The following is a 60,948-nucleotide window of genomic DNA, read 5'->3' as shown; positions in this document are numbered from 1 at the left end:
AGGTCTTCTTCGTTCAACTTTGGTAATTCACAAGTGTCTAGGAATCTGTCCATTTCTTCTGTGTTTTCCATCTTATTGGCGTAGAGGTTCTTGAAGTAGGTATTGATGATCCTCTGGATTTCTGTCAGGTCTTTTGTAATTTCATCCTTTTCATTCCTAATTGTATGGATTTGGGCTGTTTCTTTCCTTTTTCTGATAAGGTTGGCTAAGGGTTTGTCAATTTTGTTTATTCTTTTGAAGAACCAACTCTTGGCTTCATTGATTTTTTATATTGTTTCTTAGTCTACATTGCATTGATTTCTGTGCTGATCCTCATAATTTCCTCCCTTGTATGATCTTTGGCTTTGTCCTGCTCTTCTTTTTCTAGAAGCTAGAGGTTCAGCATCAGGTTGTTTAATTGGGCTTACTGTGTTTTCCTAGTACGTGCATTCACTGCTATGAATTTCCCTCATAAGACTGCTTTCTTTGTGTCCCATAGATTCTGATATGTTATATTGTCATTGTCATTTAATTGAAGAAACTGTCTGATTTCTTCTTTAATTTCCTCTGTGACCCATTGGTTATTCAGAAGTGAGTTGTTCAATTTCCATGTGTTTATGAAATTTTTGCAGTTTCTTTTGCTATTGATCTTCAATTTCTTCACAATATGGTCTGATAATATTCAGGGGATAAGTTCAATTCCTTTGCACTTACTTAAATATGTTCTATGAGTGAGCATGTGGTCTACTTTGGAGAACATCCCATGTGCAGCTGAAAAGAATGTGTATTCTGATTTTGTGGGTTGGAACACTCTGTGAACATCTGTTAAGTCCATTTGTTCAAGAGTTTGATTGAGTTCTAGTATTTTGTTGCTTGTGTTTTGTCTAGTTGAACAATCAATTTGTGACAGTGGGGTATTGAGGTCCCCCACTATTATTTTATTAGTGCTTATATGATTTTTCATGTCTGTTAGTATTTGTTTTATATAGTTGGGTGCACTAGTGTTTCGTGCATAGATATTTATGATTGTCATCTCTTCCTCTTGGATTCTTCCCTTTACAAGGATGTAGTGTCCTTCTTTTTCTCTCTTAATCAGTGTTGGTTTGAAATCTGCTTGATCTGCAAGGAGCATAGCTATTCCTGGTTTTGTTCAGGTTCCTTTCGCATGGAGTATTGTTTTCCACCCTTTAATTCAGTCTATGAGTTTGTTTTTGAATTAAGTGTGTTTTTTGTATGCAGCATAGTGTTGGATCTTGCTTCTTGACTCATTCTTCCAGTCTATTTCTTTGTATTGGTGAGTTGAGACCATTAACATTGATGGTTATAACTGATACATATTGACTTATCATTGTCATGACTTTTTCTTTTTGTTGGATTCTCCCCCTTTGCTTTTACTTTCTTGTCATTCCTGTTGAATTCATTCTGGTGGGCTTTCTGGGGTTGTGATCCTCATTGTCTTTTCTTAGGATTTTGTCTAAAATTTTTTGGAGTACTTGTTTGGTATTCGTGTAGTTCCTAAGGTGCTCTTCATCATGAAAGTATCTTATTTCTTCATCAATTTTGAAAGATGGTTTTGCAGGCTCCATCAATCTGGGTTGGAGTATGTTTTCCTTTAGGGCTTGAAATACTTCCCTCCAAGCTCTTCTTGCTTTGAGGGTTTGCATTGAGTAGTCCACTGTGATTCTGATGGGCTTTCCTTTAAATGTGATTTGTTTCTTTTCTCTAACTGCTTGTAGAACTTTGTTCTTCTGTTGGTTTTCTGGAATCTTAACAATTATATGCCAATGTGTACATTTTTTTTGATCAAGATTGCTTGGAATCCTATATGCCTCACTTATCTGTATGTGAAGTTCTTTTCCCCTGCTTGGAAAGTTTGCTTCCATTACTTCTGTGATTAGTTTTTTTTTTTTTTTTTGGTACCGGGGATCAAACTCGGGTCCTTGCGCTTGTGCAGCAGTGGGCCAAACCACTGAGCTAAATACCTGGCCCCTGTGATCAGTTTTTTTTATGTCATCTGCACTCTCTCCTCTTTCTTCATTGAATCCAATCAGTGTTATTCTTCTTTGCATCGTCTGGCAGCTGCAGGATTGATTTCTCATGGACCCTTACAATTTTGAAGCAATTTTTCTTTACCTGGTCACTAATTGCAATCTTATCTTCTATACTGAAATTCTGCCCTCACATTGACTCATTCTGCTGTGTAGACTTTCAATTGAGTTTTCAATCTCCTCGAAATCTGTTTGCACCTGTTTTATGGATTCGATTTGTTTCCTATGTTGGGATTCCTTCATGTTCCTCAGCTCCTCTATTTTTTTTTATCTGTTTCCTCTCTAGATTTATTAATCATGACTTGCACTATGGGCACAATCTGTGCTGTTATCTGAGAAATTAGTTCTGATTTCATTTTTTCCAGATCCTCTTTTGTTTCTAGTTCAGGTAGTCCTGGTTGTTGAGTATCAGAGTGTTCTATTTTGTTTCCTTTTGGCTTTGCTGTAGGTGATCTTTAAAGTCTGGTTCTGAGGCTTCTTTGTGTGTCTGCTCATTTGGACGGGGGGGGGGATGGGGGGGTTGGTGGGGGCGTGCCAGGTCCAAGTGGCTCATCTCCTCTGTGCTGGGAGCAGTGGTAGGTTGGCCCGGAAATCTACTACTCTGCACTGTGAGCTGAGGTACATTGACCCGGAAGCCTCTTCTGCACTGGGAGCTGTAGCACGTTGACTTGGAAGCCTCCTGTGTTCTGGGAGTGGTGGTAGGTTGGCCTGGAACCCTCCTACTCTGCACTGGGAGCTGCAGCACATTGACCCAGAAGTCTCCTCTGCACTCTGGTTGATTTCTTTCTTTCTTTTTTTAAAATTAAATTCTTTTATTGGTACATTGTAGGTACGCAACCCAATTACATTTCTCATTGGGAATTGCACCTTTCCATAATACATCTTGGTTCTTATTTTTTCCCCATTCCTAGTCCTTGCTTCACCCCGTCCATCCTTCCCTATTTACAAAGACTTTATTTCCATTTTTTCCATTTCTCAGCATTTTTCCATTCCCTTCTTTCCTTTCCCCTGCCCTTCCCACTACCCCTACCCCTTTGGACCTTTTCTTCCTATTTTGCATTATCGATTATTCATTCTAAACATTGGTACATTTTAGGTATACAAAAGAATGACGTTCATCATTGGAAATTTGCACCTTTACATAGTCTCTCTTGGTTCTGATTTTTCACCATTGCCCAGCCCTCCCTTCAACCCCTCCATTCCTCCCTGTTTACAAAGACTTTGTTCCTATTTTTCCATTTTCTCATATTAATCCCATTCCCTTCTATCCTTTCCTCTAGCCCTCCCACTTCCTTCTCCTTTGCCCCTTTTCTTCCTATTTCACATTACCTAGTATACATTTTACTCTTTATTTACACTTTCAGTTTCTCACACCAGAGAAACTATTTGGTATTTATACATGTGTGTCCTATTTATTTCACTTAAGAGTACCGCCTCAATGTGCATCCACTTAGCTATAAATGTCTCTAATTTCTCATTTTTTATGACTGAGTAGTACTCCATTTTATAAAAAAAACACGTTTTCTTTATCCAGTCTCCAGTTGATGGGCATTTGGGCTATTTCCAAGTTTTAGCTATCACAAACTGTGCTGCTATGAATATGGGTGCACATATATCACTGTGGTATGATTCTTTTAATTCTTTGGGGAAGATACCCAGCAGGAGAATAGCAGGGTCAAATGGGACTTCCAGTCCTAGTTCTTTGAGGTATCTCCATACTGATTTCCACAGTGGTTGCACCAGTCTACACTCCCACCAGCAGTGGAGCAGGGTTCCTCTTTCCCCACAGCCCTGCCAGCATTTGTTATTGGTTGATTTCATGATAGCAGCCATTCTTTCTGGAGTGAAGTGGAATCTCAGTATTGTTTTCATTTGCATCTCTCGAATGACCAGTGATGTTGAACATTTTTTCATGTATTTATTTGCTATTTCTACTTCTTTGCTTGAGAAGTGTCTGTTCATTTCAGATGCCCATTTTCAGATTGGGTCTTTAAATTTGGGAGGTCTGATCTTTTTAAGTTCTTTATTAGATATGAGATAGTAGATCTTTGTCTGAGGAAGAGCAGATGAAGATTTTTTCCCACATTGTGGGTTGTCTCTTCACACTGCTGGTGGTTTCTCTTGCTGTGCAGAAGCCTTTTAGCAAGAAGAGATGCCACTTGTTGATTGTTTGGGCTAGTTCATGGGCAACTGAGGTTTTGTTCATAAAATCTTTTCCTACACCAATGTCTTCAAGGGTTTTACCTAACCTGTGTTCCAACTGGATCAGAGTTTCTATTTTAATATTTAGATCTTTAATCCATTTTGATTTTAGTTTAGTGCATGGTGAGAGATACAGGTCTAGTTTGAATCTTTGGCAAGTTGAAGCCCAATTTTTCCAGCACCATTTGTTAAAGAGGCTATCTTTCCTCCAGTGAGGATGTTTGGTTCCTTTATCGAAGATGAGATGGCTGAGTGTGTCTGGCATTGTTTCTGCATCTTCTAATCTGTTCCACTGGTCCTCAAGCCTGTTTCTTTGCCAGTACCATGCTGTTTTTATCACAGTAGCTTTGTAGTAGAGTTGCAGGTTGGGGATTGTGATACCCCCTTCCATGTCTCTGTTACCTAGAATTGCTTTTGCTATTCTGGGTCTCTTCTTCCAAATGAACTTTTGGATTGTTTTCTTGAGGTCTATGAAGTATGCTGCTGGGATCTCAATTGGAATTGCATTGAATCTATATAGTAGTTTTGGAAGTATGGCCATTTTCACTATATTAATCCTTCCTACCCAGGAGCAGGGGATGTCTGTCCATTTTCTGATATCATCTTCAATCTCTCTTTTCAGAGTGCCATAGTTTTCAGAGAAGAGGTCTTTGATTTCTTTCATTAGGTTGATTCCTAGGTATTTCAGTTTTTTGGATGCTATTGTGAAAGGAATTATTTGCCCTACTTCTCTCTCAGTGAGTCTTTTGTTCATGTAGAGGAAAGCTATTGATTTTTGTGTGTTGACCTTGCAACCAGCTATTTGACCGAATTTGGTTATTAAGTATAGAAGACTTTTGGGGGGGTTTTTGGGGTCTTCTATATACAGTATCATGTCATCTGCAAATAATGACAATTTGACTTTTTCATTTCCTATCTTTATTCCTTTTCTTTCTTTCTCTTGTCTAATTGCCATGGCTAATGTTTCCAGAACTTTATTGAACAAGAGTGGTGATAGTGGACATCCTTGTCTTGTTCCTGATTTTAGTGTGAAGGATTTCAGTTTTTGACCATTTAGTATAATATTGGCTGTTGGTTTTTCATAGATGGCTTCTATCAGTTTTGAGGTAGAGACAATATATTCCATTTTTTTCTAGGGTTTTTATCATAAATGCATGTTGGATTTTGTCAAATGCGTTTTCTGTATCTATGGAGATAATCATATGGTTTTTTTCCTTGGCTCTATTGATATAGTGTATTACATTGATTGATTTGCGTATATTGAACCATCCCTGCATCCCTGGGATGAATCCCACTTGATCAGGGTGTATGATCTTCTTGATGATCTTCTGCATTCTGTTTGCCATTATCTTATTAAGGATTTTTGCATCTATGTTCATTAGTGAGATTGGCCTATAGTTTTCTTTTTCAGTTGGGTCTTAGTCTACTTTGGGGATCAAGGTGATGCTTGGTTCCAGGAATGAATTTGGGAGTATTGCTTCCCTTTCAATTTAATTGAAGAGTTTCAACAGTAGTGGCAGTAGTTCCTCTCTAAATGTCTTGTAGAATTCAGCAGTGAAGTTACCAGGGCCTGGGCTTTTCTTAGTTGATAAGTTTTTAATTACATTTTTAATTTCATTGGTTGATATTGGGTTGTTCAGAATTTTTAGGTCTTCTTCGCTCAACTTTGGTATTTCATATGTATCTAGGAATCTGTCCATTTCTTCTGTGTTGTCCATCTTATTGGCGTATAGGTTCTGGAAGTAGGTATTGATGATCTTCTGGATTTCTGCTGGGTCTGTTGTAATTTCACCATTTTCATTCCTAATTGCATGGATTTGGGCCTTTTCTTTTCTCTTTCTGACAAGGTTGGCTAAGGGTTTGTCAATTTTGTTGATTCTTTCAATGAACCAACTCTTGGCTTCATTGATTTTTTTTGTATCATTCTCTTAGTCTCCATTGCATTGATTTCTCCTCTGATCTTTATAATTTCCTCCCTTGTATGAGCTCTGGGATTGTTCTGTTCTTCTTTTTCTAGAAGCTTGAGGTTCAGCATCAGGTTGTTTAATTGGGCTCGTTCTGCTTTCCTAATATGCGTATTCACTGCTATGAATTTCCCTTGTAAGACTGATTTCATTGTGTCCCATAGATTCCGATATGTTGTATTGTCATTGTCGTTTAATTGAAGGAACTGTCTGATTTTTTTCTTTAATTTCCTCTATGATCCATTGGTTATTCAGAAGTGTGTTGTTCAATTTCCACGTGCTTATGAATTTTTTTGAGTTTCTTGTGCTATGGATCTCCAATTTCATTGCACTATGGTCTGATCATATAAAGGGGATAATTTCAATTCCTTTGCCCTTAGTTAAACATGTTCTATGTGTGAGTATGTGGTCTATTTTTGAGAATGACCCATGTGTAGCTGAGAAGAATGTGTATTCTGATTTTGTGGGGTGGAATACTCTGTAAACATCTGTTAAGTTCATTTGTTCAAGAGTTCAATTGAGTTCTACTATTTCATTACTTATTTTTAGTCTAGTTGATCTATCTATTTGTGAAAGTGGGGTTTTGAGGTCCCCCACTACAATTGTCTTAGTGCATATATGACTTTTCATGTCCATTAGTATTTGTTTTATATAGTTGGGTGCACTAGTGTTTGGTGCATAGATATTTATGACTGTCATCTCTTCCTCTTGGATTGTTCCCTTTACAAGGATGTAGTGTCCTTCTTCGTCTGTCTTAATCAGTGTTGGCTTGAAATCTACTTGATCTGCAAAGAGGATAGCTACTCCTGCTTTTTTTTGGGTTCCTTTCACATGGATTATTGTTTTCCACCCTTTAACTTTCAGTCTATGAGTTTCCTTTTGAATGAAGTGTGTTTCTTGTATGCAGCATATTGTTGGATTTTGCTTCTTGACCCATTCTGCCAGTCTATTTCTTTTGATTGTTGAATTGAGACCACTAATGTTGATGGTTATTACTGAAACGTATTGACTTATCATTGCCATGACTTTTTCTTTTTGTTGGGTTCTCCCTCTTTCCATTTAATTTCTTGTCATGCCAGATGGGTTCATTCTACTTTGCTTCCTGGGGTTGTGATCCTCAATGTCTGTTCCTAGGATATTATGTAAAATTCTTTGGAGTGCCGGTTTGGTATTCATGAAGTTCCTAAGGTGCTCTTTGTCATAAAAGTATCTTATTTCTCCATCCATTTTGAAAGAAAAATTTGCAGGGTACTTCAATCTGGGTTGGAGGCTGTTTTCTTTTAGGGCTTGGAATATGTCACTCCAAGCTCTTCTTGCCTTGATGGTTTGTGTTGAGAAGTCTGCTGTGATTCTGATGGGCTTTCCTTTGTATGGGATTTGTTTCTTTTCTCTAACTGTTTGTAGAACTTTATTCTTCTGTTGTGTTTCTGGAATCTTAACAATTATATGCCTATGTGTAGATTTTTTGATCATGGCTATTTGGAGTCCTATATGCCTCACTTATCTGTATGTCAAGCTCTTTTCCCATGCTTGGGAAGTTTTCTGCCTTTATCTCTGTGAAGAGTTTTTTGATGTCACATGGACTCTCTCCTGGTTCTTTATTGCACCCAATCAGTCTTATGCTATTCTTCTTTGCATCATGTAGCAGCTGATGGATTGATTTCTCATGTTCCCTTATAATTTTGAAGCAATTTTTCTTTTCCTGGTCACTAATTGCAATCTTATCTTTTATATCTGAAATTCTGTCCTCACATTGGCTCATTCTGCTATGGAGACTTTCAGTTGAGTTTTTCATGTCCTGGAAATCTATTTGCATCTGTTTTATGGATCCATTTGTTTCCTATGTTGGGATTCCATCATGTTCCTGAGCTCCTCTCTAGATTTATTAATCATGTCTTGCACTAGGGGCACAATTTCTCCTGTTATCTGAGAAATTATTTTTGATTTCATTTTTTTCAGTTCTCCTTTTGTTGCCAGTTCAGTGAGTCCCGGTGGTTGAGTATCAGAGTGTTCCATCTCATTTCTCTTTGCAGTTGCTGTAGGTGATCTGGAATTCTGGTTTTGAGACTTGATTACGTGTTTTCTCATTTCAACTCGGGATGGGGGGCAGGGGCATGCTGTTGGCTCCCATGAGGATCACCTCCTCTGAGCTGGGAGAGGTGGGACAGGGGCCGGGAACAGAGGTATGGATGGTGGCCCAAAAGCCCTTTCCTGTGGGCTGGGAGCAGTGGGAGGGTTGGTGGCCAGGAAGCCCCTTCCTCTGGACCAGGAACAGTGGGATGGCGGCTCAGAAGACCCTACCTCTGGGCCGGGAGCAGTGGGACTCAGTACTTGGTCTGTTCATCCTGTGTCCTCTGCATCTTTGTACTGTGGAACCAGGTGGTTGTACAGAGGAGTGGCGGGGGGGTCCAGTGGATTGTTTCTGGGACACGGGCTGATTCGGCATGTTCCGCTTGACTGGGGACCTCGGTAGGGCGTGCACAGACCTGCCTGTCTGCAGTGGGGAGATACGGCGTCTTCTGCGCAACTTCTGGTTAATTTCTTTATAGCAGCCATTCTTTCTGGAGTGAGGTGGAATCTTAGTTTTGTTTTCATCTGCATCTCTCAAATGATCAGTGATGTTGAACATTTTTTCTTATGTTTATTTGCTGCTTTTACTTCTTTGTCTTAGAAATGTCTGTTCATTTCGGATGCCCATTTTTGAATTTGGTCTTTATATTTGGGGAGTTTGAGTTTTTTGAGTTCTTTATACATTCTAGATAGTAGGCCTTTTTCTGAGGAACAGATGATAAAAATTTTTCCCACATTGTAGGTTGTCTTTTAGCCCTGTTGGTGGTTTCTCTTGCAGTGCAGATGCTTTTTAAAAAGATGAGATCCCAGTTGTTGATTCTTTGTTCTAGTTCTCTTGCTACTGAAGATTTTTCCATAAAGTCTTTTCCTATGCCAGTGTCTTCAAGAGTTCTACCTTACCTATCTTCCAGCAAGTTTAGTGTTTCTGTCTTAATAGTTAGATCTCTAATCCACTTGGATTTTAGTTTAGTGCATGGTGAAAGATAGGGATCTAGTTTTAATCTTTGGCAAGTTGAAATCCAGTTTTTCAACACTGTTTATTAAAAAGGCTATCTTTCCAGTGAGGATGGTTAGCTCCTTTGTCAAAAATGAGGTAGCTGAGTATGTCTGGAATTGCTTCTGCATCTTCTAATCTATTCCACTGATCCTTGTGTCTGTTTCTTTGCCAATACCATGCTGTTTATAATCACAGTGGCTTTGTAGTATATTTTTGAGTTGGGGATTGTGATACCCCCAGCCATGTCTCTCTGTTGCCTAGAATTGCTTTTGCTATTCTAGGTCTCTTCTGGTTCTGAATGAATTTTTGGATTGTTTTCTCTAGTTCTGTGAAATATTCTGTTGGGATTTCAATAGGAATTGCATTGAATTTGTATAGCAGTTATGGAAATAAGGCCATTTTCACTATATTGGTTCTTCCTGCCCGGGAATAGGGGATGTCTTTCCACATTCTCATATCCTCTTTGATTTCTTTTTTCAGAGTGTTTTAGTACTCTGTGTAGAGGTTTTTTTGCTTTCTTCATTAGATTGATTCCTAGATATTTTATTTTTTGAGATGCTATTGTGCAAGGGATTGTTTCTCTACTTTCCCTCTTAGTGAAAGACTAAGATCTTGAACACATGGCCAAACCAAAATACTGGAAAATGTGGGATTTAAGTTAGGAAACTATGACTAAAGTTAAAATTTTGTTGTCTGAGAGGAAAGTAGAAATATTGATTTTTGTTTTATGCATATTATAGGAAGGAAGATAACTAAAGGAATAAATATTGAGAATACAACTTAGAAATTCGCAGAGGAAATCATGAATGAGAAAAATAATTTTAAAAAGGTAAGAGATGAGAGGAAAATGGAATAAAAAATGTTAAGATAAATAGAAACTAGTAATATATCTCAAAATTAATAACACAACATCTGAGAGAAACTAAAGAAAAAAGAAATCCATAATTATAAAAGGAAATTTTAATATACTTTTCAGAAACTGAGTGATGGAGCAGAAAGAAGGAAAATGAGGATTTACAAATTATGTTCTAATCTGTAACAGTATGCTCCCACAGTGCAGAATCTGTGTTCTATATAAGGATGAAGAGTCATTTCAAAGTCCCTATCTTTCTTTGAACACAGTGGTGTTAAGTTGGAAATCAATAACCAAATGATATACAATAAAATTCCACATATCAAGAAATTATGAAATAAATTTCTTAGTAAATCTTGTGTGAAATAAAATATTTGTAGTGAAATTGGAACATTATTTGGAGTAGTTTAGCAGTGAAAATACCAAGTCCTACAAGAAGCAGATGAAGTATCAGTTAGAAAGTCTGTATTTTAATTATTGTATAAAACAAAACAAAGATTGAAACTTAATGAGCAATAAATCCATCTTAAGTAGATTGTAAAAGGAGAGTGAAGTAAAATAAAAAAATTATAGAAAGGAAATAAAGAAGATATGGGCAGAAATTAGTTGATTAGGAAGTGAGCATAGAATACAAAGAATAAACATAAAATTCAGTCATTTGGAAAGACTAATAAGCTGATAAACCAATAAAGAAAATAAAGAGCCACCCCAAAAGGCAATATGAGAAACATAAAAAGGGATACAATTGCCAGTACTAAGGAAATAACAAAAATAAAATAAAATAAATAATTTCATAAAAAGTAGTTTGAAACTTTTTATGAAATGGAGAAATTGCTAGAAAAATGTAACTTACTAAAACTGATTCGAAAAGAAATAGAACACACTAAAAGTCATGATCATTAACAAATTGAACAGGTAGTTGCAGATGTTCCCATAGATAAAACTTCATGCTGCTGTTGTTACCACAGAGTTTGAGCAAACATTCAAAGAACAAAAAATTGTAAATTAATGTATTCAGAAACAGTAAAAGAAGGAAAATTTCTTAACTCATAAGATTAGTGTAATCTTGTGGATACAACATGAAAGGGAAATTACTGATGAATGCTGTTCAGGAACATAGATATGATAATTTTGAACAAAATATGAGTAAAAACAACCCAGCAATGTATAAAAAGAATAATACAACCCATGTCAATTGTGTTTATCCTAAGAGGGCAAAATTTTAGTGAAACATTTAAAAGTAACAACAGTATTCTCCACATAAGCAGATCAAAATAATATTCTCTTGTTGATGTTGAAAATTCTTTCAGAAAACTCAATATCTAACAAAAATACTATTTTTACAAGTATAAGAAATATAAACTATAACAAACAAGGAATAAATCTAATAAAATATGTGAAAAACCTTTTTGGAGGAAATCAAGTGGTCGAAAAAGTTTGGAAACCACTGAACTAGGCAGTAGCTACTTAGAATGATGGATTCATGTTATAACTGTGACTAATGGATGTATAATCATTTCCTCTCCATAGAAACTTTCAGTGGCCTAAATCCTTTCTCTAGACAGCATTAAAATATTAGAAAAGCCCTCATGTGGTTTTCCTATAGGAGCAGTTTACACTTGTTGAGGTATCATGTTAAAAGAAGAGTCTTGAAGCATTACTTATTTCCCTGGAAGCCAGATGGCATACTTTATTTTGAAAAATAAAAGGGATTATCTAGTGACCAAGGTTTTATTTAGTCATGTATAAATATACTTATTTACTGCAGTCCTTAAAAGACTATGATTGTATAGGCAGATTTTTTTTTTGGTTGTTTTATTAGTTTGTTTTGTGTTTTGGAGACAGGGTCTCCTATGTGGTGCAGGCTGGCCTTGAACTCACTGTGTACCATAGGCCTGCCTTTACCTTGTGGTTAGCTTCCTTAGGAAGATCTGTTTTTGTCATAATTTATGTCATTGATAATCTAGGCAACAATGTAATATGAATCTTACTTTTCCTTAATGATATGTGTAATTTGAAAAATATGTCCACTTTTCCAAGAAGAAAGACTCATTTGATTTTCTTGAAACATCCTGGTTTGGAGAATGTTGAAGAACATGTGACACAAGTCTCAAAGCTGTGCATATATTGCTAACTTTAAGAAGAAGCATCCAGAGAAGGTTTTCATATGCAGTGTGTGCACTGATTCAATCTGAAGATGTTAACTAGGAACAGCTGCTGAGTTTTACTTAGTTAAATATTCTGAGATAAAATACACCAGCAAAACATTTGAAAGAGAAAATGAGAAGTAGTAATAGCTAAGATTAACAAAATTTCTTTGCTTAACAAATAAGAGAATTTGTGAAGACACATGACAATTTTGAAAGTATGATTCAAGAATCAAAGAAAAGACAGTGTCTTAATTCCTCTGTTTCTAAAAATATTTTCATCATTATTGGGTAAAGGCAATATAAATAGATTCAGATACTATGCAGAATTCAATGACATAGTTGCCAAAATCCTACTGAGTTCTTTTAAATTTTATAGCAATTTTTAAAGTAGCTAACAGATAGACCTAGCTTCTTACTTGGTAGTCATAACACAATCATTTCTACAATCACTACAAAGAGAGTCTAATGCATTTGGAAATCTCTAAGGAGAAATTTCAAAGTTCTTGCTGTCCACACCCAGATGGCCAGATCATTAAGTCTTGACAAAGACTAAGAAAGGTTGTTATTCCTTCCCCCATGTAATTATTATACAATGACTAGTGAGTGCCACTCATTGTCCAAATAATAAATGATTTGTAAAGTACTTTGAATATTTTTACTTATTCTTAATTGTCACCAATATGCTAAGTGAATTTAAAAAATGTTTTAGAGGGAGGATGAACATTAGTTTCACTCTTGTAGAGCTGTTTCAGAAGGTATGCACTGACCTGAGGAGATTTAATCATTCTTTTTTCTCTAGGGTCAATAGTAACAAAAATGAGGTATTATATGAAGGGTGTACATGTTGCAGAAGTAGTCTTGACCTAGGATGACAGATCTGCTGGTTGTCCTCTTATGCAGAACTCCCCATTGTGGTCTGCTGGTCAGTTGGTCTGCTTATGTATTACCCCTTTGGAAGACCACAATTCACTTTCCTTTCATTCATTTCTTTTCATGACTGTTTGGGTTGTCCTATTAAAGGCTATAGTTTATCTCCCACCCCTTGACTTCGGAATTGGTCACAGGGCTTGTTTTGGACAAAAATCAAGCTCAAGTTCAGTGGCCAGTTCTGAATTTAGGCCCTAAAGACTTTCTGGGTATCCATTTGTTCTTTCATGCTTTTACCTTATCTACAAAGAATGATATTCCCAGAATAGTATGTCAGTATCAGAGGAACGTTGAGAGATATGTGAAAGAGAACCATCCATCCAAGTTCATTCTAGATTCACTAACTTCTGGAAGACCTGCATTGCATGAGTTTAACTGCTTGTTGCCCCATGTCACTCACATTTGTTTTTCTTTTTTATTTATATATTAATAGGTACATTTCAGGGATAGAATACATTTACATTTATTATTGAGTGTTTTTACCTGAACATGATGTATCTTAGTTCTTATTTCCACCCCCATTACCTATGTGCCCTTCACCTCCACCACCATTCCCTATTTACATAGACTTTGTTTCGATTTTTTTTTTCTTTCTCATAATTTTTCCTTTCCTTTTTTCGCTTTCCCCTTCCCCTTGCACCACCCCTACCACTTTGGACCTTTTCCTATTTCAAATTATCAATTATTCATGTTAATCATTTTCATCCTTATTTACACTATCAGTTTCTCACACTAGAGATACTATTTGGTATTTACACATGTGTGTCCTATTTATTTCACTTGAGTATTGCTGCAATATGCATCCATTTAGCAATAAATATCTCTAATTTCTCATTTTTTATGTCTGAGTAGTACTCCATTTCATAAATAAAACCCCACATTTTCTTTATCCAGTCTCTAGTTGATGGGCATTTGGGCTGTTTCCAAGTTTTAACTATTACAAATTGTGCTGCTATGAACATGGGTGCACATATATTACTGTGGTATAATTCCTTTAATTCTTTGGGGAAGATACCCAGCAGGGGAATAGCTGGGTCAAATGAGACTTCCTGTCCTAGTTCTTTGAGGTATCTCCATACTGATTTCCACAGTGGTTGCCCCAGTCTACACTCCCACCAGCACTGGAGTAGTTTTCCTCTTTCCCCACAGCCCCACCAGCATTTGTTGGTTGATTTCTTGATAGCAGCCATTCTTTCTGGGGTGAGGTGGAATCTCAGTGTTGTTTTCATTTACATCTCTTGAATGCTAGTGATGTTGAACATTTTTAAATATGTTTATATGCTAGTTGTACTTCTTTGTCTGAGAAATGTCTGTTCATTTCAGATGCCCATTTTTGGATTGGGTCTTTAAATTTGAGAGGTCTGGAGTGAAGCTCAGCCAGTCTCAGCACCCAGAAGGAAGCTCCCCACCTCCATCCCAAGCTCCTAGGGCAGAGAAGGTGAGCCGCGTGGGCACCAGAAGTAGCCCCCACCATGGAAATGAGAAGACACATAAATAAGCCTCAAAAACAGACTTCCAGATGACCTACAGCAACTCCAAAGGGAAACAAGATGGAACACTCTGATACTCAACCACCTGGACTCTCTGAACTGGCAACAAAAGAGGATCTGGGAAAAATGAAATCAGAAATAATTACTCAGATAACAGCAAAGATTTTGCTCATGGTGCAAGACATGATTAATAAATCTTGAGAGGACACAGTTAAAAAAATAGAGGAGCTGAGGAACATGATGGAATCTCAAAATAGGAAACAAATAGAATCCATGAAACAGATACAAACAGATCTCCAAGAGATTAAAAACTCCATCGAAAGTCTGCGCAGCAGAATGAACCAATGTGAAGATAGAATTTCACATATAGAAGATAAGATTGCAATTAGTGAGGAGGAAAAGAAAAATTGCTTTAAAATTGTAAGGGAACATGAGAAATCAATCTAGCAGCTGCTAGACAATGCAAAGAAGAATAACATATGACTGACTGGAGTCAATGAAGAAAGAGGAGAGAGTGCAGATGACATAAAAAAACTCTTCACAGAAGTGATGGCAGAAAACTTCCCAAGGAGGGGAAAAGAACTTGACATACAGATAAGTGAGGCATATAGGACTCCAGCTAGCCTTAATCAAAAAAAATCTACACATAGGCATATAATAGTAAGGATTCCAGAAATCCAACAGAAGAATAAAATTCTACAAGCAGTGAGAGAAAAGAAACAAATCACATACAAAGGAAAGCCCATCAGAATCACAGCAGACTTCTCAATGCAAACCCTCAAGGCAAGAAGAGCTTGGAGTGATGTATTTCAAGCCCTAAAGGAAAACAGCCTCCAACCCAGATTGATGTACCCTGCAAAACTATCTTTCAAAATTGATGGAGAAATAAGATACTTTCATGATAAAGAGCCTCAGGAACTTCATGAATAACAAACCAGCACTCCAAAAAATTTTAGAGAATACCCTAGGAAAACACAATGAGGATCACAACCCTAGGAAACTCAGCAGAATGAATCCATTGGGCGTGACAAATTAAATGCAAAGGGGGAGAATCCAACCAAAAGAAAAAGTCATGATAAGGCTTTTAAAATTTTGACTTCATCTCCCTAATGAGTGTATAATTCAGTCTTATTTTTGTACTGATTAGTATTTTTCTGATTCTAGAGTTGCACACCATTCCTTGTGCTATACTGGCTATTTATCATCTTATGTCTACATTTTAATTGGGTTGTCTGTTAATGAGCTCTAAGAATTCTTTATATATTCTGCTCATAGGTTATATGTATTGTAAATACGGTCTGTTTAAGGACTACTTTTCATTTTAATGATGTCATTTAAAGTTCTAAATTTTGATGGAATCTCATTTATCAATTTTTTTCTTTTATACATCATGTCTTTTGTATCCTAGGTAGTTATTGCCTTTCTGAATTCATAAATATTTTCCCTTATAATTTCTTCTTAAAGTTTTATACTTTCAGGCTTTCTTATTTAGGTTCATAGATCCCTTCAAGTTATTTTCATGTATGGAAAAAAAGGTTTGAGGTTAATTTTTTATGTACAGATACCAGGTGTTCTACTGCCATTTGCTGAAGACACTATCTCTTCCTCAGCTCTTGAATTGAGTTTATATTCTATAAAATGCTAATGTTAAATAATCTTTCAAAACTCAATGGACCATATATATATGTGTGTGGTTCTATTTCTAGATTCTCTGTTTTATTCCAATGATCTATATGCCTTTCCTTACACCAACACTGCCTTGATTACTGTAGCTTTAGAAGAAGTCTTAAAATTGGGTGCTAAACGTCTTCCAACACTGTTTTTGTTTTTGTTTTTGTTGTTGGCTTTTCTGGGTCCTTTATACTCCTACATAACTTTTAAATTTCAATATCCAGTTCTTCATTTATAGCAAGTATACACAGACCTGAATTTTTATATATACCTTGTGTTTTCTAGTCCTGCTAAATCCAAGTACAAGTTCTAGGGGGTCCTACAGATTTCTTAGTATTTTCTCTGTACATGATCATTTCATCTACATATAAAGATTTTGCTGCTGCCATGCCAATCGTATCCTAGTTGTGTCATTTTATTGCCAGTCTATTTTGGTTTAGACCTATGTTTCAAAGTCTAATGGACAGATGAAGAGTAGGCATATATGCCCTTGTTCCCCACTTTAGGGAGAAAGCATTGTATCGTCTCCATTCATAGAAGGAGTTTTTGTTGGAAGTATGGAGTACATGTCTTTGATCTGTTGAGAAGCTTCTGTTCTACTTCTAGTTTCCTGATATCTTTTACCATGAACAGCTGCAGAATTTAGTCCAATACTCCTTCTCCAACTAGTGACAGGATCATATGGCTTTCTCCTTTCCTCTGTTAAAATGATGACTTTTGGGGGTGGATCTTCCAGTGGTGAATCAACACTACCATCCCTATAATAAAACCATTTTCTACATCCTGCCAGATCTGATGTCTAAGAGTTTGTTTTGTTAAACAAATTTCTATCTATGTTCATACTTTTTTCTTCTATTATCTTTTTCCAGTTTTAGGATTAGCACAATGTTGATTTCCTAAAATGAGGGGAGAAGTTTTCCTTCTTTTATCTGCTTTTTAAATGTTTGATATAATTTATCAGTTAAAATGTTTATGAGCCCTGCTGTTGTCATGTAGGTAGGTTTTCAAGCTAGGAATATACTTTCTTTAATAGGTGCTATTCAAATTTTATATTTCCTCCAGAGTTAGTTTCATTAATTTGTCTTCTAAGTTACTTCTTAGAAGTTGTCAAATTTATTTCAAAACAGACTTTTGTAATATGCTTTCTATATCCTTTCAAATTCTGTAAAATGTGTGGTAATGTCTCCAAATCTTAATATTGTAATTTAAAAAATGTATAACTGATATTGTGTAACAGGAAGAAAAGGTCTAAAAGAGCAGGGGAATTGGGTGGGGTAGGGGAAGGGAAAAAAGGGAAAGGAAAAAATATGAGAAGAGGAAAAAAATGGAAACAAGGTCTTTGCAAATAGGGAAGGGTGGAGGCGGTGAAGTGAGGGCAAGGGAAGGGGGAAAACAAATAAGAACCAAGAGACTCATGTAATGGTACAAGATCCCAATGATGAATGTAACTGTATTTTATACCTAAAATGTACCAATAAATTTAATGGGGAAAAAAAATTTGGTGGTCTGATCTTTTTAAGTTCTTTGTAGATTCAAGATTGCAGGCCTTTGAATGAGGAACACCAGGTGAAGATTTTTTCCCACATTGTGGGTTGTCTCTTCACACTGCTGGTAGTTTTTCTCGCTGTGCAGAAGATTTTTAATAAGAAGAGATCCCACTTGTTGATTGTTTGTGCTAGTTAATGGGCAACTGAGGTTTTGTTCATAAAATCTTTTCCTATACCAATTCTTCAAGAGTTCTACTTAACCTCTGTTCCAGGCAGTTTAGCATTTCTGTTTTAATATTTAGATCTTTAATCCATTTCAATTTTATTTTGGTGCATGGCGAGAGATACAGGTCTAGTTTTAATCTTTGGCAAATTGAAACCCAATTTTTCCAGCACCATTTATTAAACAGGCAATCTTTCCTACAGTGAGGGTGTTTGGCTCCTTCATCGAACATGAGATGGCTGAGTGTGTCTGGAGTTGTTTCTGCATCTTCTAATCTGTTCCACTGGTCCTCAGGTATGTTTCTTTGCCAGGACCATGCTGTTTTTATCACAGTAGCCTTACATACGGTTTCAAGTTGGAGGTTGTGATACCCCCTGCCATGTCTCTGCTACCTAGAATTGTTTTTGCTATTCTGGGTCTCTTCTTGTTCCAAATGAATTTTTGGATTGTTTTCTCAAGGTCCATGAAGTATGCTGCTGGAATTTCAATTGGGATTGCATTGAATGGATATAGCAGTTTTTGAAGTAAGGCCATTTTCACTATATTGATTCTTCCTACCCTGGACCAAGGGATGTCTTTCCATTTTCTGATATCATCTTCAATCTCTCTTTTCAGAGTGCTATAGTTTTCAGGAAAAGATCTTTGATTTCTTTTGTTGTGTTGATTCCTAGTATTTTAGCTTTTGGATGCTGTTGTGAAAGGAGTTGTTTGCCCTATTGGGGTCTTCTATATAAAGTGTCATGTCATCTGCAAATAATGACAATTTGACTTCTTCATTTCCTATCTTTATTCCTTTTCTTTCTTTCTCTTGTCTAATTGCCATGGCTAATGTTTCCAAAACTATATTGTACAGGAATGGTGATAGTGGACATCCTTGTCTTGTTCCTGATTTTAGTATGAAGGATTTCAGTTTTTGACCGTTTAGTATGATATTGACTGTTGGTTTTTCATAGATGGCTTCTATCAGATTGAGGTAGAGGCCGTCTATTCCAATTTTTTGTAGGATTTTTATCATAAATGTGTATTGGATTTTGTCAAATGTGTTTTCTGCCTCTATTGAGATGATTGTATGGTTTTTGTCCTTGGCTCTGTTGATATAGTGTATTACACTGATTGATTTGAGCATGTTGAACCATCCCTGCATCCCTGGAATAAATCCCACTTGGTCAGAGTGTATGATCTTCTTGATGATCTTCTCCATTCTATTTGCCAGAATCGTATTAAAGATTTTTGCATCTATGTTCATTAGTTACTTTGGCCTATGCTTGTCTTTTTGAGTTGGGTCTTTCTCTGCTTTGGGGATCAAGGTGATGCTTGGTTCCAGGAATGAATTTGGGAATATTGCTTCCCTTTCAATTTCCTTGAAGAGTTTAAACAGTAGTAGCAGTAGTTCCTCTCTGAACGTCTTGTAGAATTCAGCAGTGAAACCATCAAGACCCAGACTTTTCTTAGTTGATAATTTTTTAATTATGTTTTCAATTTCAGTGATTGATATTGGGTTGTTCAGCATTTTTAGGTCCACTTTGTTCAACTTTGGTAATTCATATGTATCTAGGAATCTGTCCATTTATTCTGTGTTTTTCACCTTTGTGGTATTTAGGTTCTCAAAGTGCATATTTTTGATCCTCTGGATTTCTGCTGGGTCCATTGTAATTTCACCCTTTTCATTCCTAATTGCATGGATTTGGACCTTTTCTTTCCTTTTTCTGATAAGATTGTCTAATGGTTTTTCAATTTTGTTTATTCTTTGGAAGAACCAACTCTTTGCTTCATTGATTTTTTGTGTTATTCTCTTGGTCTCCATTGCATGCATTTCTACTTTGATCTTTATAGTTTCCTCCCTTGTATGAGTTTTGGGTTTGTCCTGCAAAGTCTAAGCTTTTAACATTCTCTTACAGTATCTCATCTCAGTTTGGCCAACTCAGGACCATGCCTGCAACTTGGAGACTTTCCAGGTCTTTGTCTCACCAAACCTAGTTCTCTTAGAATCTTAATCACCCATCAGATTATACAATTTACTTGGGTATAGAAGAACGGAGATAAAGCAGTGATCACAGCAGAATTAAATATTAGAACAGTAACTCTTTTATCTGTCTTTTCTGTTGAATTTATTCCCTTCAAAAGAGATATTCACCTACACACCATCTTCACTTTGTGGGACAAGAAGGTGCCTACCATATGTCATGCAAAGTTAACCAGATGGATGCATTTGTCAACTTGTGTTCACAATGATGTTCCTTTTGAACTCTATTACTGTGACTCAGCAAAAATAGTAAAAGGTGTTTACAGGATCAGTGAAGAAGTCATTTTTTTGAAAGTCAGAAAATAATTTTAACCTAAGAAAATATATTGAATCACTTTAAAAATATTCTATTAAGACCTGTGGTAGAAAAATACAAGATGTTTCAAAAGGAAAGTTCATTTTTAATTCATAATAAAACCAAAATGAATTCTGAGAATATTTCCTGGAAAAGAAGTCTAAAGATCAGATAGACATGCCCATTTGAGTTTGAAAAAAGCTGCAATATTTTGTGGGTAAGTCTGCTTTGTTTTTGTTTGTACAGGTGTTTTCATACATCTTCCTTCCCCACCTTATGATGTGAGAAAATAGTAGGAAGATTAAAATTTTATGGTTGCTTTAACTTAAAGACATTCTATATCTGCTACTTCTTCTATTTCTTTATATTGCTATTTAAAAATTTCTCACATTAGAACTTCTGTGCTTTACAAGTGGTAAAGGAAAAAAGAAATTGTCAAACTATTAAAAAGATTTGAATTTCACTGTTATTTAAAACTGTAGCTAAAAGAAAGACTGATAAAACTGTTAAAGGAATTACTTAAAACCTTCCATAAAAAGAAAGAAGTAGCCAAAAGTAAAACTAGTATAAGAACAAATAATAGGTTCCACTGCTCATAGCCCAGAGGTAGGGGCTTCTGGGCCGTCATTCCACTGCTCCCAGCACAGAGGAAGGGGCTTCCAGGCCACCATTCCACCACTCTCAATCCAGAGGAAGGGGTTCCGGGCTGCCGTTCCACCACTCCCAGCCCAGAGGTGGGGGCTTCTGGGCTGCTGGTCCACTGCTTCCAGCCCACAGGAAGGGGCTTCTGGGCCACCATTCCACCACTCACAGCCCAGAGGAGGTGAGCCATGCAGGCACCAATATCATCACCCCCACATCGAAATGAGAAGACACTTAAACAAGTCTCAAAACCAAACTTCAAGATGACCTACAGCAACCCCAAAAGGAAATGAGATGGAACACTCTGACACTCAACCACCTGGACTCCCTGAACTGGCAACCAAAGGGGATCTGGAAAAAGTGAAATCAGAAATAATTTCTCAGATAACAGCAGAGATTGTGCTGGTAGTGCAAGACATGGTTAATAAATCTAGAGAGGAGCTGAGGACCATGATGGAATCCCAACATAGGAAACAAATGGAATCTATAAAACAGATGCAAACAATTTCCAGGAGATCAAAAATGCCATTGAAAGTCTACACAGCAGAATGACCCAATGTGAGGACAGAATTTCAGATATAGAAGATAAGATTATAATTAGTGAACAGGAAAAGAAAAATTGCTTCAAAATTGTAAGGGAACATGAGAAATCAATCCAGCAGCTGCTAGACGATGCAAAGAAGAATAACATAAGTCTGATTGGAGTCAATGAAGAAACAGGAGAGAGTTCAGATGACTTAAAAATCTCTTCACAGAAGTAATGGAAGAAAACTTTCCAAGCAGGGGAAAAGAATTTGACATACAGATAAGTGAGGCATATAGGACTCCAAATAGCCTTGATCAAAAAAAAATCTACACATAAGCATATAATTGTTAAGAGTCCAGAAACTTAATAGAAGAACAAAGCTCTACAAGCAGTTAAAGAAAAGAAACAAATCACATACAATGGAAAGCCCATCAGAATCACAGCAGACTTCCCAACGCAGACCCTCAAGGGAAGGAGATCTTGGAGGGAAGTATTGCAAGCCCTAAAAGAAAACAGCCTCCAACCCAGATTGATGTACCCTTCAAAACTATCTTTCAAAATTGATGGAAAAATAGGATACTTTCATGACAAAGAGCACCTTAGGAACTTCATGAATACCAAACAAGCACTCCAAAAGATTTTAGACAATATCCTAGGAACAGACAATGAGGATCACAACCCCCGAAAGCACAGAAGAATGAATGCATCAGGTGTTACAAGAAATTAAATGTAAAGGGGGAGAATCTAACAAAAAGAAAAAGTCATGACAATGATAACTCAATATGCATTAATTATAACCATCAAAGTTAATGGTCTCAATTCACTTGTCAAAAAAAATAGGCTGGCATATTGTGTCAAGAAGCAAAATCAAAAAATATGCTGCATACAAGAAACACACTCAATTCAAAATGAAACTCATAGACTGAAAGTTAAAGGGTGGAAAACAATACTCCATGCAATGGGAACATGAAAAATCCAGGAGTGGCTATCCTCTTTGCAGATCAAGTAGATTTCAAATCAACACTGATTAAGAGAGGCAAAGAAGGACACTATATCCTTGTAAAGGGAAAAATCCAACAGGAAGAGATGACAATCACAAATATCTATGCACCAAAAACTAGTGCGCCCAACTATATAAAACAAATACTAATGGACATGAAAAGTCATATATGCACAAATACAATTGTAGTAGGGGATCTCAGTACCCCACTGTCACAAATAGATAAGTCAACTAGACAAAAAAATCAGTAATGAAATACTAGAACTCAATTGAACTCTTGAATAAGTGAACTTAACAGATGTTTACAGAGTATTCCACCCCATAAAATCAGAATACACATTCTTTTTAGCTGCACACGGGTCATTCTCCAAAATAGAACACATACTCGCTCATAGAAAATGTTTAAGTAAATGCAAAGGAATTGAAGTTATCCCCTTTATATGATCAGACCATAGTGCAATGAAATTGGAGTTCCACAGCAAAAGAAACCAACAAAAATTACATAAACACATGGAAATTGAACAACACACTTCTGAATAACCAATGGGTCACAGAGGAAATTAAAGAAGGAATCAGACAGTTCCTTCAATTAAATGACAGTGACAATACAACATATATGAATCTATGTGAAACAATGAATGCACTCTTATGAGGGATATTCATAGTAGTGAACGCACATATTAGGAAACAGGGTGAGCCCAACTAAACAACCTGATGCTGAACCTCAAGCTTCTAGAAAAAGAAGACAGGACAAACTCAAAGCTCATACAAATGAGGAAATTATAAAGATCAGAGGAGAAATCAATTCAATGGAGAGTATGGGAATGATACAAAAAATTAATTAAGCCAAGAGTTGGTTCTTCCAAAGAATAAACAAAATTGACAAACCCTTAGCCAACCTTATCAGAAAAAGAAAAGAAAATGCCCAAATCCATGCAATTAAGAATGAAAAGGGTGAAATTACAACAGACCCAGCAGAAATGCAGAGGATCATCAATACCTACTTCCAGAACCTATATGCCAGTAAGATGGACAACACAGAAGAAATGGACAGATTCCTAGATTCATATGAATTACCAAAGTTGAATGAAGAAGACCTAAAAATTCTAAACAACTCTATATCAATCAATGTAATTGAAAACATAATAAAAAACTTAGCAACTAAGGAAAGCCCAGGTCCTGATGACATCACTGCTGAATTCTACAAGACATTTAGAGAAGAACTACTGCCACTATTGTTTAAACTCTTCAATGAAATTGAAAGGGAAGCAATATTCCCAAATTCATTCCTGGAAGCAAGCATCACCTTGATCCCCAAAGCAGACAAAGACGCAACCAAAAAAGTGAACTATAAGCCAATCTCACTAATGAATATAGATGCAAAAATTCTTAACACGATATTGGCAAATAGAATGCAGAAGATCATCAAGAAGATCATACACCCTGATCGAGTGGGATTCATCCCAGCAATGCAGGGATGGTTCAACATACTCAAATCAATCAGTGTAATACACTATATCAATAGAGCCAAGGACAAAAACCATATGATTATCTCCATAGATGCAGAAAAAGCATTTGACAAAATCCAATACACATTTTTGATAAAACCCTACAAAAATTGGAATAGATAGTCTCTACATCAAACTGATAAAAGCCATCTATGAAAAACCAACAGCCTGTACCATACTAAATGGTCAAACAATGAAATCCTTCACACTAAAATCAGAAACAAAACAAGGATGTCCACTATCACCACTCATGTTAAATATAGTTTTGGAAACATTAGCCATGGCAATTAGACAAGAGAAAGAAAGAAAAGGAATAAAGATAGGAAATGAAGAAGTTAAATTGTCATTATTTGCAGATGACATGATACTGTTTATAGAAGACCCCAAGAACTCCACCAAAAGTCTTCTAGACTTAATAACTAAATTCAGTAACGTAGCTGGATACAAGGTCAACACACAAAAATCAATAGCTTTCCTCTACATGAACAACAGACTCACTGAGAGAGAAGTAGGGCAAATAATTCCTTTCACAATAGCATCCAAAAAACTGAAATACCTAGGAATCAACCTAATGAAAGAAATCAAAGACCTCTTCCCTGAAAACTATAGCACTCTGAAAGAGAGATTAAAGACAATATCAGAAAATGGAAAGACATCCCTTGCTCCTGGGTAGGAAGGATCAATATAGTGAAAATGGCCATACTTCCAAAACTGCTATGTAGATTCAATGCAATTCCAATTGAGATCCCAACAGTGTACTTCATGGACCTTGAGAAAACAATCCAAAAATTCATTTGGAACAAGAAGAGACCCAGAATAGCAAAAGCAATTCTAGGTAGCAGAGACATGGCAGGGGGTATCACAACCTCCAACTTCAAACTGTACCACAAAGCTACTGTAATAAAAACAGCATGGTCCTGCAAAGATACAGGCCTGAGGACCAGTGGAACAGATTAGAAGATGCAGAAACAACTCCAGACACACTCAGCCATCTCATGTTCGATGAAGGAGCCAAACACCCTCACTGTAGGAAAGATTGCCTGTTTAATAAATGGTGCTGGAAAAATTGGGTTTCAATTTGCCAACGATTAAAACTAGACCTATATCTCTCACGTTGCACTAAACTAACATCAAAATGGATTAAAGATCTAAATATTAAAATAGAAACTCTGAACCATTTGGAACAGAGGTTAGGTAGAACCCTTGAAGACATCGGTGTAGGAAAAGATTTTATGAACAAAACCTCAGTTGCCCTTGAACTAGCACAAACAATCAACAAGTGGGATCTCTTCTTATTAAAAGGCTTCTGCACAGCAAGAAAAACTACCAGCAGTGTGAAGAGACAACCCACAATGTGGGAAAAAATCTTCACCTGGTGTTCCTCATTCAAAGGCCTGCAATCTTGAATCTACAAAGAACTTAAAAAGATCAGACCTCCCAAATTTAAAGACCCAATGTGAAAATAGGCATCTGAAATAAACAGACATTTCTTCACAAAGGAGTAGAGATCGCAAATAAATATATGAAAAATTATTCAATATCTCTGGTCATTTAAGAGATGGAAATGAGGCTGAGCCACATCACAGCCAGACCACAGAGCTGAGAAGTCATGGAGAAGAGTCTAGGCTGGAGGAGCTACAGTTTCGGAAAAAGTAAATGAAGGCCAGGAATATTGGAAACATTTAGAGGAAATACACCAGGAGTACCACAATGACATGAAGAAAATTAGGAAGAAAATGGGGAGAGAGTTAAAGGAGAGCTCCAAAATCAGGAAGAAGAATGCCCTGCCTGTTGACCAAGATGCTCCTGCAGAGGACACAACAGTGCAGAGAGTGGTAAAGTTCAAAATTATTTTAGATGAATGCATATCTGATGGAAACACTGTCCAAGAGGAAGAGACAATGGACATACTAAATGAAACTTTGACCTTTGAGGACAGCATAAAATTTAAGGGATATGACTGTCTAAAGGACCACGAAGATGACCTATACAAAGCCTTTGAAAAACTCTGCAGCCCAGAAGCAGAGCTTTTCACTCAGTATGCTGTAGCTGCAGAAAACAGGAGGCAGTGGGATGCCAGAGCACCTCAGACTCTGCTGCAAATGATGGCAGCAGGTGATGTCACTTCCACCTGCCCTACTGCTCCTGATGATGGCCAAGTTATTGTGATGGAAAGTATTCCAGAAAGTAGGAAGCAGTGGCAGCATGAAGTGCCAGGAACCTTATTGAGTGTTTTGGCAGTAGCAGATCTAACAAGTAGCTCTTTTTCTGCCAGTGAAGGAGAACCTGTAAGAACATTAAAGCAATGGCTTCCTAGAGAAGAAGATGTGGGGAAGGTAGAAATGGCTTCTGGCATTGAAGTAGATGAGGAACTGCTGGAACCAGCATCTGATGGTGATGGTACAAATTTTGAAGAATCAGAAGATGAGTTGAGAAGTGAAGTAGTAGAATCCCTCGAAAAATTCACTACTTTCAAAGGAGGAAGAATGGAAGAAATTTCCAGTATCTGTAAGGATGCTGGAGTCAGAAGAGAGAAAGAGGTTAAGTGTAACAAAATCTGATGAATTAAGTGAAGGTCTAGAAGCTGTTTCTAGTCCATCTAATGACCAAATTTGTGTTGCTGATGAGGACTAAAGAACAACAACCTATTCTGCCATAAAGGAAAAGAAACTTAAGTCATTTGTAGGAAAATGGATGCACTTGAGACCATAATGTTAAGTGAAATAAATCAGACACATAAGCTTAAATATTGCATGGTTTTCCTTATATGAGAAACTCAAATTATAAATAAAGAGCAAAATAAAAGATAAATACTAGGAAGTAGGGAGATAGCTCTTTTTCAAATGAGAAGAAATGGAGAGGGAGTAGGGAGAGGAGGGAAAGGGAATAAAAAAATGAATTGGGATGTGTTATGTACATGTACCAACTCCACACAAGGAATGTAAAATTGTGTATTGCAGACATGTACTAATAAAAAAACAAACAGGTGGAAACAAAAAGAGATGGAAATGAAAACAATGCTGAGATTCCAGCTCACTCCAGAAAGAATGGCTGCTATCATGAAATCAACCAATAACAAATGCTGGTGGTGCTGTGGGGAAAGAGGAACCCTGCTCCACTGCTGGTGGAAGTATAGAGTTGTGCAACCACTGTGGAAATCAGTATGGAGATACCTCAAAGAACTAGGACTGGAAGTCCCATTCGACCCAGCTATTCCCCTACTGGGTATCTTCCCCAAAGAATTAAAAGAATCATACCACAGTGATCTATGTGCACCCATGTTCATAGCAGCACAATTTGTAATAGCTAAAACTTGGAAACAGCCCAAATGCTCATCAATCAGAGACTGGATAAAGAAAATGTGGGTTTTTTTTTTAATGAAATGGATTACTACTCAGCCATAAAAAATGAGAAATTAGAGACATTTATAGTTAAATGAATGCACATTGAGGTGATACTCTTAAGTGAAATAAATAGGACACACATGTGTAAATACCAAATAGTTTGTCTAGTGTGAGAAACTGAAAGTGTAAATAAGGACTAAGAGGTATAATAGATAATGTGAAATAGGAAGAAAAGGGGCAAAGGGGAATGAAGTGGGAGGGGTAGGGAAAGGAAGGAAGGGAATGGAATTAATATGAGAAAATGAAAAAATGGAAATAAAGTCTTTGTAAATAGGGAGGGATGGAGGGGTGGAAGGGAGAGCAGGGGAAAGGGGAAAAATAAGAACAAAGATTATGTAAAGGTACAAATTTCCAATGATGAATGTCATTACATTGTATACCTAAAATGTACCAATGATTAAAATGAATAATTGATAATGCAAAATAGGAAGAAAAGATCCAAAGGGTAGGGGAAGTGGGAGGGGTAGGGGGAAGGAAAGAAGGGAAAGGAAAAATTATGAGAAATGGAAAAAATGGAAACAAAGTCTTTGTAAATAGGGAAGGGTAGAGGAATGAATGGAGGGCTAGGAATGGGGAAAAAATAAGAACCAAGATGCATCATGTAAAGGTACAAGTTCCCAATGATAAATGTAAATGTATTTTATACCTAAAACGTACCAATAAAAGAATTTAAAAAAGAACAAATAATAAAGGCTTTAAATTAATGAGTAAGCCTTTCAGATCCCTACCATCTGAAATACTTTGAAGGGACATGCAATTCTACTATCATTAGTATGAATACTGTTTGGTAATTGCTTCAACTTAAGAAATTATTAATCTTTTGCCCTCACAGAATATATTTTTGTATAATTATTTGTCATAATATTGAAAGATCATATATTTCATGATTTTGTGCTCAAAGTGTGACTATATTTTTCCATTTGAGTTATTCAAATAAAAGAACTACTTTTATATGAAAAATATTTTTTCTTTTATTCAAAAATGTTCTTAGTAATATTTGTATCTCTGTGAAAAGTAAGTTGTTTGAATAGGTGAACATTGTCTAAAATACCTCTTATCTTCTCTTTTTGCACCTCTTTTTATTTAGAGTTGCACATTCTTCTGAACTCCCTACTCTTGGGTCTTTAGAATGCTCTTCACTTTATGGCAACTAGAAGACTGTGTTTGATGTTGTCTGATACTATTTGTGGTGGTTACAGTGGAATGGCAACTTGATTGACTTTGGGATCCATGTTGAGGGTTCATGAAGCACATTTTTGGGTATGTCCCAGTGGATCATGGAAGCATGACTTTGGGATTTTACATCTGGTCCTTTGTCTCTCCTAGCTAGCACTGTTTCCCTGCTTTGCTTCCCGGTTGCAATGAACTAAGCAGCCTTGCTCTACCATGCACTTCTGCAATAACATTTCTGTATTGAATTTAGATGACCATGGACTGAATTACCTTAAAACATGAGCCAGATTAAAACTATCTTCCTTTAAATTGTGTGTGTTGTGAATTGTGTCCAACTACAAGACAGCTAATACATTATTTCATTCTATATTGTTGCGTCTTAGAGCAGCCTTCTGGGAATCATTCTCCTATAACTGTTTCTTCATTTTCTCTTTCTAGAACTCTCAGATGACACTTTCTTTTAATTGTTTTCAACTGATGACATTTTTATTATAGTGGGAAAAAGGGCAAGCAGAATAGGACTGCTTCTCTTTTGTATCAGTAAATCATATTTGTACCAGTGTATTCTGCCTTTCTTCCTTTCCAGTTTAACTGTGCATGTTTATTAAAGCTAAGTCCTCCACTTGTGTATTAAATCCCTTTTGCTTTTGTCTAACTCAGACTTTTATCTTGCAATTATTCTATTCTCTTTACTATGAATTCTTCCATTTGTACTAAATAATGATGCAACGTGTCTCACCTAAAACATGGGCGCATGCACGTGCACACACACATGCACACACACACACACACACAACTTTTATCTCTTTTCTTTTTTTCAGCTTTTACCTTTTCTCCTTTTACACAAAGAAAATTTCCAGGCAATGTTGCCAGTTCTTGTGATCTTCCATCTTTTTTTCTCATTTCCTCTTAGGCTCCCTCAAGAGAAGGTTTTATCCTCATCATGCCCCTGAAACTGCACTTGTAGCCTCACCAATAAATGGCTTTGGTGGTATTGAAACTTGCAGTCATTTTTTTCTGGTGCTCCTTTTCTCAGGCTTCTTTTTTGTATTTCTTCATTTTGGGCAAACACCTTTGTTGGTTCTGCTAGCTTACTGTATCTTCCTTAAACTCCAGATACTTCTATTCAACTGACTACTCAATGTTTCCACTTGAAAGACCAATATACAGCTTAAATATAATATGATGAAAATGGAATTCTTGACTTTTCCCTGAATAGTAGAATTCACTATTATTCACCTAGAAAGTTTAGGCCAAAAACCTAGGAGTCATTCTTGTTTTCTCTCTTACCAAATATCTAGGTCCAATCTTGAGCTATTCTTGTGACTTTTACTTTCAAAACATCCCACTAGTTTAAACATTTTCTGTTGTCTCTCATGCTATTACCTTAGTTCAAAGCATAGTCAACTTTCTCCTTAGTTTCACCTCTTAGACATCTAATTCACTCAGCAAATAACTGTAAGGCACTTACTGTGTTCCTGACACTCTTCTTGTATTGATTTTTGTAGCAAAGAACAAGCCAAATCCTTGCCCTCAGGATCTTCAGTTCCCTTTCAGGGAGCTGCCTTCTTATTAGCCTGCCTGATTTTCTTTTATTCCTTCTCTGTCTCCAGTCCATTTTCCATATAACAGGCAGAATAACTTTGTATAAAACTTAAGTAAAATCAAGTTATCTCCTTGTTGAAAGCTCTCTAGTGGCCTTGCTGACCTTAAGCTCACTGCCCCCGTTGGTTTACTTCACACCAGACACATACAAACACACCAAGCTCATTCTGCTTCATGGACTTTATATATACTGATCTCTTTGCTTAGGAAGTTCTTCTTGGTGCTCTTTGTGTCATTTGAACCTTCACTTCCTTCAGACTTTCAAATATTATCCCAGAGTTTCCCTTATCTCTCTCTATTTAATACTGTAGCTGTTATTACTCACTATCTTCTGACTTTCACTTTCAGTAGTCTTTTCTTGTCCATGAGCAATATGTTCCAAGACCTCTAGTGGATGACTGAAAAAAGAAGACAGTATAAAACTCTATAAATACTATATTTTTCATATATGTATATATACATTCTTATAATGAAGTTTAATTTGTAAATTAGGCACAGTAAAATATTAACAATAATAAAATATAGCAATCACAATAATATATTATAAAGAAAATGACAAGTCATGTATCTTTTTGAGTCTCCTTTGTATGTGATTTGTTTCTTTTCTCTGACTGCTTGTAGAACAGTGGGATGATGGCTCAGAATCCCCTACCTCTGGGCCGGGAGCAGTGGGAGGGATGGTGGCCTGGAAGCCCCTTCCTCTGGGCCAGGAGCAGCGGGACAGAAGGTGGCCCAAAAGCCCTTTCCTCTGGGCTGGGAGCAGCGGGAGGGATAGTGACTGGGAAGCCCCTTCCTCTGGACCAGGAGCAGTGGGACGGCGGCTCAGAAGCCCCTACCTCTGGGCCGGGAGCAGCGGGACTCAGTACCTTGATCTGGTGATCTGGTGTCCTCTGTGTGTTTGTAGTGTGGAACCAGGTGGCTGCCTGTCTGCAGCGGGGTGATTTGGCGTCTTCTGCTCAACTCCGGACCTCGGTAGGGCGTGCACAGAACTGCCTGTCTGCAGTAGGCTGATTCAGCGTCTTCTGCGAAACCTCTTTTTGAGTCTCAATTTCTGTGTAATAAGAATGTAGACTGTGTGTGTTAAGGTCCCATTTCTAGCACTCTCAAATTCTGTATGTGTGTAGTGTTTTCACACTAGAGACCAAACCTGTCATGCCTCATTTGACCCAACCAAGACTTATGATAGTTTTTCTAGATCTGCTGGGAGGTAGACAAGGGACTTTTCTTGTCTCTATATCCTGTCAAGATTGAGATCTCCAGCCAGGCAGGAAGTCATAGCATGTGCATCTGCACAAACATTTCAGTCAAGAACCTCCCTAAATTGCCTATTGCAGGGAAAAAGCCAGAGTGGGGAATATCACAGGGAAAGAGAATCAATGCTGCTTTGATCAGAAAGTTCATTACATTTGCTTCAGATCTTAATGCATACTCACCAGGTCTGCAATCACTTATGCTGTGTTAGGCAAAAGTCTTAGTGGAAAAACTAGCATGTGTGCATGACTCCATCTGTGTGAGGCCCTGCCAGAAACATTTATGAATCACTTGTCTTCTGATAGACAACTTGCTTTTCTAGCTTGCAATCATATTTCTCACAGATGTTGCCTTTGAATTAGGCATTGTCTCATTTCATTTTTGAATGTTCTTGATATGAGACCATCATATGGGCAAATCCCACCTACCATCTACTCTGGCAGCCATTTACCCATCATTGAAAAAGGAGATATTTGGGGGAGACCAAGGAGCTGGAATCTACTATCAGGAACAGACACTTCTCCACAAGTTCCAAGTTTGGTATTTCTCAATGCTGGCACCAGGGATGTTTACTTTCAGGTTGTGCAAAGTCTCAGCTTGGGTTCTGGAAAAACTGAGCTAAAAAATTTGTCTGAAATCAGTTTCTTGCTAATTCCTGAGGACATCTTGCTTTTATTACAACATAACTGTTGTCATGTGGTCTATCCTGAGCAATGATGATGTCACTCACAGTGCAGAACTCATATCTACTGCGGCTCTTATTGTTTGGCAATTTATATCCTGCTATTCATCAAATCTACTTTTAGCAATATTATCTGGAGCTCAGATGTTACTGAGAAGTGTTGGAAGGTGAATAAATTTTCTTCTAAGTGTATTTGGAAGTTAGCATACTGTAATTATAGAAATATATTTATTGTTTTCCATTCTGAGTTGCTTTGCCACTCTACTGTTCAATTTGTTGATTATCTGTCAACTTCAATTACATATCCTCCTTTTTTTCTTTTAGAGATAAAATATTCAAAAATCAAAGCCAAATTTTATTCCTTTATGAATACCATATCTAACTATATAAACAGAGTGTCTAATGTCAGCTACATGAGCTTGAAGTTAAATACAAATTTTCATTTCCTTTATAAAGTAAAGGTGAAAATCCATTGTGAAAATCCATTGTGAAAAGGTTATAAAAAAAAGCTTATCTTGTAATTGCAGCCAAGATTTAAGTCATTATTTAAGACATGAAACATTTGGCAGCAGAAAGATTGTTGTCATTACAAAGGAAGCCCAACACATTACTAGTGGGCTAAGAAAAAACAATTTAGCTGTCATTGTTACTAAAGGAGTAACACAGGAAGATAGCAGAAATTAGAATGAGCTTTACTCAAATATTAGAATATATATTTTTGTCTAAGGAGTAAATATAGTTAATAAATATTTGATGTTGATTTAAACATATCAGAGAGAGTCATTTGGTCAGTACTTACTGTTCAGCAAAATTTACTGCAATAGTAACAGAGACAAAAATTGTTTGTCTCTTACTATATCATTAGCAGGTAGAAGTCCCACACTTAATGAAATCATTATGAAATTAGTACTTATTTTAATAAAATATTTACTGTTGGAAAAAAAGCACTGGAGATTTGCATAGGTAAATATTTAGAATCTCTATTGTTTTTGGAGGATACAGGAAAAATACAATGTACTTATTATCAAATCCTCCCAAATAGTTCCTCCAAATCCTTCATCCCTCAGTGGTTATCATCAATTACTGTCCAAATGGTTCTGGCTGTCTCTTTTCTTAGTTACAGTATGATGTTTTTTCATTCTCTTCTTGGTGTGAGAGAAAAATCAAGGGACATACCTCAAAGATGCTTTCAAGTGTATTTCTTGTTCTAACATATTGTCTCAAAAGCACACCTGTACCTTATCTATCATGCTGGTTCTAACACTGCATTGCACTTATATTTGGTTGGATTTTTTCCACCTTGGGGGATGGTGAAGAAAAAGATTCAATTTCACGTTCAATTTCCTCCTGAAGGAGATATTAATAAAGGAGCATTTTTAAGTTTGTGGACAGGCCCAGTGGAAGTCAGCAGGGATGGTGAAATACATGGATTTTATGGGTGTCCCACCCTTATCTACTGGAGCTTTCCACTGACCATACCCACGTGAAAGGGGAGGGAGTTCCATGATGTCTGTGGAGCACAATGGGGCTGCAAAGATTGATGTGCATCTGTGGGTAGACAAATAGAGAATATTCAGCACATGAGTAGAAAATACTCCTTTTCCTCCTTTCCTAGCATCTTTGAGCTGCTCTCTTATCCTGTCAGTTGGTGTCCTTAGCAGTCCAAAACAATTATTAGTCTAACTGTTTAAATGAATTGGGAACTGATACGTAAGGAAAAGAATCAAGAATTCTAGTGTATTTGCTTACCATCCAGTCTTAATAAATGTACAGAACACAGAAAAGTAAATCTACTCAACTAGTAGTCTTCTTTTGTGGGCCTAAGTACAGCATAAATAAATGTGGAAAAAGATGTTGTGAATTTTCCATGGCACATACAGGTATCAGAGAGCTCAACATAATTTTTAAAATTTTGTTTCTATGGTTTTGTTTCACTTAGATTATACCTTTCTGCTTTCTATTTATATCTCATCCCCTCTCATCTCTCAATCTCTACTTTCTCTTCTCATATCCTTTTAAATAAATACCCCATCTTTTTCCTGATGCAGAGGAATTGTAATTAGATGGGATCTTCTCAATATCTTCACCCTCCTTTCAGGGTAGAGAGTTTTAAGCTAGTTTCTTAGAAGTGTGGGAACTTTTGGCTGAGTGAGGGAACTATTTTAAAAAGGAACTTCTTATATAGAACTACCCTCTTCCAAAATATCCACCTCATAGCAGTGGAAACCTCCTTTGGCTCATGGAGGACCTGGATTTCTCCCAAGTTGGTCAATGTCCCATAAGTCCTTATGCCATCTCCTCAAAATACTAGTAAGTGGAAGCATTCCTTCAGGTTCCATCTAAATGCCATTTCTCCCCCCCCAGAGAATTATTGTCTAATATGAAAGATGAGGATAAATTTTCTGTTGTAAAACTTATTATACTATCATATCTTATATCTGTCTTGGCCTCTAGCTAAGAATAAGCTTTAGAAGAGAAGCACAGCAAGTTTTTTTTCCCCTCCATTTTCCTGAACACTAAGCAATCAGTACCCACTCATTAATTATTTGCTGGGTAAATATTTACTCTGATATAGCCACAGACTAACCTGGCCACAACCAGGGTGTTTGGAAATCAAGATTTTTATCAGTCATGATAGGTTACCCTACATTGTCAGGCTTTTACATAATTTTTCAAAAAAACCCAAAGGCTTTGCTTATTTGTTTGATCAGTAGTATATTTAAAAGTGAAATTTTGCAGACAGGGGAGAAGGCATATGCCTGTTATCTCAGCACTCTAGGAGGCTGAGGTAAATCACAAGTTCAAACCCAGCCTGGGAATTTAGCACCTTATTGAGAAACTCTCAAAAAATAAAAAGGGGCTGGGGATGTAGCTCAATGTGAAGGCCCTACATTCAAGATCTAGTGCTACAAAAACAAACAAACAATCAAATAAAACAAAATAAGAACTTTGCCTTTAGTGGCAAAATTACAACCTTGATATTGCAATAATGATACTACAATCTTAATGGAATTTGCAAAACTCCAAAAGATTTGCAAATATTTTGACTATTGCATTTTTAATGTATTTATTTTGGGAGGAGGATGTGAATTTAACTTTCTTTTTATGGTCCCTTTCACGGTCCCTTTCTTGTTTTATTTCTATATAAATAAAACTAATACGAAATGAACTGGAAACTTTAGCATTCTCTTTGTTCTTTCTAAACTCTATTATTAAAACAATATGGAAAGAAAAGTGGACTTGGACTCATAAGCCACTAATTCCAATTCCCATCCAAGCATGTTTTCTCCTCTGTAAAACAAAAATAATAACATCAATTGCATATGGTTGTTGTGAGAACTAAATGTGGTGATCCATATAAAACATTTAGTTCAGGGTCTGGGAAATAGTAACTGCCCATTAAATGATCATGATGATGTTGGTGGTGATGATGAGGATAATGGTGTTGGATACTAAACTACTCAATGTATCTATTTTTTTCTCTTTTTTTTGGTACTGGGGATCGAACTCAGGACCTTGTGCTTGCGAGGCAGGGGCTGGAACCACTGAACTAAATCCCCAGCCCCTCAATGTGTCTAAATACTTACTATTTTATCTATTTCACAGAATTGGGAGGTTCATATAAACAAAAGGAAAATTACATGAAAGCACTTTGAAAAGTACTTAAGATTAATAATAGTCCTTGTGGCAGTGGTATGTCATTGCATAAAATATGAGGAGGTTCCTGAAGCATAGGTAGGAAATCTAACCCACCCCAACTGTAGAATAAGTTTGTAGATTTGCTGATTTCTGTTGCAGAAAAAAGAATTTTCAGGATTCATCAATAAGAGGCATAAAGGTATTTATGAGGCAGAAATTTAAAAGTATACACTAAGAGAAATAGAGTAAGGACCATCAAGGGGGAGAGGCACATTATTTCTCAGAACTGGAAATACTTATGCTTCCATATGAGGGGCTACTCCAGGAAAAGGTAGTTTACCATCAGAAGGGTACTGGCCCATATTACACATAGCCCATATTTTTTTCAGATGGATAATTTAAGAATTCTTTGAATTCTTTCAACCTGTTCCTTTATTTTAGGATTAGGTTCCTGCTCTTTACTTTCTCAACTAAACCAATTTATGGATTTTCAGTATTCTGAAGGAATTTTGGGTTTGATGGGTCTGGAAAGAATGGAGCCTAAATTAACCAAGAAGCTCCACTAAGGATCGCCTTGGGTAACTTTGAGTAGGCCTTGGAAGTTGTAGTCCTCTTCAAAGTATAATTTTTAGTTTTGATTTCCTTGCCTTCTTTCTACATCTCTTTTATTTCTTTTATCCTATTTTAAGTAGAGATAAGCATAAACATTATATATGGATTTAACTCCTAATCTGAGTAGCACTCAGTTTTGTTCTGAACACACTATGTTTCCATTTTCTTCCTGCTACTTTGTGTTGGGAGTCAAGTATTTTTTACTGGAAATGAAGTTTAAATGAGGCAGCAAAACATTCCTCAAAAGGATTATTTTACTAATCTTGGAGTATTAATTTCAAAACTTTAAAATTTTACTTCTCAGTTCATAGACTCTTTTGCCTACTGTGTTGTGAATGTCAAAAGTTGTTAATTTAACTTTACATTTATGCACAGTCAAGAAAAAGGCACTCCTGAACTAAATGAGATGAGATTGCTATAAACTTACAAGTCATTACTTCTGTTTTTTTTTTTTTTGTTAGACTTTTGGCTGTGATAATTCTTATCACAAACAGCATGAGTTTCCAGATGCCTAGATGTTGGTGAACCTTGTAAGAGTTCATTGGATATTCTGCTGGCATTGTCCTTGAAAGATACATTTTTTTAAAAAATTCATTTTATTGGTACATTTTAGGTATATAGTATAATGACATTCATAATTGGAAATTTGTACCTTTACATAATCTCTCTTGGTTCTTATTTTTTCCCCCTTCCCTTGTCCTCCCTTCAACCCCTCCATCCCTCCCTATTTAGAAAGACATTGTTTCCATTTTTTCATTTTCTCATATGAATTCCATTCTCTTCCTTTCTTTCCCTACCCTCCCACTTCCCCTTCCCCTTTACCCTTTTTCTTCCTATGTCACATTATCTATTATACCTTTTAGTCCTTGTTTAAACTTTCAGTTTCTCACACTACAGAAACTATTTGGTATTTACACATGTGTGTCCTATTTATTTCACTTAGGAGTACTGCCTCAATGTGAATCTAGTTAGCAATAAATGTCTCTAATTTCTCATTTTTTATGGCCGAGTAGTATTCCATTTTATTTAAAAAATCACATTTTCTTTATCCAATATCCACTGGATGGGCATTTGGGCTGTTTCCAAGTTTTAGCTATTACAAATTGTGCTGCTATAAACATGGGTGTACATATATCATTGTGGTATGATTCTTTTAATTCTTTGGGGAATATACCCAGCAGGGGAATAGCTGGGTCAAATGGGACTTCCAGTCCTAGTTTTTTGAGGTATCCTCATACTGATTTCCACAATGCTTGCAACAGTCTACTTTCCCAACAACAGTGGAGCAGTGTTCCTTCTTCCTCACAGCTCCAGCAGCATTTGTTATTGGTTGATTTCTTCATAGCAGCCATTCTTTCTGGAGTGAGGTGGAATCTCAGTGTTGTTTGCATTTGCATCTCTCAAATGACCAGTGATGTTGAACATTTCTTCATGTGTTTATTTGCTATTTCTACTTCTTTGTCTGAAAAATGTCTATTCATTTCAGATGTCCATTTTTGGATTGGGTCATTAAATTTGGAAGGTGTGATTTTTTAAAGTTCTTTATAGATTTGAGATAGTAGACCTTTGTCTGAGGGACAGCTGGGGAAAATTATTTTCCACACTGTGGGTTGTCTCTTCACACTGTTGGTGGTTTCTGTTGCTGTGCAGAAGCTCTTTAGTAAGAAGAGATCCCACTTGCTGACTGTTGTGCTAGTTCACATTGCAACTGAGGTTTTGTTCATAAAATCTTTTCCTACACCAATGTCTTCAAGAGATCTTCCTAAACTCTCTTCCAGCTGGTTCAGTGTTTCTGTTATAATATTTAAATCTACAATCCATTTAGATTTTATGTTAGTGCCTGGTGGGAGATATAGATCTAATTTTAATCTTTGGCAAGTTGAAACCAAATTTTTCCAGCACCATTTATTAAAGAGGCTATCTTTCCTCCATTGAGGGTGTTTGGCTCCTTTGTCAAAGACGAGGTGGCTGAGTGTGTCTGGCATTGTTTCTCCATCTTCTAATCTGTTCCTCTGGTCCTCAGGTCTGTTTCTTTGCCAGGACCATGCTGTTTTTATCACAGTAGCTTTGTAGTATAGTTTCAAGTTGGAAGTTGTGTTACCGCCTGCCATGTCTTTGTTACCTAGAATTCCTTTTGCTATTCTGGGTCTCTCCTTGTTCCCAATGAAGTTTTGGATTATTTTGCCAAGGTCCATGAAGTATGCTGCTGGGATCTCAATTGGAATTGCATTGAATCAATATAGCAGTTTTGGAAGTATGACCATTTTCACTTTGTTGATTGTTCCTACCCAGGAGCAAGGGATGTCTTTCCATTCTCTGATATCATCTTCAGTCTCTCTTTTCAGAGTGCCATAGTTTTCAGAGAAGAGGTCTTTGATTTCTTTCATTAGGTTGATTCCTAGGTATTTCAGTTTTTTGGATGCTATTGTGAAAGGAATTATTTGCCCTATTTCTCTCTCAGTGAGTCTGTTGTTCATGTAGAGGAAAGCTATTGATTTTCGTATGTTGACCTTGTAACCAGCTACTTTACTGAATTTGGTTATGAAGTCTAGAAGACTTTTGGTAGAGTTCGTGGGGTCTTCTACATAGAGTATCATGTCTTCTGCGAATAATGACATGACTTCTTCATTTTCAATTTTTATTCCTTTTCTTTCTTTCTCTTGTCTAATTGCTGTGGCTAATGTTTCCTAAACTATATTGAAGAGGAGTGGTGATAGTAGACATCTTTGCCTTGTTCCTGATTTTAGTGTGAAGGATTTCAGTTTTTGACCATTTAGAATGATATTGGCTGTTGGCTTTTCATGGATGGCTTTTATCAGATTGAGGTAGAGAGTATCTATTCCAATTTTTTGTAGTGTTTTTTATCATAAATGTGTATTGGATTTTGTCAAATGCTTTTTCTGCAACTATTGAGATGATCGTATGGTTTTTGGCCTTGGCTATATTGATATAGTGCATTATATTGATTGATTTGCATATGTTGAACCATCCCTGCATTGCTGGAATAAATCCCACTTGGTCAGGGTGTATGGTCTTCTTGATGATCTTTTGTATTCTATTTGCCAGTTTCTTATTAAGGATTTTTGCATCTATGTTCATTAGTGAGACTGGCCTATAATACTCTTTTTGAGTTGGGTCTTTCTCTGCTTTGGGGATCAAGGTGATGCTTGCTTTCAGGAATGAATTTGGGAGTATTGCTTCCCTTTCAATTTCATTGAAGAGTTTAAACAGTAGTGGCAATAGTTCTGTAAATATCTTGTAGAATTCAGCAATGAAGCCATCAGAACCCGGGATTTTCTTTGTTGATAAGTTTTTAATTACATTTTCAATTTCATTGATTGATATTGGGCTGTTTAGAATTTTTAGGTCTTCATTCAACTTTGGTAATTCATATGTATCTAGGAATCTGTCCATTTCTTGTGTGTTTTCCATCTTATTGGTGTATAGATGCTCGAAGTAGGTATTGATGATCCTCTGAATTTCTGCTGGTTCTGTTGTAATTTGATCCTTTTCATTCCTAATTGCATGGATTTGGGCCATTTCTTTCCTTTTTCTGATAAGGTTAGCTAAAGGTTTGTCAATTTTGTTTATTCTTTGGAAGAACCACCTCTTGGCTTCATTGATTTTTTGTATCATTTTCTTAGTCTCCATTGCATTTATTTCTCTTCTGATGCTTATAATTTCCTCCCTTGTTTGAGCTTTGGGTTTGTCCTGCTCTTCTTTTTCTAGAAGCTTGAGGTTCAGCATCAGGTTGTTTAGTTGGGCTCAGTCTGTTTTCCTAATATGAGTATTCACTGCTATGAATTTTCCTCATAAGAGTGCCTTCGTTGTGTCCCATAGATTCCGATATGTTGGATTGTTATTGTCATTTAATTGAAGGAACTGTCTGATTTCTTCTTTAATTTCCTCTGTGACCCACTGGTTATTCAGAAGTGTGTTGTTTAATTTCCATGTGTTTCTGAAATTCTTGTCATTTCTTTTGCTATTGATTTCCAATTGTATCACACTATGGTCTGATAATATACAGGGGATAACTTCAGTTTCTTTGCACTTAATTAAACATGTTCTATGAGCCTGTATATGGTCTATTTTGGAGAACAACCCATGTCCAGCTGTAAAGAATGTGTATTGTGATTTTGTGTGTGGGGGCACTCTGTAAACATCTGTTAAGTCCATTTTTTCAAGAGTTTGATTGAATTCTAGCATTTTGTTGCTTTTTTTTTGTCTAGTCTATCTATCTATTTGTGACAGTGGGGTATTGAGGTCCCCCATTACTATTGTATTAGTGCTTATATGACTTTTCATGTCCGTTAGTATTTCTTTTATATAGTTGGGTGCACTAGTGTTGGTGCATAGATATTTATAATTGTTATCTCTTCCTCTTGGACTTTTCCCTTTACAAGGATATAGTGTCCTCCTTTTTCTCTCTTAATCAGTGTTGGTTTGAAATCTGCTTGATCTGCAAAAAGGACAGCTACTCCTGGTTTTTTTTCAGGTACCTTTGGCATGGAGTATTGTTTTCCACCCTTTAACATTCAGTCTATGAGTATGTTTTTGAATTAAGTGTGTTTTTTGTATGCAGCATAGTGTTGGATCTTGCTTCTTGACCCATTCTGCCAGTCTATTTCTTTGTATTGGTGAGTTGAGACCATTAACATAGATAGTTACAACTGATACATATTGACTTATCATTGTCATGACTTTTTCTTCTTGTTGGATTCTCCACCTTTGCTTTTAATTTCTTGTATTGCATGTTGGATTCATCCTCCTGGGCCTCCTGGAATTGTGATCCTCATTGTCTTTTCCTAGGACATTGTCTTAAATTTTTTGGAGTGCTGGTTTGGTATTCACGAAGTTCCTAAGGTTCTCTTTGTCATGAAAGTATCTTATTTCTCCATAAATTTTGAAAGGTAGTTTTGCAGGGTACATCAATGTGGGTTGGAGGCTGTTTTCCTTTAGGGCTTGGAATATGTCTCTCCAAGCTCTTGTCTTGAGGGTTTGAGTTGAGAAGTCTGCTGTGATTCTGATGGGCTTTCCATTGTATGTGATTTGTTTCTTTTCTCTAACTGCTTGTAGAATTTTGTTCTTCTGTTGGATTTCTGGAATCCTAACTATTATATGCCTATGTGTAGATTTTTTTTTGATAAGGCTAACTGGAGTCCTGTATGCATCACTTATCTGTATGTCAAGTTCTTTTCCCCTGCTTGGGAAGTTTTCTGCCATTACTTCTATGAACAGTTTCTTTTTAAAAAATAAATCACGTCAATTTTATTCAATGGAATTCTTTACAGTAATAAAAATAATTGAAATAGAGCTCTATAGTAGAACCATACGTGTCAACATGGATGAATCCTACAAACACACTGTGAAGCTAAAAATGCAAGCTGCAGAAGAATATACTATATACACTGTGTGGGCTTCTAATTGTTGTAAACTATGCAAAGCCATACTACATATTATTTGTATGAACAGTTTTTTTTATGTGATCTGCACTCTCTCCTGTTTCTTCTTTGACTCCAATCAGTCTTATGTTATTCTTCTTTGCATAGTCTAGCAGCTGCTGGATTGATTTCTCATGGTCCCTTACAATTTTAAAGCAGTTTTTCTTTTCTTGGCCACTAATTGCAATCTTATCTTATGTACTGAAATTCTGTCCTCACATTGGCTCATTCTTCTCTGTAGACTTTCAATGGAGTTTTTAATCTCCTGTAAATCTGTTTGCACCTGTTTTATGGATTCCATTTGTTTCCAATGTTGGTATCCATCATGTCCCTCAGCTCCTCTATTTTTTTAATCTGTGTCTTCTCTAGATTTATTAATCATGTCTTACGCTATGGGCACAATCTTTGCTGATATGTGAAAAATTATTTCTGATTTTATTTTTTTCAGATCCTCTTCTGTTGCTGGTTCAGGGAGTCCAGGTGGTTGAGTATCAGAGTGTTCCATCTGGTTTCACTTTTGGGTTGCTGTAGGTGATCTGGAAGTCTGGTTCTGAGCCTTGTTTACCTGTCTTCTCATTTCAAAGGGGAGATGGGGGGGTACTGCTGGTGCCCACACAGCTCATCTCCTCTGTGCTAGAAGCAGGGGTAGGTTGTTCTGGAAGCCCCCTACTCTGCATTGGGAACTGTGGCATGTTGACCTGGAAGCCTCCTCTGTGCTCCGAAGGTACATTTTTAAATGAACCTTCATGTTTTCTAGGATTCAAAGCATAGCTAACTCTTTTTGTGCAATTCCACAGAAGAATGATATTTCAGAGAATTTGAATTTGTGGGAAAATTTCACAAATAATTTCAGGACTTCAACTTCAATCTTTGAAAGATTACCAGCTTCACATTATCAAATAGATGCCTTCTGAAAACTTGTCTGCTAATGAGTCATAAAGTGTTAGATCTAAAAGGTGCTTTGAGGCCATGAGTTAATGTCCTTTGCCAACAAGGCAACAGATGTCACTTAGTAGTGAGTGCCCCTTATGATAGTGAGTTTATGCTCACCATCTTTTTCTGCATCTCCCTTGTTAGGTCTTGATTAGCCCAAAAACACTTGCCCGGAATCAGTATAATCAGTGTTGGCAAAACACAAATGTTGCCTTTTAATCAGCTAGGCTTTAAAAATGCCCTGAAAAGGGGCTGGGGATTTAGCTAAATGGTTCTGCCTCCTGCCCTGCAAGCAGCAAGGACCCGAGTTTGATCCCCAGTACCGCAAAAAAAAAAGGCCCTGAAAGCCTGGAAGAATCCTTCTTAGTTCTACAGATGAATGGTGCAGCATATTTTAAGAATTTTTGTTCTCATTAATGATAGTGATATGAATGGCATTTGTATTCACAATGATAGAAGAAACTACAAGTCATGTGTTGTGTGGGCATGTGAATTTGTGTGTCTTGACCTCTCCACCTGTTTCACATTCTCAACTTTCTTATTACATTTCCTTCTAGCTTCTGTATTATTAAGCCTGGGGAAAAACAATGTCTCTGTTACCAAATGTGAGTGGAGTAAATAAATCATAATGCTATAAATTCTAATGAATATTTCCTTGGTACACAGGGGAACGGGGTGTCTATGCATTCTTCATTTTCTAGACAGTCTTATATGGACCAAAATTGACCAATATCCTTTTTCCTTTTATAATTCAGGTCACTTTGACAATGGGCCTACCTCTGTTCCTTCTCTGTCCTTTCACTGCTTTCTATAAGAAGGCTGGAAATTGATACTCCTTAAACTAGAAGGTTAAGGTATTTTTAGTGCTAGCATGTTTAAGTTAAAATACTGTTATCATATCAAGGTTAAAAAAAACAGCTAGGATATCTAGGTCAAAAGAGCCAGAACTTTAGAACCTAGGCATCTAGTTAATGAAAAAAATTTAGACTTTTAGCTTTTTGATTTTGGAATAAATTTGTAATGAGTAAACAAGGTGAATAATAAAATGGATTTTATTAAAAGACTACATTTTAAGAATTATGCTCACCAAAAATAGTCAATAATAAGTACATTTATTTTATAGTCTCACATACTCATATGTCAGTTTTGCCCTGAAAACCTTTCTGTGGGAAAAGTGATGAAGTAATGATGACATTTTCCTGATGAAACTGATCTGGAAAAATTTAATTCTCAACCTGTGAGATGTCAAATATGCTGAGTTCGTGGTCTCACAACACTGAGGAACAAAGTCATGAAACTAAGCATGAAGTTAGTAGAGTTTTAGTGGAAGTAAGGAGCAGAAAAATAATTCCTAGATCCCTACTGGGTTGCCACTGAGGTTCTTTATCAGAGGTAATTTAAACAGCAAGGTCACATTGTGGGTACATGGGTCAAACTACACTCAATGTATGGATTACAAGTATAGTTGCTTAGCTAATGTTGATCCAGTAGGAAAGCTAGTCATTTAGTAAGGGTATATGGAAAAGAACAAAGGCATTCCTGGAAAGGCAGGGGAGTATAGGTCCAGATGTTCTTGTCACCCATCTATGTGTCTGATGTCTATCTGGGCTCACCGGACCAGGCAGTGGTAATTATAGTATAATCTCAAGTTGCATTTTATGTCTAGGGAGGCATGCAGGCCTGGCTATTGCCTCTCCATCCTAAGGCCTAGTTCTCTTCAGATTTGCCTCTAGCCACAACTCTGGTGTCATTATTTTTCATGCTGACATCTTTGAAAAAGTGACATTGGTATTTCTTGTTTCTGACCACTCAGTATGGTGAACTTGACATTTGATAGCCTTCTAAGAATTTTCACATTTTTGAAAAATATTTACTGGTTATTGAACTCCAAGAGTTGGGAAGCCAGAGTATACAGATCCTCAGGGGCAGGTGTCCAGAAAAGCTTAGGGAGGAGGATCTTGCAGACACTATAGATAAAATAGAAAGGAGATTGAGAGCGAAGGGAAGGGAATGACAGAAAAGTACAGTACTAGATGGAAAATGGGTTAAGTCATGTGAGAGGATGTCAGATCAGGCAGTAAAGAATGGGCCTTTCACACCAGGTCACAGAAGGTGAATCAGCACAGAGGCAGGGTTATAGTAGAGGTGCATGCTGATGTGGGAGGAGGGCCCTTGCTGGTACATGTGGACAGTTCTGGGACTTGAATGGATGTTAGCAAGTCCAAAGCCTGAAATCTCTCTCTCTGCTTTGTCACAAAGGTGGAGAAGAGGATATTGCTAGAGGCTCCTGATTCTGTAGAAAAGGAACTGAGGTTTGATATCTTCCTTCAACATGGAACATACATGGAAAGTCTAATCACAGGATTTTATATTAGCAGAGTGAGAGAAATGTGATAACAATGTCTCCAATTGCTAAGGCTAGGTGAAGAAGGCACTTCTCCAAAAATGTGAAAAACCCCAGAAAACAAGAGGATTAGAGAATATGACAGATAGGAAGCAGCTACAATTTCAGCTGACTGGAACTTCATGATCCACTTTTTAGTCCAAGTGTTTTACATTACACAGGAAAATATGACTACATTCTTATTGTATGAGTTGTGCTAAAAAATCCAGTGATTGTTTTCAGTAAAAAAAATTATTGCAGTAAAGGACACATTGCCATTAATCCTCTTCAATATATTCTCCCTTGCTTCAAACATACTTATCCCATCATTCTTGTCACTTTTCAAAGCAGTTCTGGAAGACCATTTTTGTTAATGTCTTTAGTTGGACTGCCATGGCTATGTTCATTTCCTGAATTGATTTAAAGCATTTACCTTTTATGGTCATTTTGACTTTGGGTAATAGCCAGAAATTGCATAATGCCAGATCTGATGAGTATGATGAATGAGGACATGGTGAACATAATGGATTGAGATAAGGGCAGCTCTTACAATATTTTTTGTCCCACCTTGTAAAGATGTTAGGCAGATATTTAGACATTAGCAGGTCTGAGAGGCTGGGGGGAAGAAATCCAAAATAGCATACATTATCTAGTTATAGAAAGACTTCAATGCATAACACATTTATAACATAACATTTCTTAGCTCTCAGACCTAAATTGATCCCAAAGAGCACAATGACATCTTAAAGTTATACATCACGCATGTTCCTTCTGGAACCTGGCCATCTGGCTTACTGTAGGACAAGTCATATTGCATTCCTGGCTGCTGTAGCCTACAGCCCAATGGTATCAGAACAGGAAATGGGGGGCCAGGGATTTAGCTCAGTGGTTCTGCTGCTTGCTTTGCAAGTGCAAGGTCCCGAGTTTGATCCCTGGTACCAAAAAAACCCCCCAAAACCCAAAAAACAAAACAACAACAAAAAAATAAAGAACAGGAAATGTTCTCTAAAGACCCTCTTGCCTTGGGCTGGGACCTGATTTAAATTAAGAACTTATCTTTTGTAAGTTCTTACATGATTAAAGCCTCTAAGGAAATATTAACCATCTAAAAATGACAGAAAGGCATTTTTTCATTCCTAAATTAACTTCTAAGTAAAATGGTGATAAGCATCATAATTATCTCAGTTTTCCAGACTCCAAGAGTAACTCAGATGCATAAAAATGTATCCAAAGTCACACATAGAACTGATGCCTTCATGGCACTCCCTGCCTTCTTGCTTGAAGGTGTAACTCTCTTTAATTACTTCATCCAGGGCAAAATAACTGAGGACCAAGGAAGTAAGGATCCCAATCCTCACTGTATGAGGACCCAGTTCTTGGTGTCAAAGATACTGTCAGAAGAGGACTCCCAAACTACTTCAGAAGGTGGTAAGTATAATGGGTGAATAGTTTGAAGAAGATTAATGGTAAAAGTATCTCATATTGTAATAAGATTTTTAATTTAAATATTCACCATATATTTTTATTACACCTTGTAAAATATTGAGAAAGCACAGAATACAGTAATTGTAAGAGAAAATACAGAGAAAATAAGTAAATAATTAATTTCTATCCAAAATGCTAAATGTTCTAAATAGAAAGTTGAATACACTCTAAAAACTCTGTCAGCCACAACTAGTAGCACATATGGCAGGGCTAAGGGGTGGGGGAGAAATGATTTACCAGTATTTTCGCCCAAATCAGATATTAATGCTGTAACTTTTGCACCCAAATGTAACTGATGATAAAAGATATAACACATTGCTGTTTCAATTGTCATTTTCCTGATTAGTACAGATTCAACATATTTTCTCATATTTAGGGTTTTTTGTATGTCTTTTGAAAGTGTCTATATAAAATTTATCATTTAGTTTTTCAGGTAGCACCCAATTCCTATTTATTAAGTGTGATTAAAAGATAGACTTTAAAAAAAACTTTACCTACTTACTATTCTTTTTTTAAATTCATTGTTTATTGGTACGTGTTAGATATACAATATGATGACATTCATAATTGGGAATTTGTACCTTTACATGATTTATCTTGGTTCTTATTTTTTCCTCCTTCCCCTGCCCTCCCTTCAACCCCTCCACCCCTCCCTATTTACAAAGACTTTGTTTCCATTTTTTCCTTTTCTCATATTTTTTCCCCTTTCCCTTCTTTCTTTTCCCCTACCCCTACCCCCTTTCCTTTCCCCTACTCCTCCAACTTCCCCTTCCCCTTTGGACCTTTTCTTTCTATTTCACAATTTGATCCTTATTTATACTTTCAGTTTCTCACGCCAGAGAAACTACTTGGTATTTACACGTGTGTCCTATTTATTTCACTTAAGACTATAGTCTCAATGTGCATCCATTTAGCTATAAATGTCTCTAGTTTCTCATTCTTTATGGCTGAGTAGTACTCCATTTTATAAAGTAAAAAAAAAAAACCCACATCTTCTTTATCCAGTCACCAGTTGATGGGAATTTGGGCTATTTCTAAGATTTCACTATTGCAAACTGTGCTGCTGTAAACATGGGTGTGCATATATCAATGTGGTATGATGCTTTTAATTCTTTTGGGAAGATATCCAGAAGGGGAATGGCTGGTTCACATGGGACCCCTAATCCTAGTTTTTTAAGGTATCTCCATATTGATTTCCACAGTGGTTAAATTCTTCACCTTGGGTTTAGAGAGCCTGGTTTCAATGCTTGACTGTTTTATTGTGTGACATACTTTTTTAAGCTCCAAGAATCTATCATCAGTGAAGTGGGGATAACATCAGAAGCTACATTCCTTAAAGTGATTGTGAAAGTTAAGTGAAGAAATTTCATGTAAAGGGCTTAGCACAAGATTTACCACATTGCATAAATGGTAGTGATTATAATGTATTCAATAAAAGGAATTCTAGATAATTAATAATAAAGGCCAACTCTTCTATCCCATTCAGTATGTTTGCTTCTTTTCATTCTCAAACTCAGCTTCACTTCAGATATAGAAGCTCTAAGGTGGGCTAAGTTAACTACAAAATCCTTCTGAGGTATCTTTGCCACTCATCTGCTCACCTTGCCACTTATGAACTAGTTCTTACAAACAGCTTAAAATTTGAAAATTTAAAATGAGATTGAAAGTTTGGACTTGTTCATGTGTGGGGTCTTGATTGAGGTAAGGTCAGGATTAACCGTAATCACAACAGTTTTTCTGGGTTGCGAATTCTGAAAGCAATAACTAAAATGAATGAAGATCTAAGTATATGAAAATGAAATAAAATTTCATATTTTCTTACTAGAGTATTTTGGAAAACTATTTGTCATAATTTTCAATATTTATAATAATATGAAAACTTCAATGTAATTAAATTGTACCCTTATAAAATGGGTCATAACTAAGATCATTCCATATAAATGTCAATTGGCAATTTCTCCTAAGAATTTGATTAGGAAAATGGGTAATTACAAGAGAAAATATGCAATGTTTCTTTTTTCTTTTTATTGCTGAGTTATAATGTGCAAAGCTGTAAAATATTACATAAAGGACTTATAAATGTCACCCCACTCTCTCACCAATAATTTTTATTTTATGAAATTGTAATTTCTATTAAAATGCAATAGGTAGAAATGGGAATTTACAATAATAATCTGTGCCCCATGCTTCCTGGATTTTTTTCCACTGATGTCCCTCCACAACTTGAGTTTGAGAACTTTTGAGAGGAAGCAGATGTTACATCCTCTTGGTAGGTATCAAATGCATGTGACCATGGAGGGCTCAATTAAATAAAAATATGCAAGAACCAGGATAGCATCATGATCTCAGTTCTCAGAATTAGACCTTGGAATTCAAACAAAGCCAGAGGTTGTGGCCATTAGGTTTATGGTTATGTCAGCAGCCCTACTTTTTACATCTCTCAGTGTGGCATCATCTACTCTAGGAAAATGAACAATTATAAAACAGTCTTGAGACTTCTAAATGTTAGGAGCTTTCCTTCACTATAATTGCATATGCAGTTTTGAATTATTTAATATTTATTCATCTCTAGGTTGTTGCAGATTAAGGGAGACAAAGTAAATGGACACTGTCTTTTATTCTAGTAGGAGTTTGTTTTGTGAATGCAAATGCCAATGGGGTGTTACACATGAGCACAAATATGCCCAGTATCAGGCCATCACTGAGAACATCTGCTGGTAGCCTGTGGAGTAAAACTTCAGCTAAAGTGACAGGAGCATCAGCAGAGCCTGTCCCTGGTGGCCTGACACCATGAGGATTGTCCCTCCTGGTTTGAGGACTGGTGATTCAGTTTTACACAGGACAGGATGCACCATGGAAATCTGCTCATCCTTTATAAGCTCTCACACCAGAATTTAGTCTATCTGACTCTCATTTGAGTTGCACTATCCAAGAACTGACAAGCTCTATAAAAAATTAAATGAGCTATTATTTAAGAAACAAAAGAGGATTAAGAGAAAGGATAGGGAAATTTAAACAATAGCAGCTATAGTGAATTTGACTTCTCAGGAAAAGAAATAACAGATAATTGAAATGATTTTAATTGAAGTTTAATTTAAGTTTCTTGAAGACCACTTTCTATTAAATACCAGCACAAGATAAATGTGGTCTTGATGTATGTCTATCCATACTATCACAAGTTAATGACACAATTATAAGGACTCAGATTTCCATACACTTGTCAAAGTACAGGTACTGGTGCTATAACAACTGTAAATAGATCCCAGGGCATTTGGTGGTAAGTTTCCAGGGAAATGTATTGTATCTTCAAGTTAAAACCAAAACTATTATCAGGGGCTTGGACAGTGCATCCTTGTACCCACACAACACAGGTTAATGGAAAATGGGTGGACTAAGGATAGAAGATCTGGGTCGTAGTTTCAGCTTTGTCCTTCAGTAGCTGTAAGATTATAAGTAAATCATTGTGCCCTTTCCTATCTCAATTTCTTTACTTGTAAAACCAAGATGGGAGGGGCTTATTCCTAAGATCTCCTTTTACCTCTAAAAATGTTAGTGATTTTTGAGTTTTGAGAGGCAATCATGATATCTTCTCCCCACCCCCTTTTCTGTAGGAAAAGATACCTAACTTTTTTTTTAAGTAAAGAGTTTTAAGTGTACAATGTTTCCTCTGATTTCTATAAAGGTACTTTTATTTCACTAATGAAGTAATACAATTGTTACTTATATTAAGCACTGTTGCAGACATATTTCCCATTTTCTGGATGCTGGAGTTAAGTGAAAATAAAGAATATTATTTGATATCTGGGATATGACCAAATTCCACAATATTCAGAAACAAAAGAGCTTAACCTCATTGGTACTAAATGTATATTTCCTTTATTTTTAATCTCAAAACTCCACCCTACTGCAAAAATGCAATTTCAGCCAATTACTGTATCCAAAGATGAGGTAAATTTAATCACTTTCTTTATGGATGAAATACAAGGGATTTTTTTTTACTATTTTGGTGCAGTCTTTAATAGGAAACATTATCCTATTTAATAGACTACATTTTCCAAAACTGTTGGAAGTAAAGATGTTATCACAAAAATATATCCACCAAATAAATATTTCTTTTTTTTGTATATCTTCTTATTGGTACATTTTAGATGTACAACATAATGACATTCATCTTTGGAGATACGCACCTTTACATACTCTCTTGGTTCTTATTTTTCCCCCTTCCCCTATCCTCCCTTCAACCCATCCACCCCTCCCTATTTACAAAGACTTTGTCTCCATTTTTTTGTTTTCTCATATTAATTCCATTTCCCTCTTTCCTTTCCCCTACCCCTCCCACTTCCCCCTCCTCTTTTCTCCTTTTCTTCCTATTTCACATTATCTATCATACCTTTTAGTCCTTATTTACACTTTCAGTTTCTCATACTACAGAAACTATTTGGTATTTACACATGTGTGTCCTGTTGATTTCACTTGAGAGCATTGTCTGAATGTGCATCCATTTAGCAATAAATGTCTCTAATTTCTCATTTTTGATGGCTGAGTAGTACTCCATTTTATAAAAAACCCCCACATTTTCTTTATCCAGTCTCCAGTTGATGGGCATTTGGGCTGTTTCCAAGTTTTAACTATTACAAATTGTGCGTCTATGAACATAGGTGCACATAGATCACTGTGGTATGATTCTTTTAATTCTTTGGGGAAGATACCCAGCAGAGGAATAGCTTGGTCAAATGGAACTTCCAGTCCTAGTTCTTTGAGATATCTCCATGCTGATTTCCACAGTGGTTGCACCAATCTACACTTCCACCAGCAGTGGAGCAGTGTTCCTCTTTCCCCACAGCCCCACCAGCATTTGTTGTTGGTTGATTTCATGATAGCAGCCATTTTTTGTGAAGTGAGGTGGAATCTCAATGTTGTTTTCATTTGTGTCTCTTGAATGACCGGTGATGTTGAACATTTTTTCATATGTTTATTTGCCATGTCTACTTCTATGTGTGAGAAATGTCTGTTCATTACAGATGCCCATTTTTGGATTGGGTCTTTAAATTTTGGAGGTCTGATTTTTTTAAGTTCTTTACAGATTCGAGATAGTAGACCTTTGTCTGAGGGACAACTGGTGAAAATTTTTTCCCACATTTTGAGTTGTCTCTTCATACAGCTGGTGGTTTCTCTTGCTGTGCAGAAGCTTTTTAGTAAAAAGAGATCCCACTTGTTGATTGTTTGTGCTAGTTCACGGGCAACTGAGGTTTTGTTCATAAAGCCTTTTCCTACCCCAATGTCTTGAAGAGTTCTACCTAACCTCTGTTCCAACTGGTTAAGTGTTTCTGTTTTTATATTTAGATCTTTAATCTATTTTGATTTTAGATTACTGCATGGTGAGAGATATAGGTCTAGTTTTAGTCTTTGGCAAGTTGAAACCCAATTTCTCCAGCACCATTTATTAAAGAGACTACCTTTCCTTCAGCAAGGGTGTTTGGCTCCTTTGTCAAAGATGAGGTAGCTGAGTGTGTCTGGAGTGGTTTCTGCATCTTCTAATCTGTTCCACTGGTCTTCAGGTCTGTTTCTTTGCCAGGACCATGCTGTTTTTATCACAGTTGCTTTGTAGTATAGTTTCACTTTGGGAGTCGTAATACCCCCTGCCATGTCTCTGTTACCTAGACTTGCTTTTGCTATTCTGGGTCTCTTCTTGTTCCAAATGAATTTTTGGATTGTTTTCTCAAGGTCTATGAAGTATGCTGCTGTGATTTCAATTGGAATTGCATTGAATCTATATAGCAATTTTGGAAGTATAGCCATTTTCACTATGTTGTCTTTCCTACCCAGGAGCAGGGGATGTCTTTCCATTTTCTGATATCCCCTTCAATGTCTTTTTTCAAAGTGCTATAATTTCCAAAGAAGAGGTCTTTGATTTCTTTTGTAAGGTTGATTCCTAGGTATTTCAGTTTTTTGGATGCTATTGTGAAAGGAATTGTTTGCCCTATTTCTCTCTCAGTGACTCTGTTGTTTGCATAAAGGAAAGCTGTTGATTTTTGTGTATTGACCTTGTATCCAGCTACTTGACTGAATTTGGTTATTAAGTCTAGAAGACTTTTGGTGGGGTTCTTGGGGTCTTCTATATACAGTATCATGTCATCTGCAAATAATGACAATTTGACTTCATTTCCTATCTTTATTCCTTTTATTTCTTTCTCTTGTCTAATTTCTGTGGCTAATGTTTCCAAAACTATATTGAACAGGAGTGGTGAGAGTGGACATCCTGGTTTTGTTCCTAATTTTAGTTGGAAGGATTTCAGTTTTTGACCATTTAGAATGATATTGGCTGTTGGTTTTTCATAGATGGGTTTTATCAGATTGAGGTGGAGACCATCTATTCCAACTTTTTGTAGGTTTTTTATCATAAATGCATGTTGGATTTTGCCAAATGCTTTTTCTGCTTCTTTTGAGATGATCATATGGTTTTTTCCCTGTATCTATTGATATAGTGTGTTACATTGATTGATTTGCATATGTTGAACCATCCCTGCATCCCTGGGATGAATCCCACTTGCTCAGGGTGTATGATCGTCTTGATGATGTTCTGCATTCTGTTTGCCAGTATCTTATTGAGGATTTTTGCATCTATGTTCATTAGTGAGATTGGCCTATAGTTCTCTTTTTTTCAGTTGGGTCTTTCTCTTCTTTGGGGATCAAGATGATGTTTGCTTCCTGGAATGATTTTGGGATTATTGTTTCCCTTTCAATTTCATTGAAGAGATTAAACAGCAGTGGCAGTAGTTCTTCTATAAATGTCTTATAGAATTCAGCAGTGAAGCCATCAGGACTCGGGCTTTTCTTGGTTGGTAAGTTTTTAATTATGTTTTCAATTTCTTTGATTGATATTGGGTTGTTTAGAATTTTTAGGTCTTCATTCAACTTTGGTAATTCATACATGTCTAGGAATCTGTCCATTTCTTCTGTGTTTTCCATCTTGTTGGCATATAGGTTCTGGAAGTAGGTATTGATGATTCTCTGGATTTCTGCTGCGTCTGTTGTAATTTCACCCTTTTCATTCCTAATTGCATGGATTTTGGCCTTTCCTTTTCCTGATAAGGTTGGCTAAGGGTTTGCCAATTTTGTTGATTCTTTTGAAGAACCTACTCTTGGCTTCATTGATTTTTTTTATTGTTTTCTTAGTCTCCAATGCATTGATTTCTGCCCTGATCTTTACAATTTCTTCCCTTGTATGAGCTTTGGGTTTGTCCTGCTCTTCTCTTTCTAGAAGCTTAAGGTTCAGCATCAGGTTGTTTAATTGGGCACGCTCTGTTTTCCTAATATGATTATCCATTGGTATGAATTTCCCTCATAAGGCTGCTTTCATTGTGTTCCATAGATTCATATATGTTGTATTGTCATTGTCATTCAATTGAAGGAACTGTCTGATTTCTTCTTTAATTTCCTCTGTGACCCATTGGTTATTCAGAAGTGTGTTGTTCAATTTCCATGTGTTTATGAAGTTTTCGCAGTTTCTTTTGCTATTGATCTCCAATTTCATTGCACTATGGTCTGATAATATACAGGGGATAACTTCAATTCCTTTGCACTTACCTAAATATGTTCTATGAGCGAGTATGTGGTCTATTTTGGAGAATGACATATGTGCACCTGAAAAGAATATGTGTTCTGATTTTGTGGGGTGGAACACTCTGTAAACATCTGTTAGGTTCATATCTTCAGTAGTTTGATTGAGTTCTAGTATTTCATTGCTTGTTTTTTGTCTAGTTGATCTATCTATTTGTGACAATGGGGAATTGAGGTCCCCCACTACTATTGTATTAGTGCTTATATGGTTTTTCATGTCCATCAATATTTGTTTTATGTAGTTGGGTGCAGTAGCGTTTGGTGCATGGATATTTATGATTGTCATCCCTTCCTCTTGGATTGTTCCCTTTACAAGAATGTAGTGCCTTTCTTTGTCTCTCTTAACCAGTGTTGGTGTGAAATGCACTTGATCTGCACAGAGCATAGCTACTCCTGCTTGTTTTCAGGTTCCTGTTTTCCACTCTTTAACTTTCAGTCTATGAGTTTGTTTTTGAATTAAGTGTGTTTCTTGTATACAACATAATGTTGGATCTTGCTTTTTGACCCATTCTGCCAGTCTATTTCTTTTGATTGGTGAGTTGATACCATTAACATTGATGGTTATAACTGACATGTATTGAGTTATCATTGTCAATACTTTTTCTTTTTTTTGGATCCTCCCCCTTTGCTTTTAATTTCTTGTCATGCCCAGTGGATTTATTCTGGTGGGCTTCCTGGGGTTGTGATCCTCATTTTCTTTTCCTAGGACTTTGTCTAAAATTTTTTGGAGTGCTGGTTTGGTATTCATGAAGTTCCTAAGGTGCTCTTTGTCATGAAAGTATCTTATTTCACCATCAATTTTGAAAGGTAGTTTTGCAGGGTGCATCAACCTGGGTTAGAGGCTGTTTTCCTTTAGGGCTTGAAACACATCGCTCCAAGCTCTTCTTGCCTTGATGGTTTGTGTTGAGAAGTCTGCTGTGATTCTGATGGGCTTTCCATTGTATGTGACTTGTTTCTTTTCTCCACCTGTAGAATTTTGTTCTTGTGTTGGGTTTCTGAAATCTTAACAATTATATGCTTATGTGTAGATTTTTTTTGATCAAGGCTAGTTGGAGTCCTATATGCCTCGCTTATCTGTATGTCAAATTCTTTTCCCCTCCTTGAGAAGTTTTCTGCCATCACTTCTGTAAACAGTTTTTTTATGTCATCTGCACTCTCTCCTGTTTCTTCATTGACTCCAATCAGTCTTATGTTATTTTTCTTTGCATTGTCTAGCAGCTGCTGGATTGATTTCTCATGGTCTCTTACAATTTTAAAGAATTTTTTATTTTCCTGTTCACTAATTGCAATCTTATCTTCTATATTTGAAATTCTGTCTTCACATTGGCTCATTCTGCTGCATAGACTTTCAATGGAGTTTTTAATCTCCTGGAAATCTGTTTGCATCTGTTTTATGGATTCCATTTGTTTCCTATGTTGGCATTCCATCATGTACCTCTGCTCTTCTATTTTTTTTATCTGTATCCTGTCTAGATTTATTAATCATGTCTTGCACTATAGGCATGATCTTTACTGTTAAATGAGAAATTATTTCTGATTTCCTTTTTTTCCAGATCCTCTTTCGTTGCTAGTTCAGGGAGTCCAGGTGGTTGAGTATCAGAGTGTTCCATCTCGTTTCCCTTTGGGGTTCCTGTAGGTGATCTGGAAGTCTGGTTCTGTGGTTTGTTTACCTGTCTTCTCATTGAGGCACGCAGGGTGGGGTGGGGTGTAGGGTGGGTCTGTGTTCCTGGTGCCTGCGAGGCTCGGAGCCGTGGCATGCCTACCCAGAAGTCTTCTGCTGCCTGGGAGCCATGGTGCGCTGATCTGGAGGTGTCCTCTGGCCTCAGAACCATGGCACCCCTACCCGGAAGCTTCCTCTGTGCTACAGCCACAGCACACCTACCCAGAAGCCTCCTGCTGCCTGTAAGCCATTGTGCACAGGTCTGGAGGTCTCCTCTGGGCTCGAGCCCTGGCACGCCTATCCAGAAGCCTTCTGCTGCCTGGGAGCCATCCAAAATAAATATTTCTAATGAATAGTTGGCAGATATAAATTATAATGAGGACCTCTAATTTACTTTGTGCTCCTAATTTATGAAAAAAATTAATTTTATTTATTTAATTTTATTTTTTTGCTTAAACTCTTTTATTGGTACATTTTAGGTATGCAATACATTTATATTTAGCTTTGGGTGCTTATACCTGTACATGATGTATCTTGGTTCTTATTTTTTCTCCTTTACCTGTGTGCCCTTCACCCCTCCACCCTTCCCTATTTACGTACTGCATTTCCATTTTTTTCTTTTCTCATAATTTTTCCTTTCCATTCTTTCCTTTCCCCATCTCCTCCCACCAACCCTATACCTTTGGACCTTTTCCTATTTCAAAGTATCAATTATTAGTTATTAATCCTTTTAGTCCTTATTTACACTCTCAGTTTCTCACACTAGAGAAACTATTTGGTATTTACACATGTGCGTTTTATTTATTTCACTTAAGAGTATAGCCTCAGTATGCATCCATTTAGCTATAAATGATTCTAGTTTCTCATTCTTTATGGCTGAGTAGTACTCCATTTTATAAAAAGCCACATCTTCTTTATCCAGTTTCCAATTGATGTGCACTTGGGCTGTTTCCAAGCTTTAGATATTACAAACTGTGCCACAATAAACATGGGTACATATATATCTCTGTGGTATGACTCTTTTAATTCTTTTGGGAAAATACCCAGCAGGGGAATAGCTGGGTCAAATGGAACCTCCAGCCCTAGGTCCTTGCGGTATCTCCATACTGATTTCCACAGTGGTTGCACCAGTCTGCACTCCCACCAACAATGGACAAGGGTTCCTTTCTCTCCACACCCCCACCAGCATTTGTTACTGGTTGATTTCTTGAGAGCAGCCATTCTTTCTGGGATAAGGTGGAATCTCAGTGTTGTTTTCATCTGCATCTCTTGAATGACCAGTGATGTTGAACATTTTTTCATATGCTTATTTGCTGTTTTTACTTCTTTGTCTGAGAAATGTCTGTTCATTTCAGATGCCCATTTTTGAACTGGGTCTTTGAATTTAGGGGGTCTGATTTTTTTTCAATTCTTTATATATTCTAGATGGTAGCCATTTGTCCGAGTTACAGCTGCTAAAAAATTTTTCCCACATTGTAGGTTGTCTGTTAGCTCTGTTGGTGGTTTCTCTTGCAGTGAAGAAGCTTTTTAATAAGATGAAATCCCAGTTGTTGATTCTTTCTGCTAGTTCCCATGCTACTGAGGTTTTGTTCATAAAGTCTTTTCCTATGCCAATATCTTCAAGAGTTCTACTTAACTTATCTTCCAGCAAGTTTAGTGTTTCTGGCTTAATATTTAGATCTTAGTTTAGTGCATGGTGATAGATATGGGTCTAGTTTTAATCTCTGACAGGTTGAAATCCAGTTTTTCCAACACCATTTATTAAATAGGCTATCTTTCCTCCAATGAGGGTGGTTGGCTCCTTTGTCAAAGATGAGGTGGCTGACTATGTCTGGAGTTGTTTCTGCATCTTCTAATCTATTCCACTGATCCTCAGGTCTGTTCCTTTGCCAGTACCATGCTGTTTTTATCACAATAGCTTTGTAGTATAGCTTCAATTTGGTGTATTGTGATACCCCCAGCCATGTCTCTGTTTCCCAGAATTGCTTTTCATATTCTAGGTCTCTTCTGGTTCCAAATGAATTTTTGGATTGCTTTTTATAGCTCTGTGAAGTATATTGTTGGAATTTCAATTGGCATTGCAATAAATCTATATAGCAGTTTTGGAAGTATGGCCATTTTCACTATATTGATTCTTCCTACCCAGGAACAAGGGAAGTCTTTCCATTTTCTTATATCCTCCTCAATCTCCTTTTTCAGGGTGTTGTAGTTTTCAGCATAGAGGTCTTTTGCTTCCTTTGTTAGAATGATTCTTCGATATTTCATTTTTTTGGATGCTATTGTAAAAGGAATTGTTCCACTAATTTCTCTCTGAATGAGTCTGTTATTTGTGTATAAGAAGGCTATTGTTTTTTGAGTGTTGACCTTATATCCAGCTACTCTACTGAATTTGTCAATTAAGTCTAGAAGTATTTTGATAGAGTTTTTTGGTTCTTCTATGTAAAGTATATTATCAGCAAATAATGACAGTTTCACTTCTTCCTTTCCTATCTTTATTCCTTTTATTTCTTTCTCTTTTCTCATTGCTGTGGCTAATGTTTCCAGAGCTATATTGAACATGAGTGGTGATAGTGGGCATCCTTGTCTTGTTCCTGATTTTAGCATGAAAGTTTTCAGTTTTTGACCATTTAGTATGATGTTGGCTGCTGATTTTTCATTGATAGCCTTAATCAGGTTGAGATAAAGACCTTCTACTCCAATTTTCTGTAGGGTTTTTATCATGAATGGGTGTTGGATTTTTTTGAATGCCTTTTCTGCACCTATTGAGATGATCATATGGTTTTTGTCCTTGACTCTGTTAATATAGTGTATTACATTTATTGATTTATGAATGTTGAGCCATCCTTGCATCCCTGGGATAAGTTTGGCTTGGTCAGGGTGCATGATCTTCTTGATGACACTCTATTCTTTTTGCCAGTATTTTGTTAAGGATTTTTGCATCCATGTTCATTAGGGAGATTGGGCTGTAGTTCTCTTTTTGGGTTGGGTCTTTCCCTGGTTTTGGAATCAAAGTAACACTTACTTCCAGGAATGAGTTTGGAAGCCTTGCTTCTCTTTCAATTTCCTTGATGAGTTTAAAGAGTAATGGCATTAGTTCTTCTTTAAATGTCTTGTAGAATTCAGCAGTGTAGCCATGAGGACCTGGGCTTTTCTTTGTTGGTAAATTTTTTATTACATTTTCAATTTCACTCATTGTAATTGGGGTGTTTAGAATTTCTATATCTTCTTCATTTAACTTTGGCAATTCATATGTATCTAGGAATCTGTCCATTTCTTCTGTGTTTTCCATTTTATTAGAGTACAGTTTCTCGAAGTAGGTATTGATGATACTCTGGATTTCTGCTGGGTTTGTTGTGACTTCCCCTTTTTCATTCTTAATTGCATGGATTTGAGTCTTTTCTTTCCATTTTTAGATAAGGTTGGCTAAAGGTTTATTGATTTTATTTATTCTTTCAAAAAACCAACTCTTTGATTCATTAATTTTTTTGTATCATTCTCTTAGTCTCCATTGCATTGATTTCTGCTCTGATCTTTATAATTTCCTATCTTGTTCAGACTTTTCATTTGTTATTCTCTTCTTTTTCTAGGAGTTTGAGGTTCTGCATTAGGTTATTTATCTGAGTTCTCTCTGTTTTCCTAATTTGGGCATTCATTGCTATGAATTTCCCATGTAGAACTGCTTTCATTGTGTCCCATAGATTCTTATATGTTGTACTGGCATTATCATTTACTTGTTGAAACTGTCTAATTTCTTCTTTAGTTTCCTCTGTGACCCATTGGTTGTTCAGGAGCGTGCTATTCAATTTCCATGTGTTTGTGGGAGTTTTGCGCTTTTTCATTTTATTGATCTCCAATTTTATTGCACTATGGCCTGATAATATACAGGGCATAATTTCAATTATTTTACATTGATTTAGACATGTCCTGTGAGCTAGCATGTGGTCTATTTTGGAGAATGACCCATGTACAGCTGAAAAGAATGTGTATTCTGATTTTGTGGGGTGGAACACTCTGTAAATACCTATTAAGTCCATTTGTTCAATACCTCTGGTTCAGTTCTAGAATTTTGTTGTTAATTTTTTGTCTAGATGATCTGTCTATTTGAGATAGTGGGGTATTGAGGTTCCCCCACTGCAACTGTATTAGTGCCTATTTGGTTTTCATGTCCATTAATATTTGTTTTGTATAGTTGGGGACATTTGTGTTTGGAGCATATATATTTAGGATTGTCATCTCTTCCTCTTGGATTGTTCCCTTCACAAGAATGTAATGACCATCTTTGTCTCTCTTAATTAGTTTTGGTTTGAAATCTATATTGTCTGCAAATAAGATTGCTACCCCTGCTTTTTTCTGGGTTCCTGTTGTGTGGAGAGCTGTTTTCCATCCTTTTACTTTCAGTCTATGAATTTCTTTTTGAGTTAGTTGTGTTTCTTGTTTACAGCATATTGCTGGATTTTGCTTCTTAATCCATTCTGTTAGTCTACTTCTTTTGATTGGTGAATTGAGGCCATTAACATTGAGAGTTATAATTGAGAGATATTGCCTCATCCTTGTCATGATGTTTTACTGTTGTTGGCTCTTATTTCTTTTTCCCCCTTTCCCTTTAGTTTCTTACCTTGTCTGGAGGCTTCCCTCTGTCAGGCATTATGGAGTTGTGACCTTCATTGCCTTTTTCTAGGATATTGCTTAGAATTGTTTGGAGTGCTGGTTTGGTGTTCCTGAAATTTCTCAGGTGTTCTTTGTCATGGAAGTATCTAATTTCCCCATCAATTTTGAAAGATAATTTTGCAGGATACAACAGTCTAGGTTGGAAGTTATTTTCTTTTAGGGCTTGAAATACTTGACTCCAGGCTCTCCTTGATTTGAGGGTTTGTGTTGAAAAGTCTGCCGTGATTCTGACGGGCTTTCCTTTATAGGTGATTTATTTCTTTTCTCTAACTGCCTGTGGGATTTTGTTCTTCTGTTGTGTTTCTGAGGTCTCGACTCTTATATGTCTGGGTGTAGA

At 36.6% G+C, this 60,948-nt stretch overlaps 1 pseudogene; it reads left to right on the top strand.

The window, feature by feature from the left end:
* The first annotated feature begins 24,966 nt into the window (after nucleotides 1-24,966).
* Nucleotides 24,967-26,767, top strand: LOC147830419 (serine/threonine-protein kinase Nek5 pseudogene; annotated as a pseudogene).
* Nucleotides 26,768-60,948: the final 34,181 nt, after the last annotated feature.

The sequence above is a fragment of the Heterocephalus glaber genome, unplaced genomic scaffold (genome assembly GCF_053883595.1).
Source record: "Heterocephalus glaber isolate CG9 unplaced genomic scaffold, H.glaber_assembly_v1.0 deba00000122, whole genome shotgun sequence".
NCBI lineage: Eukaryota > Metazoa > Chordata > Mammalia > Rodentia > Bathyergidae > Heterocephalus > Heterocephalus glaber.
The sequence above is the reverse complement of the archived record's forward strand: the minus strand, read 5'-3'. Positions and strand labels throughout refer to the sequence as shown.